Consider the following 68794-nt stretch of genomic DNA (forward strand, 5'->3'; position numbering starts at 1 on the left):
AAGGTGGCTAATTTGTCAGTTTACTCCTCAATTATTTAAATAGATCTAAGACGGCAGCGGCGAACAGGGCTTTTTTTTCTGCCTCTTCGCAGTCAAGCATAAAGAGACCTTTCGCCACGGTAACCATTTTCAATTATGCTCTGCACTGCTGTCTTTGATATACACACATATGGTGCAGTGGAGAGGCACCACATCAAATAAACAAACGTGTGTACACAAGATAACAGCGGCAACTTGGGGATAATATTCTCGCAAGAACTCAAAAGTTATCCCGCATGGACAGATTAGAACTCTATGAAAATGGGCACAAAGTAGACGGACAAACATTGCATGTGAAGTGCTATCACAGGCGCAAATAAAAACATTCACGAGTCCATTGCGGAGGATTACAGTCAGGTTTGGATATGAAAAGCAAGCGTACACGTCCTCTGTTGACACTAAAGCCCCACCTCATCAATTTAACATCAGTGCAGTGAAATGTTCCGGAGTTGCAACTGCGAGTCTGACGAGCGATCCCGAAAACGGGAGCTGTCGCATTTCACAGACCTCTGCCCTCAAATCCACCTTACATCAACAACACGGATTCCTTCGTTTAAATTCAGGGTGTTTCTGTGAGGATGTTTGCGAGCGAGTCTCGCATTTCACCAAAAATGAGGGTGGCAAGTCAAGGGCCAACCCCGGCGCAACAAACAAGGAGGATCGCAGATAAAATGGGCAAAACGCTCGACACAATGGCCGCCACCCAATCACAAACACAATGGAGAGCTGTACTAACACCTGAACAAATACGCTCATTACGATTGCAAACGTACTGTACCTGCACTGCAGACAGACGGTAACTCCCAGACAGTGAGAAGCACACATGTTCTGGGTGACTCCTGAGAATCAATCATGGCATGTCAACACAGACGCTAACGGGCATAATTCTCCCCAATACACATGGATAGATCAATTTACGGAAAAAATGTAGATCTATTAAAGATCTACGGCAGTAATTTGCATAGCGAAGTATGAATAGCACGGGCGTTCAAGTACAGTTCAGTTGTATTTCACTTGCAAATTCAAAGAATTTAATGCTTAAGCGCAGTCGGGGGTTTTTAAACTTCAGGTACGTCGATGAATAATTATTTATGTGCAATTTCTTTCCCCCTAAAATGAAGATTTAGCTCAACGTTTATTTTTTGACGAGACTTTATCCAGATCTCATTGGCTGATGTTTTTCATTTTATCCAAAATTGGTGATCAGTTAGTTTTTTGCTGATTGATCTACGATGTCATTGATCGGATCTGCCGAATGAGACACTACAGCAGACACAAGCTTTCTTACGCCATGGACATTCTGCGTGGCTATTAATAAGCTAAGGTGTCTCAGCATATAAAGTCAGATTTTTTTTGCATTTCATTACTTGGGTTGGTTTTTGTTTTCTTTAAGATTCTGTGAGCTTTCTGTTTTTTTCAACTATCAACACGAATCAGCTCCAAATCTATTCTGATCCTGTAAAGCCGAATTTTGACTTCATTATCATAAACTATAAATGATTTTCACGTTCAATGACTTTTTGTTTCTTTCTTTTGTCATAAATTGTTTTTGATATTTCTTGTGGTATTTCATTTTCAGTCTTACATCTTTTTTTCTCGTACAATTGACTTTATTCATGTAAACCTTGGGGTGTTTGATTTTCACATAAAAGACAACTTTGTGATTTTACTTTTGATTTTATTTTTTTCATGTACAATTGCAAAAAAAAATTGCATCTCCAGGAATACAAACTCTGTCCCGTTTTGATTAACACTTGGACGTAGCGCGCTGCTGCATTTCGATGTCATTCTACTGAAAGAGGCTTTTTTTTCTTTTTAAAGTCTGAGGGCCACTTTGCAAGGGCAAGGTCATTGCTGAATGAGTTTGGCGGTGAAGAACTTGACCCCTGAACAACAACAAACATGGCGTTAAACATTCCTCCAGAAAAACGCTGTAAAGTTTTCCCAGAAGCGGAAGCTGTTGGCGACCAACTTTATATTGTATTCTACTCTGTAGGTGTCACCTTACTTTGGCCCATTTAGTATGTGAAGTTACTGTCCTCCTGAATAGTTTTAGTTTCACCACTATAGACATCAACAAAGAATGTGTGCGGAAGTTTGGAGGCAGAAGTTGGCAAGCGGCACACAGATGGGTGGCGCCTGGTAAGCAACCTTGAAACAGGTTTCTCATGCTTAAGAATGGGATCTGCGTGCAAAGTTTTTCCAGAGTGTAAGATTCTGCGAAAACTGCGGCCAGCTCTGTATATCATGGCGCTCACACCCTCTATTCTCTTCCCAAACACGAACAGACACATCCCAAACCGCCGCCTCCCTCCACTGCAGCTTCCATGCAGCCAGAGAGGAGAGGAGAGGAGAGGAGATAGGCCCAGTTGCTAAAGCTGTCTTTTCAGCCCCTGCTCCCCGCTCCGTCTATCTGAGATACACAGCAAGCGGAGGTGTCGCGTTTCTGCTGGCATTTCGGACAGTATCTACTTATAGACGGGAGGAAAAAGAGAAAAGAAAAACAGAGAGGGTATTATCAGGGAGGGATGAGAGCAGCAAAGACATTTTGTCTTTTTATTCCCCTTCTAAGCCCTGGGCTTTGCTCCCAATCCGATTGGTCGATACGGCCAGGGATGTAAATGAAATGCAAAGAGGAATAAGGCTGGCTCCCCATCTCCAGAGTGTGCCCCTTCTAAGTCCCCCGCCCCTCGCGCGCTTGCCTTACTATCGGGCTGTTTATGCTGTTGTCTTTCTGTCTTCCCATTCATAGACCTGATGCTCTCGCTGTTCCTGTCTCACCCTCACTTGCCTCACATCCCCCCCCACCCCTCTCCTCCATCATTGCCCCATCACTCTACTCTGCCTGGCTGGGCTCACAGAGCTCTTATCTCCTCAGACGCCCCACATTCCAGCGTTGTCGTGGCTCCCTGCCTGCATCCTCAGTCACGGCGATTCCACGGGTTCCCACAATCCTCGGCAGCTTGCTGATTTAGGGTGGGCAACTGACTCTCAGAGGAAGAAGTAGCGAGAGGAGAGGAAAAGAGAGAGTTGGGGAGGACGGGGTGAGGGCGGAAGGGAGACAAGTAAAGTAAAAACATAAAGAGGGCATAAGACAACAAAGCCCACAAACTTATGTCACGAATGTAGTTGGCAACAATGACAAAGTCATCTATAGTCCCCATTTCTTTATTGAATCAACAACAGCAGAAAAGACACACAAAAGTGACAAATTAGTTCAAACAACCCCAACTTTCAATGTAGAAAAGTAACTGACTGACATCGCTCCTCTGACAATGTCAAGATTATTCAGAAAAAGCTGCATTAGCCTCTCCAGTGGGACGTCCATCTGGGTCCTTCGTCTAAAGTCTCACTCGCATGTTCAGGTGGCCATAAAGACACGACCGTTTCTACAGGAATTTGCATGTAAATTTTGCGTCTGGAATGGTCAGAAATCAGATAATCGAGGTGCGCGACATATCCCAAGGGTATTTCTGGATGCGTCTAGCATGGCAAGGACTTTGATTGAGATCCACGCATGTCCACGCACACGCGGAAATATTTAAAAACAAACTGACACGTGTGCGCACACGCACTTTAAAAGGGTCTCTGGCATTGTGACATTTCATTTAAATCCATGAAGGATTACAGGCCTCCCGTTAGGACGGAAGAGTTAGGAGGTGGGGGGAGTTGGGGGGCAACCTAATCGAATCCATTAGTTTTAAACATTTAAAAGACCATCTAAGATAGACTGATGGATGGACAGGGGGATGGGTGGCGAGTGCCGGGACTGGGTGGCACAGTGCAAGTCTGTCCTAGATTAAACAGCTGCTCTAATCCCCTATTTCTGCCCCCAAATTGGGTTTCCCTCAATCTCGTCATCCTAATGTAAGAGGGGAAAAAAGAGAAGTGGAGCGTCGGCCAAGGCAAAAATAATCAGTACATTAAAAGCTGCAAGAGCAGGAGAGGAGGGGGAAACGGAGCAGAAGATGTAATGATAAAGTAATCACGTGGGAGAGTTTAAGGGGGCACACTTGATTGGGGTCATTCGAGGCTTCCTGTAGTCCAGCTCTCTCGCCACATCACTCCGATTTAGTTAATCCAATGTGGCAATTTCGTCAAAACCTTCACAAAACACCACTACATTATTGCGCTTCCTTCTGTAGAGTCAGCGCAACAAGAAGCTTGCCGGCTTTTAGGTCAGCTTCACACCTGCTGGGTGTCAGGCAAAACCTGTCAGGTGGTTTGCTTGAGGCTCTGCCGGTGCCGGTCTCTTTCTTTCAGCAGGTGGGCAATGGCCGAGCGGATGGCGGGCGCCTGTGGGTCTGTGGGTTCCTTGTCCAAGTAGAGGCTGAAGTGCTGGACGCTGCAGGTCAGCAAGCCGTCTGGACTGTGGCCTTGGCGGCCTGAGCGGAGCAGCCTCTCACAGGCCAGTGCCAGGTTCTTGTCCCAGTTTGAAGGGTAGTCAGAATAGGACTCCACAAGCTCCTTATACAGCTGCAGGCAGACACACTGGGACTATTATGAAAGCTGATGTTTTCACAATGCAACTGATTTTGGCGTATTTCCAGGAAGTGGCACTTAAATCTGACCACTACTATAATAATAATAATAATAATAAAGAGAATTATTGATGCAGAAGCATTGTTGACGTCAGACTCACAGTGTAAGACAGCTCAAAGAGGTCAGATTTGCCCTCTCCCTGCATCCTCTCAGCCAGGTCAAACAGAAAGAAAGCAGTCTTCATCCTGAAACAAAGCGCTCAGGATCAGAGCTAAGTGCTGGCTGGATGACGCACCACTTCAATAGAGCGACTTATGGAGATGCAGTGGCAGAACACAATGCACATGTACTGAAGACGCTCGACCACACAAGACTGATTTTGATGTGTGAGCAAGTACAGTGCGTCTATGCAAAGTATAACAGCATCTTAAGTTTGGAAATCTGACGGTACCTGGCTTGCCACATCTCCTCGTTAGCCACACGCTCCCAGGATGCAGAGTGGAAACTGTTCACACGTGAGAAAAAAAACATTTATCTAAAAAGCTTTAGGCTGGCGCACTAAATGAATACAAATTTGAATATATTGTTCCACTAGACTTGTGCATGGTCTGGAGCGTTAAACAAATGTTTGCTGCATAAACTTTAAATGACTGTGCAACAATGCCAGCTTGCAAATTAGACATGGAGTAAAACCACATTTGCCTTTTTTTTACTTGAAGATTGTAACCACTTGACCTCTTCTTCAAAAGAATATTTTAGCGGGGTCCCGGTGCTAATATTTAGCTGGTGGGCATCAGCGGCCACGCTTGTCGTGAGAGTGCGGGAAATAATGTCACAGTATTCAGCCGTGGATATCTGAGTGAATGAGGGGCTGCTGGCAACCGCAACAGAATATGGAGCTCTGACTAATTCCACTTTTGACACAGTTATTGACAAAACGCAATATGAAACTCATTATTTTCCATCTTCACTTTCATTTCAAATGGCTGAGAGCCTAATGTCTATGCTCTGCTTGAATTCACAAAGAAAGCAGATCACAGCCAAGCTCCAAGAGGACGACTGAGGAGAAGTGAGACAAGAAGCAAACAGAGCTGCATCCTCTGATTAAATGCACGATGTTTACTTGTCTGTCTGAAAGATAAATCGAATGGTGAAATTAAAACTAAAACCCAATAAATGTAAATTACACTTTATATTTATAACAATTCATCAGGAAGTCTTTCCTGCCACAATGATGAATTGCTGACATAGCATATTATTACGACTTACTGTTTATCTTACCTAATATTGTAGCCACTGAGTATATGGTTTAAAAAGTACATCGCATCTATGCAAAGGGACACACTCTTTCGGTTGCTTACCGGTTGTGTGGCTCGCTCCAGTTGTATAGATTGTGCGTGAGACTCGCCCACTCTTTGGGGTGAAACCGCCTCCGAGCAGGCACCAAGAAGTCACACACACCAAAGGGCCAGCGCGAGAAGCTACGACCCCAGCTGGGGTCTCCCTCAGGCAGCCCAATACAGACAAACACGTCGCTCCTGCAGAAAAAAAAAAGATATAAAATGAACCCCTTTAACCCGCATCTTGGGTAATACAAGCAGGCTAATTAATTCCGATGTATTTCGTCATACTCAGTACACTTGAGTGTCTTATGCCAGGTGCTACTTAGCAAAGCCTCAAGCCCAGAGGGTTAAAACCCCTGTTCAGTGTTGCCCCACTGAGAGGCTGAATTTTTTTGCCTAGCAAATACTGCCCCCTGGTGGACTTGGTATTAACAGGTCTCAGCTCAGTTTCAAAACAGAGCCAAGAGAGTCGAACAAAATCAAGCAGATTAATGACAAGTGATTCATCAGTCATTTTAAGGCCCCCACATATGAATATTCTGATCTTCACCCAGCATTTAGCATTGGGTCAACCATTCTACTGCCGAATGAGATCGCCTACTGCTCTGTTGGACCATTTCAGTGGATAATTCTAACATTGGTTTGAGGCTCACTGGGAGTTGTGGATCAGAAAATGCTCCAGATTGAAGGTGTCTTTCTCCTCGGAGTGGATCGAGTCCCACTGGCGGCCGGGAAAGTGCACCCCAGGGAGGTGTGGCCGCAGCTTCTTCACATACCAACTGTATGTCATCAACTAGAGGGAACTCAGAGGTTTGCTTGTTTCAAATGAGAAATACAGGAAGAGTGCATGCTTTAACAGTCAGTGGCGTTTATGGTGCTGTTACATAGACACATTTACAAACATTTAAATCTCTAACAAGAATTTAGTTTGTCAAACATGATTTGAAAATGGAAGCTAAGTCTGAGTAAACAATTTATCAAGGTACTTAATAAAATAAAACTACCCATGAGTTTTATAACTAAAGTAGTTGACAATAAAGGCGGTCAACTTATTGACATGATTTTAAAAGAAACAAGGTGTTTTTACTATTGCGTACATAGAAACCCAAAACTTGATCAGAGGGAGTGAGAACAAAGTGAGGCTCTGACCTCCTGGTCGACCAGGCGCAAATCAGGCCGTACATCAAGACAGTAGTGCAGGTAGCGGAGCGAGTTCCCCGGCAGATCGCCTCTGGTCAGGATGATGGAGTTTATTGGGAAGGAAGCTAAAAGCTCCCTGCCGAAGCGTTCCACCACGCTGTTGCTGCTCTGATCACATTCCCTGAGATCACCGCCCCATGTGGAAACAAAAGAGCTTGTTTACTTGCATTAAAAAAGGACTAAGGGTGCACGTTTGTTCACCTCCGTTCTAAGTGCTATACTGTATAAAAGAAAGTCAGCATGTTTGCTTGTGAGTGCGCTTACAAGGTGCTGTGAGGGTAAGTTGTCAGTGCCCCCGCCCCTTCGCCTGTGTACAGCGCTCCAGCTGCCTATCTAATCGTGAGCAGACAGGTGTGATGGGAATGACAGCGCAGGCCATGCTCTCCTCTTGATCAAAGCCGCTCAGTGATGGCTGTCTGGCACTCCTCTGCACCTCGCTGGTGTAATCTGCCTCCTCGGACAGCTAACATCTCAGGCTGAGCTCAGCGAGGGGAATCTATGTGCTAACCGTGGCTCTCTTTAGCCCTTACCACGGGGTGAGCGGAGAGAAACCTGACATGTTCATACCGCGGGTCTGAAGCACAGAGTAGAAACAAATTGGGTTGACTCAGGGAAAACTTATGCACAGGGATTTGAAAAGGTATGAGAGAGGACTTTTGATTTTCCCTTTAACTTTTCTCTGCTGAAGTAACTTGGGACACTGGAAAAGTGGGAGTTCAGACAATTCAAAGTTACTCAATCCCTTGAGAGCATTCAGACCCTCTGTAACTGAGTGATGCCTTTTTTCATGCCAATTAAAAGTAACAGCAAAACTTTGACAAAAGAGGAGTTTAGGGGCGTTCTCTGATGGACCATGGCTATAGAATTGCACAATCAAGACCAAACAAGAAAAATGATGAGAAATCAAGCCAACTTCTTTTCATAACGTTTCCACTTTGCAAGTATGCTGCTTAAATGCATTGCTCACCTGTGATTAGTGTGCATCATGTGTGCCAGTAGAGCCGTGGTGAGGACCCAGGCTGTGGTCTTCCAAAGCCCCCCATGGCCAAGCCTCCGCTCCAGCCGAGTGAGGGTCAGGCTGGAGCCGAGGCCAGCCAGCATACACACTACAGCATCGCCCTGGATCCAAAAACGCTCAACCTGCAGCAGAAAGAGTCATTCCTTCAGTTGAACTCCTACAAAACTGTTGAAATGATCAATTCATATCATAAAATGATCTTTATTACCACCCCGAGCAGCAATGGTCGACTGATGTCCAAGTTTGCTCTCCAAGCAAAAAACAATGAATATATGAGCAGCATGGAAATCAGCAACCAGGACATGGAGCGAAATGTTCTGGAACAAGAAAAAGAAACAATGCAGGAGAAAACCTGATTTTCCATTGAAGCATGAGTGAGTCCACACTTGTTTGCTAGAGGGGTATTTTTCTTAAAGTAACCTGAGTCATTAGGATCTGGCGCCAAGCTCTGAATCATTTACTCATTACAGCTTAGCTTTAAACTGCAAAAAAAAAAAACAACTAGAGAGGAAAACTATAAAACAGATTTGGGGTACTTAAACAACCCAGTCACACATAATGGATAATCTCAAGCTGTTTTTCCACGCATACAAGTCCATAAATTTGGGTTGTGTTAGCTAACAAAAAAAATGCGACACAACAAACGCAAATCAAACTGGAGTATTTTGTAGATAATGTAATAAATATGAAGCCACATCCGTTGCCATATCCGTCATCAAGAGCCACTCACCACATAATGTAAAGACTGGGCTTTGTACATTGTCTGTTTTTTTTTTACTCATTTTGCTAGCTTGTGAGTTTAATACTAGCATAAATCAACCAGGACAATTATCATCTTGACATGAGTCAAGAGTCCATCATAGATGATGTAACAGAGAGAAGCCGGTCACTTTTCAAAAGAAAATATTTTCCAGCCTTGAACAATAAAAAAAAAAATTTAAAAAAAAAAAGAAAAAAAAAAAGAAGAAAAAAAAATCTATGTACTGTGTTTTTTTCCCCCTTTGATCCTTTTATATAATTCCATCTAATCATATACATTAGGACTCTTGGACTCCTATAAGATCGGCTCCAAAGCATAAAATCATCTGCTTGTGGACGCAAATTTAAAAACAGTGTTGAGTTAGGTCTGCCGCAAATGCAGCCGAACAATCTTAAACGTCTTCCAAGTACGCAACCATTTTTCATCAGTGGCAAGTCATCGGCCATGAGTCTTGCTGTGATTCCAAATTTCAAATAGCAGGTGAGTAGTGTCACAACATTGCGGATTTAAATGGCATCAAAAGTGCTGTCGTATCACTTACGCTTTCACAGCAATAATTACAACTCCAGTTGTGACGCGAGATTCCACTGTCCGTTATATGAGTAGGGTTCAATCGTCTGATGTATGGTTGCGAGTTGTAGATTTATTTATTTTTTTCAGTCGTATACAGCTGCATCACTTCGTGTGCAGCGGGCTCTTTTGGTTTTGTTTCTTACACTGAGGGCAGTTCAATTTTTCGTTTTGTTTATGAGTTGCTCCTTCATCCTACCTATCCATTGAGGAGAGGAGGAGGCCGAATCCCGCCAGAGCAACAACAGGAAGCGAAAGGTCTGCCAAGCAGTGGTCCAACTGGGCCCTACAAATAAACAAACACGATGAGTACGCAGACTGACAGACACGAAAGACAAACTCAAGATGTTCGTCCTGTGACAGAACTCAAGGACACCAATTATGAAATCCTCGCCGTCCCCGATCAAAACAAACTCCTTGGACTGTGCGCTCCTCCTTTCAAACGGACTGACAGATTCGAATGACAGTGTCACGCACCCCCCCGCTGCCCCGTCCTCTCTTCTCAGTGCTTGTCAGTCACTGAGCGCTTTCTCAGAGCACAGATAGTTTCCTGCCTCTTGCTTAATACCCATCTCTATTTGACAGCTTATTGAGTCGCTATATCTCCCAATGTACACTATGTGTGAGTGTGTGCTTGCGAGTGGTTGTGTCAGCTTCTCCAGTGGGTTTACGTCTCCAGTGCGACATGCTTGTCATGTTCGCCTCTCTTCCCCATTTTGAAGGTGCGCATGTCCATCAAGCGGCGGGGGTGATGAGCAGTGGTGGGTGCCTGGCAGAGGGATGCATGGGGTGGGGGGGGGGGGGGGGGCAGTGGGGGAGCCTTAAGATGCATAGGCACCCCCATTCCATCAGCTGGAGAAAGATACGAGGAGTGGAATGGAATCGGGTGGAGACGCGAGTGAGTGTGTATGTGTGTGTCTGTGTTGGAGGGGGGTGAAGGGGAGAAAATACAATTTTTTCCAGGGCTGTTGCAGTGTCTGTCATCACAGCTCGTCACGCTTTAAACACCAGCGCTGACTGATCATTTCAAACTGCTGGTGAAACAAAACAGCGATTTGGCCCTCTAAGAAGGTTCACTTGCGCTTTGATGGGCGAGAGTAGACAAACAAAAAGCTCATGAAAGACAGAGGCGCGGGATGTGGGAATGATGGAGCTGCGTGAACAAGTCGGCGTGCTTAAACCTTTGTGCATCACCAGACCAGTTCAAAGGGTAGCAAGGTTGTCCAGCTCCCTGACTTTACCTCTGATCACACTTTCCTACACTGAAACGCAACAAAACTTAGTTTTATTAGATACACTCACTTAAGCAATGAGGTCAGGTTCACAGAGCTCTCCGTCTTTGCCTGTAAACACAGAAAGAGAACCAAATACAAATTTGTATGCCAGAGAACAAAAAAAGTCAAATAGAAAAAGCAACTCTCACCAGACTGAAGGTACCATATTCAGCCCGGAGAAGGTGGGTTAGCAGGCCTGATATGGTGGTCTGGTCCCCCCAACTCCAACGGGCTATGTTCACGTAGGAAGAGAAAGGCAAAAAGATGTAGGGCAGAAAACCCATCAGGAAGCACATTCCCATCCACATGAGGCTACATAAAGACAGCTCCTGTCAAGACGGCAAACAAATTTGCAATCAAGAGTGGTATCGCAAAACATTAAACAGGCAAGAACCCTACCCTGTGTGAGTGGAGTCGATGGAAGACCCACGGGATGACTGCAAGCACATACAGCACCAGGGTATGCTGGTTGCACAGCCCCAGCCCGCAGCAAAGCGCCCCCCACTGCGAATGCTAACAGCACGCAAGGAGTCAAGTGCGGCATTGTAAAGACATTTTAACAAAACAAATTGGAAAATGACAGAACTGAGAGTGTAATTACCTTTCGCCTCTCTGATGCAGTCTTAGCCGAGTGAAAGTTGGCAGCAGAGAAGAAGAGCAGCCCTGTGAAAAGATTGTTGAGCGTGAAAACCTCCGCAACCATTGACCACTGCCAACTCAGCCTGGAAACGGCAAAGATTCCTCCAGCCAGTGCTGCTCCGGGACCAGGACCGACCAACCTGACAGGAAAGGACAAAGGGGGGCTGCTCAGCAAAATCAAATACAAACCACAGTAAGTGGATCAGATAATGGATGGATGTTTGGGAGATTCCAAGTGTGTTATTTTTTTTCTTTGTAAGATAAAGCTTCCTTCTGTCTTGTCACCTAACTCCAGAGCCTGGACATAAAAAGCAGACATGAGATTGTTGTCATATGTACGCAACAGTCAGTTACAGTATTTACCAAAATTTCCTGCCTCATGGCGACCTCAATGACCAGTTTTTTTCTCAGCTAATTTTGGTGGGACGTCCAGTTCTTGATAATGCCACCGTTGCTCCCTATTTTTTTCCACTTGATGACAACGACAACTCTTCACTGTGTTCCCTGGTATAGGTAATGATTGGGAAATTCTTTTGTACCATTTTCCTAACTGAAACCTTTGAACAATGAGATTACTCTGATGCTGCGGAACCTCTCTGCAGCGGTCATTTTTTTTAAACTGCGTCTCAGATATTGCAAAACGCTGCTCTCGCGTTTTCGAGTTTGCAACACAAATGGATCCTTCCTGAAACTAGGGCAGCACAATGCGTCCAAAAATATCAGCATCAGGAAATGACCGGTGTGACATGAGATACATTTCATATGGAATTGAATGCTTTTATCTGATTTTGACCAATTCGATGCAAACTTAAATGCACATCACGATCCACTAGGATAAGAGCATCTACGGGCACTGCAAACACTAAACAACTTGAAAAAAAATAAAGTTATTGTAATTAATTGGCTACGAATACATTGAGCCTGCTTGGTGCATGCATTTTTTTAAATATTTCTTTATTATAACTTAAATTACACAAGGTACATGTTAAGTATGCGTGATAATATTGATCTCGCAATATTCAACACCAATATTGCATATTATGTTTTTCCAATATTGTGCAACTCTACCAGAAAAGATGACATCATTGTCCAAGTTCTCACGTGACCGTGCACAATATCAGCCGACAGTAACAATAACAACAACGGTGGAATAATGTGTGACCTTCTTGCTGCACAAAACATGCTCATGATAGGTCATTTCCAGCAAAATCTCCACACTAATGTCTCCTTTCTTCCTCACGTCGCATTTACCGCCATTGTTGTGAGTTTGTTTACATGGCGGAGTTTCTTATTCTTCTTTGGTGACTTTCTGTGGCAGCATTACAGTGCCACACAGGCCACAAGAAACTACAGAGTGTCAGCATTTTTGTGGACACACACATACTTTATACATTAGACTCAGTGTTTACCAGAATTGTTTCATAAATGGCCCAAGTTTTTGCCCCTTTTTCCCTGGCAATGGCATAAAAAGAAAAAAAAACTAATTCAGCAGTTTTGCATTTAAGTTATGCAGTCAAAAACCGCACAACTTACCCAGACTCTTTGCATTCCAATTTCTTCATCACAGACAAGACCTAGAAAATCATTTTGTGAATTGGCCCAAATGAGAAATATAACCCAGCATCACCCCCTTTTAAGAGAAGCGAGTGGATCTCAAACAGAATGGCATATAAAAAAATGGAAAAAAAACGCAGTGGTCGTGATAGCACTTTATCCTCAGCTTCTTAAATATAATGTGTGCACAAAAGTTTTCCCCTTCCTCCTCTCCTGTAATGTCTCCATCCCCTTTGCTGTAATTGAAGCAAACTTGGCCTAATCTGTCATACGCTAAGACCCACCACTTACTAAAATGAGAGACAGAGGGAAGAGAGAGAGAGGTGACAAATGATGGGAGGAGGAAGGATGGGATGTGGGGGTGCGAAATAGTGCAGTCAAATGTGTGTTAAAGGGTTGAGACAGTGTGCCGGATGAAGGAGGAACTAAAGCAGAAAAAAAGTTCAAACAGAGAGAGAGAGAAAGGGGGCAAAAGAGAAATAGGGGGGAGAAAAAGGAGCAGCCCGGTCCCTTGCACGCTGGCTCGGAAATATGAGCAGGCTCGACAATTAGGGAAGTCAGGCAGTATGGCCCTTTCCACCATTGTGTGGAGTGGCTTAGAGTCCTCATCAGCCTATCAGCTAACTGACAGGCAGAGAGCTGCTCTATTCAGCGCGGCAGATACAAGCTGCAGGCCAAACGGCTGCCAGGTCCCTTATGACCCCACAATCCCTTGCCGGTGACAGCTTCAAGCTCCATAGCAAATTAGGCGCTCTCACATTACAATCGCAGAAGACAGATTCCATTAACGGTATCTGAAATTGAGTAGAGAGCAGGCCCGTTATCAGACCTGACTCATAAGCACCGCCATTAATCAGAAGGCATGATACCATTTATACATTTCCAGCTCTCTGCCTGCCGCTGTGATAGTCAGCCACAAAAGGCCTGATGAGACTTAGGCGAGGGGAACAATGGAGCTTTCTGAGGAAAGCGCGCTAAATCAGGGGGAAAAAAAAAAGAGAAGGAGAAGAGGGTAGAGGAGAAAAAAAAAACTCTTGCTTGCTGACTACTTCCCCTTTTTTCTTGGGCTTTCTTCTCCTTCACTATTTTTCCTCTCTGTGTTCACTGTAAGGCGAGCTCGTGAATGTGTGTGCAAAAGGGCGGGTGCGGGGGGCAGAGCGTGTTGATGGGGCGTCTCGGCGCGAGTCTTAATAAGAGATAGCAGCGTCTGCGCTCGCCGCCCCGCTCCAGGAATTAGTTGTAACGTGAAGCAGGGATGAAGGTGGTGGGGGCAAACGGGGACCCCTGCGCACACAAGTTTACCTCCCCGCTTGACAATTAACCCTAAGCTTAAACTTCTAGCAGGAGGGCGTTTTTTTTTTTTTTTTTGGTGGGTGCAGAACAGTCAAGGGGGTCCACGGACACAGTTATTACAACAAGTCGGTTCTGGCTCCTTAAGCCCCACCCGATAGATATGCAGCACTTGTCACATATTCAGACACACATCTTTTTTCATCTTCTACTACTTCATTCTCACTGGGTGGCTGACAAATCTCTCTGTTAGAACTTGACAGTCCGTTGGAGCCCAGTGATGTGTGTACAGTACAGCTGTAAATGGCCCGTCTGTCTACGTGGGACCACCTGGGTCCACGTCTGCCTCTCAGCCTCTCTAAAGCTTATTCTCCAGCCCGGCTGCTCCCAGGGCATGCAGATAAAACAGGACACACTGACACCAGAGTGGCCGCATTCGCTGTTATCGCCTTTCTCTCTAGTGCAGCATGCTGCTGTGTAGAAATGCTGTGGCTCAGCTTCAGCAACAAAGGACTGGTTGGAATGTGGCAGAAGAACATCCAGCTAAGACACTTCTACCCCGAAGGGGAGACTCAATGTCAAAATGTCTGCATCCTCACCTGGGCAATTAACCTCTTTGACAAGACATGAAGAGTACAATGAGACATCAACCACAAATTTGTCAATTACCAATAGTCTAAGATAGTAAAAATGTCTGCCCTCAAATACTCTGAGCTGAATCAAAGAGGAAGATGAAAGGTAAATACACAAATAAGAAATGACAATTGTACAACAGGCGCCGTTAAGCAGTGTCCCCCTTCAAGGACTCCACAAAAGCGCAGTAAAACCACTTTGAAGTGTCAAAATGGGACCTGCCTCATTTACCACTTGAGCTCTCGCGACGCAGCGTGTGCTCGAGACGTGCCAGCAGCGGCGGCAGCAGTCGCCTGTGCTAAATAACTGCACACAAAAGCGTACGCCAGCCCTGTGCACTGAATGGCACTTCACAAAGGAGCTGGTCGGGGCAGCCAGCAATACACAGCACCTCAGGGACCAGACAATAAATACCACAACGGTGCCACCGCAGATCAGCGCTGCACTGTTCTCCACCAAGTGGTTTTGGGGGACTGCTGGAAAGGAATCACACATTCCTAAAGAGGGGAGAGAAACCATAGAGAAGGGGCCTGCTCGGGATGCGAAGGACGCTTCCAGCTGGCCCTGGATGACACCCTCGGGCTCTCCTCTGGCCGGCACACAAGGCTGGGTACTTAGTAGCTAGTATAATACAGAACATTTCATTGCTTTGAACTTTAAAGCCAAACCGCAATTGATATACTACTTTCATTTATACATTTATCTGGTACGGTATAGTATTTGTAAATCTGTTACTCAAGACCTTTGAAAGACATGCAGCGTGATGGTATTCAAAATCCAAGCAGAGATGCACTGCGTTACACAGATTTGGAACATTACAAATACAGAGGACCCCCACTATTTGCGGGACAGTTTGCGAAGAGCGAAGATTTGCGCATAACTGAGGGCCATTAAAATGAATTGGAGAGGGGGACATTTTTTAAACCCAAAATATTCTTCAAAAACACTGATAACGTGCGCGTGTTAATTTTTTTAAATATTTCAAAACAAATCCAGGGAAAAAAATAAATAAAAAAGTCAGCAAATAAGCAAATTTGCCCGTTACCTCTAAGCTCCGTGAACAACTGCGCACTTCTCTTACTCTTTCAGCGCACACCATGACGCTGGCACACATTAGCACACACATTACTTTACACTATCCAGTCATTCCTTCATTTCCACCCCAGTTGAATCCACAAACAGAACATCACACCATTCCCGCTTCCCTAACAGTTTTAGTAATGCACAGTGAATTTTGGTAGTTTGAGGTATACATTGACACACAAACACTCACCACCGCAGGTGACATGCAAACCACTCCACTCAAGGAAGCACCAACACATAATGCATTTGAAAATGAAAGGCTAACAACATTTTTAAATTTAAGATTGTGGTAAAAAATAGAAAAGCTTTTCATACTGGCGTATAAATCACAATCAGGGCATGATTTAATAAAATAAACAAAATTGATACAAAAATTGTAATAAATTTTCCTTTTCATATCCTGATATCAAAAATCATACATCGATACTTTTAATACCGTCTTTTTCCCCATAAATTATTTTCACTAACTGCAGCATTGGTTCTTCTGAGAATGCCCAGCCCTAAACACAATACAATGGAATGAATTTAAGGCAGCTGGGATATAAATATTACACATGGATTATGGTTTAATAAATTTGTCAAGCACTGCTTATTTAACTTGTGATGAAAAAAAGCACACCAGACATGAATTGATAAGAACAAACATGAATCCAAATGACCTTTTGACAGAAAATGGGAACCTTTTTTAAAAATCGAACATCGAAAGAACCAACTCATCGCTAATAACAATTAAACAATCGGGTGAAAAAACCACTAGTGTCTTTTCATTACTCCCTCAGTATAATCTTTTCAATTGATAATTTCAAAATACAGTCAAGCCGAGTTGAATGCGGAATGCCACATCCCAATTTTAGAGCAATTACCGAAACATACTCCCCTCCCTCATCCTTAGTGTTCAACAAGGATGCAGTCTGCTCCACAAGCGAGGAGGATAAATGAGGGACCTCGTCTCTGCCACTCAAACACCTCTCCTCCAGGAAGCGCTCCAGTGCTCCTAGTGCGTATAAAATTAATCAACACAATTCTGCTAAAACAATGCAGCCACTGACATGACAATTTCTCCCGCAATGCCATCATAATCTCAGCCCAACACACAAAAATTACAGGAGGAAAGGGAGAAGCAATTTACACACACACACACAAAATCATGTTTATGCAATTCACTGACAGCCATTTTCCTTGCTGCTTTTCCACCAAAGTCATTAAGCGCACAGCAGCGATACATAAACGTTGCTATATAGACTCCATTAACTAATTCCGGCTGAACTGTAATTGCCGAGTCTGATCCATCTCCATGCCGGGTGCCTTGTTAAGACTGCCTGTGGTGGTTGAGGAATGTAATATTGACGTCCGAGACAGACACAATCTCGGGCCTGAGGGCGAAAAGGACTATTAAACGGCGACTGTATTTTGCTGTCTATCCGGCCCTTTTTCTCTCTATCCCCATCCCATAACCAGTAATGAGGAAATAACATCTTCATTAGGCATCTGTTTAACTATATTAGAGAATGAGTCCTGGGGGAACTATTGGTCATGCTGATGGTGGGGGAATGCAGGGATATTGGACCACAATATAAATTCTGACAGTGGAAACAAAACAAAACATCCACAATTTGGGTGTACTCAAGCCATGTCACAAAGCCTTAAAACGTGTACATTTAGATAATCCACACCATGGTCAAAAAAGCTGAATCAGCAAACGTCTTTTAAAACAATCACAGAATGAGAACATGACAGAATTTGAGGAAGAAACTTTGGAGAAAGTAGCTTCAGGATACAAAGCAGGGTAGCAAGTCCAGAATTTCAAGACAATGACCATGACCATGTCAAACCTAAATTTAAAAAAAACACAATGATTTGCAAAGCTTTTAACCTACAACATTTTCAATTGAACACACTATCAAGATTTGTAAAAAAAATAAATAATATCCACTCATTATGAATTTGATGCTTGCAACACATTCCAAAAAAAAGCTAGAACAGGTTTACCACTGCGTTACATTACCTTTGCTTTTAAAAACAGTATTTGGGAACAAAGGACACTAATTCTTGAAGGTGTAATTTATTCCCATTGTCGCTTGATGTACAACTTCAGCCGCTGAAATGCCTCTGAAAAAAATTCTGAGAGAGCAGAGTCAAACAAGGCCAGGGGACCATCTCAACCATAGCGGTGATGTCGTAAGAGGTGACAAACACTCGCCCTCCTGTCACCTGAGGTATCAGCTGGGCCATTTTGTAGCAATGGAGCCTCTCATCCAGGGGGATGACAGACATGTTTGGTGCGCTTATGATGTAATCGCGATCAAAATAAAAATGCTGATGTTTGAGTGTTGCAGGGTTGTTTTTCTACTCGGAAGGCTGTCAGCATGCTAACGTGGCTGCTCCTGGTTTCTCGGGATAAGCTCGGGAATGGGAAGAGATCCCTCTAAGGTAGTGGAGATACAGAGCAGCTTTAGCAGATAAAGTGTGAAACGAGAGCGCACGCAGAATACAGAGCTGCCTGGATTATCCGTTATGAAGGGTGCATTCCTCTGGAGTCTCAAGGCTAAGGCCCGTAGGATTCCGCGGGCCAAGAGTTTTTTTGGGGGTTTTTTTCGCTCCGTGAACCTCGGAGTGCAATCGATAGTAATTAACATTATGTGCGCCATCCTCAAAGGCTTGTCAAGCCACGGTGCGAAAACATACCAAGACGTGCAATTTGACCATCACGCCACATGATCAAGGCAAGGGAGGGAAGTGGAATTGACAAATCAAAGGGAAGTGTTACAATTCTACATTTGCCCAAGCAAAGTGCCTTCCAAACCTATGAATGCACATTCCCCCACATTAAACGGCGCAATCCAGCCGACTAATTTAAATTGATACTTCAAAGGTTTGGATATATTTCAGATAAATGTGCCAGTCTAACAATTTACTCTATGAGACAAAATGCCTTCATATAAACTTCAACACAATTTTCATGCCAAGGGATAAAATTATTTGTTTGTGTGGGAATAAATTGAGCAACTCAGATAATTATAGCCTCGAATGTAAATAATCAACAAATGGGAAAAAAAAAAAAAATCACTGAAGATGGAGCAGGTATCAACTGGCAAATTTTGGAATTCTATTGGACAAACAAGATCGGAGGACCATCCCTACTCTATGACGCTTGCTGATCTAAAAACTCAAACTAGGCCCTGAACAGATAACAAAAACCTTTTAGTTTTTTTCCCCCCTAAATTGAGCCCATAGATTACGTACATTACGTTCACACTTAACAGCTTATGTTATGTGACTGTTTGCTTTGGCTGAGGTCCTTGCTACCCATCAAGCTCTAGTAGAGGAAGAGCGGCGTGGGCTGTTTTCATAAATGACTTTTCACTTTGCCATAATCCAAAATTGAATCTAAATCCCCAGAGATTACAAATAGGGCTATAGTTAACATGCACACTGTGAGCCAAAATGCTCCCAGACAGCACGGGTATTTCTGGCCTGGAAGTAACCGCTTCTCAACGTCTGGCCAAGAGCTACTTTCCTCCAACTGAATAGTAACTCATCAATGGCATTAAGGCTGCGGGGGTCATGGACAAACTAAAGGCCAAAGCAGCTCATCTGGAAAACGCAGTCTGCTCTAAAATCCTGCTGGATCCTATGGAACATTATCCTAGTCAACTACAGAGGCCTTGACTCTCAACTTTGACGTTAACTCTTTAATTGAGTAACCCAAGTAACGCAATCAAAAAAGCGATCATGTCCCCACTGCAAAAATTCAGATGTACAAAATGATATCAATTACATTGCTGTGCTACTAGCAATAAGGGAAAAGAAAACAAATAAAATTTAAAAAAAGGAAAGCATGAACGAACCCGTTCTTTCAGCCCAACCCACAAATACAGAGTAACAACAAAAGAAATTAATTGCATAATATCTACCCTCAAAGGAGAACTAAATAATGTACATTGCACGTCATCAAATGACTATGAGGTCTTCTGTCTATCCATAGATGCAACTAAGTTGAGATTCAAACATGCATTTAATCAACATGTCATTCTAATATACATTCGCAAACCTAATAAGACATGGATAGATAGATAGAAAGATAAATTGACAAGACATTTACTATTTATTTTAAACTGAGTTTTGTTGAAGAAATTGTTGCCAACACATGGTGTTGCTTTCTAATTGAATAAATGACAGATGAATTGACTACTAAAATACACATACAGCCACAGCCGACCCTAAAGTGTGACCTGCTGTGGAAAAACAGCTGCCTTGTTTAAAAAAAAAAAAATAGTCACAAAACCCCACATAAAAACAACTGTCCACAACGTGACTGGGGTTGCATTGACCAACACTCATTTTTGCACACTATACATGAAAACAAAATGATTGTCACAGCCAGGCGGAAACCACCTTTTTTCTATTGCTGTTATTGTTACATATTATCGACCAATCAAAGGTCTTGAAAATGGTCTGCTTTATTTCATTCAATGTTAATGACTCACCATACATGCTATTTTGTTTAGTTCCTGAAAAGTAAATAATGGTTTGGAGACGCACGCAAGGATTCTGCCCAAAGCCAACACACGGGACCGAAAACTGTTGTCATGCGCAGGAGAGAGGCAAGTTGGGAGAGAGAGGAGGACATCGTTTGTGATCCTGTTCCTTTTTAGAGCCAGGAGGCAAGAAGCGGCAGATTAGAAATCGTGCCATGTCAGGATTGGGCGCATGCTGGGCAACGCAGGGGGGCGCAGGAATACAGAGATGTGGAGGGCATGATAATTGTGATATACATAGACACACGCGAGCGCTAACTCACAACGGGTGGCTGATGGGTAAACAGGCTGGGCAGGGTTGTGGCAGGGGGAGGGCAGCATGAGCTATGCTTCTGAATGCTGAACAGTGGATTAGGGACACCAGCACCAGACTGTCAGGACCCCAAAATGCCACTCTGTGCCTCATACAGCATCCAGATGCAAGAAAAACTAGTGGAAGAATGTCAGTTGCTGTTTCTCCAAATATGTTATTCTCTAATTTCCTGTTTGGATATTTGTCTTATGATGATGTTATATTTTGGCTTTCTATCCACATAAAAGTGTGAGTAAAATGTGTGAGTAGTGCAATTCAAAACGTGTCAAACACAGGCTACATTCAAACTGCCGCGCAATTCAGATTTTTTTTTTTTTTAGGGCAAAATGAGACATCTATTGGATTTTTTTTAATGCGATGTGTACAGTACAGTTTATGAACAGTACAATTCTTTTTTTTTTTTTTTCTCAAATCCAACCTTGGCCGCTATCGTATGCTCCTAAACACATTCGACCTATATGTCATCAAAATGCCAATATGCCCTCCGCGCAAATGGGGGAAGAGTGCTCAGAGGATACTGACTATGATGTGAATCCGCAAAGCTTTTTAGAGTTACTGCGTTGACTTAATATTTGACTTTGATGTAATCTCACCTGGAACATGAAGCATAAAGTGGACGTTCGCGGTGACAGTAGTTCATCCATGCAGACAGTTCATTTGTTACGCGTAGCGATGTTGTGACATCATCTGTAGAAAACCTCTCCGTGAAATGAGGAGATTGAGGAGCGTCATCTCATATTCCCAAATTATTTAGGCCTCCTTCCACCTCGCTACTCTGTCAATATGAGATGGTATAATGAGCTCCTACATGCAAGACCATATTTATTCCATAAAGATTGTGCCATGATGACATTGGTTTTTTGTTGTTGTTGCAACTCGACGTTTTGCTTTGAGGAAAAGATCGGACTTGACAAAAAAAAATTTGAAAAGAATAAAAAATTGCATGAGAAATAATGAGAAAGATTTTTAATGTACAAAAAAATCTGAACTGTTGTATAATAAATTAAAAGTTTTTCAAATGTGCATATATTCATGCACATATATGCATCGGCAGTTTTTGTCTCCATCTACAAAGGCCTACCTGCATACGGTCAAGCAGAGGGTGCCACATGCCACTGCCCCCAGCAGGCTGCTCATGAGATTGACACTGTGAGCTGGTGAAAGTGTGGGCAGAAGACACATAGTCAGGCGAGATAGTAGCGTGAAGAGCGGGTATCCGGGAGGGTGGGCCACCTAGACAGACAGACAGAAGCGTTGGAAATCACAGTGAGTGATGTCGGGAGAAAAAGTAAGTTTGGTTTACGCAATCATTTGCGGTGCATTGATAGCTAAAACACGCTGACTTTGGTGCAGTAACATTGCAACAAGAAATTCTCTTTTTATTCACCCAGTGGAAAATACACAAAATACAGGAAGACACATCATGTGCATCCTTTTTATTGTTACAGAGTTGATCCAGCTATTTCTATCCCACTCCCCAATGGAAGCACAAGCCAGGTAAGAGGAGGGATGGGCATAACAATCTATTTCATTGATTAGGTAGTCATTAATAAATGTGACTGATTGCTGTGCTGTGAATTTACCTTTACTTGAAGAAAGTTAAACAAAACGGGGTGCGCAATATTAGATGTAACCACCTGAGGCGCTGTTGATTTAGTCGGATGAGATACTAAAATTGGATCAACAAATAAAAGCCGCGTCTCCTTTCATAAAATAACTGACATGATACTAAAAGACAAGTCATTCGCGGCGTATTGGTTCAACTTCACGCAGGTGAATTTCATTTAGTTAGTGTGTGATAAACAACAACCCTGAACAGGTGAAGCAAAACAGAAAATTAAAAGACACCAAAGACATCTCCTCTTCGCACTCTTCACTTGTCTTTCTTTGGCCTCTTCCCAAGGACAGTGCAGCTCCCGAGAGCACGCAGCACAACACGTGATCTTCGCCCGCCCCAGCCCCCCTCAAACCACCGCCGAGCCGCAGTCGTTCTCGTCTGGGGGAATCTCAGCAATCACAGCAATTAGCCGCTAAGTCTCCTTCGCCCAGATAAGGGCTCAGTCATTAAAGACAGATTCATTTCCTGGCACTGATAACATGAGTCACACTGGCAGCTGGAAAGGCCAGCGCTTCAACTGAAGACAGTGCGGAAAGGTGAGTTTGACTACTTTGCCGGTCAATGTGAGTAGAACACACCGCACGATAAAACTACACCACATGCCTTTGGAATGAAATGTGAAGGTCAGGAGATATCGCGAGAGGAAAAAAGTGACGGTTCAAGAAGTGAACTTGAGTATGGAGGAATGACAAGAGAGGACAGATTCAAGTTCAGGATAGCTGAGAGACAAAAAGTCAGGGAGACGAATGAGCAGAAGAACTCTTGGGATCAAAACGGGCAGCATGGGACACGGGGGTGGCCCGCGAGGCCTTTGGGAGGCCTGCGAGGCAGCCGGGCAGGCCACACGGACTGCAGCCCTGACGGCAGGATTACTGGCATAGTGACACCGACACAGCCTCCCTAAAAGGATCACAGCGGCGTAATAAACTTTATTAAATAATAAAACTTATTATAACTGTTAACCCGATTTAGTTCATTCTTTGCGGCTTACACACACACAAAAAAGAGGGGTGGATATAATAAGCCTTATACCGTACATAAGGCAAAGCCTACAAAAGCCATCGCCTTACTATTGACTTTAATTGGATTTGAAAAACGGGTTGCAAATTATAGCATTCTCTACTTGCAACTTAGTAAAATAAGTGTAAAGAAAAGAAGGGGGAAACCTGTGGACTGAAACTAAATTAATCTGCTTTCTGCCCATGCTTAATTAAACTTGCTTAATGCTTCTAAGAGTTAATGAGTGAATTGATTAAACAATAGGGCTAATACTTACCCCCAGCTCACAGGCAGTGGTGATCAGCTCTCCTGTGGAAGAGAATGGGGGAGGAAATTAATGTAAACCCAATAATTATTATTAAGAGACAAGTCTGCTCCCAAAGTTTTCCCAAATCAAATACTTGCACTGGGGTTTTGCATTAATTTGCTAGGATCAAAACCTGCAAATCTTCCCAGTGTGACATTTCCTAAGCGGCACGCTCATTCTCTTCAGCGCTCGCCTCGCCTCTCCCCTGACGCCTCCCCTCCCTTCCCCGGCACACGTACACACAAGTCATTAGACACCCTCTCCAATGCACTGTCACACTAAGACACACATATGCTGATCTGAGAAGAATGCTTCCAGTCCCATCCTCCCCGTGCGTCAAGGTCTTTCTTCTGCCACTCTCCATGCGTCTCTGCCAGTGTCTCAGTGTCGCCTTCAGTCCGTTGGGCACAAACAGAAAAAAGGCGACGCTGGTGACAGTCACAGAATGAGGTAAGCTGCAAAAATAAGAGGCGGCTGCACAATTTCATGACAAGCTCTGTGTGAGGCACAACACAGAATGAAAAGATGCCCCCTCCCCACTCCTAAAAGCTATTTGAGCAAGCTTTAATGTAGCTGGGCACAAACCCATTTGTGCCAGAATACACCCAGAGCGTTTCAAATTATGCTGATTTCTCACCCAATGTTTACATCTCCCACTCATGAAAATTGAAATTTGGTTCAGATTAACTGACACTGATAAAGGTTTGGGTTCAAGACAGCACCCTCTACTGGCGCCAGAGAGAAAGCCCATCAAATTCAACAATGTCCTCATGAAAAGAGCATTAAACCATTCCTTCACAAGCAGTAAAATGTAAAAGAGTTGAACACAATTCATTCCATTATGCTTGACTTCTAAGTCGTTTTGATTTCAAAACATTTTTAACATGAATAATGGAAACAAAGGCAAAATCAATTCATTAGTTTGAGGGTCAAACTGTCGCCCTCATATAGTCTTTATTAATTGGAGGGGTTTCCAATCAGGGTTTTGTGCTGCCGATTCCAAAAACAACCGTCCATGCGTGAGCTTTATCAATACCAATTCCGATCACATGCACTGGATGCATGTTTTTCCATTGCTCACGAACAATTACTGTAATAATCTATTGCATTTATTTTTTGATAAACTTATGAATCAGATTTACAAAAAAAAAACATTTCAAAATATCCATCCCATTATCATACAAAAACAGGTCATTATTCCAAACATACACTGATTCAATTACCGGTCTAAGACGATCACATGCTTTTCCACGGATTGTCCGATCACGATCAGTGGCGATCAATTGGAGCACCCTTGATTAATTGTATATGTAATGTTTTTACTGCCATAAGTTGGTATGAAAAAAAGGTTAACCACTAAAAATAAATGAATAAAAAACCCTAACAAAAGTAAAACTACTTACCCTTTAAGCACCTCTATCCCACTGAGGGGCGAAAATAGTGAATGTTGTATTCTCTGCAGGGTTCGTTCAAGGTGGCAGACGTTCGCCACACTTGACAAATCCATAACAGGAAGATGCTTGCTGAATTTGTGTATGCAACTGAATTAATTATATAGTTTTGGTTGTTTTTAGCAATACGTGACATTAAGTATGTCAGAGTAATTTCTGGTTAGATAGTTATCATCACAGGTCCACTATGATTTAACTGGTTTCATTGTGTGGAGGCCTCACAGAATAAAACACAAAGTCGCCAAAGAAAAACTCACAAGATTTGTTGATCCCAATTGTGAAAGTGTAGGGACACTGTGTTGCATTTAAAAATATATATTTACTAATTGAGTGCTTTAACTAAAAATGAACATATTAACTTACAAACAGAAAAAAGGCCCACGGCACATTGAATGGCACTGATATTTTCCAACCTTACTGTTCCAGTGATTTAATGCCTACATTTGGTGCCACGCGAGAATCCCTAACTCTTATCAGTCTAATGGAGCATGAAGTCAGAACTCCTCCACCTGCACAGCTTAAACACTTTCCAGCTCCATTTCACCTGGCACGAGCAGCCAGCTACTTGCCACCGCTTCCACATTTTCTAGTCCTTCGTCAGCTTCTCATTTTCCCTGAGCGGTGGCACACTTTTCCCCCCATTCAACATAAATCAAACTGAGTGAGCAAAAGCATCTCACAGTGAGGCAGTTCTGCAGCCCGTCTCCAAAAAAATGGAAGATATTGACTCAACGGGGGAGCAGCGAGGTTGCCAAGAGTCTTTGTGATAGTGGAGCATGGGCACCCACACCGGTCTTCCCGTAATCCCCATCATTTCCACACTCCACATTCCTAGACAACAGTGTGCCCGTGGGGCTGTGCTCAAACTTCTCCAGGGCACATCACACCTAAAGAGATTAGGACACGGAGACGGAGACCTGGGGAATTCAGCTGGCACTATCAGAGCGGGCATCCTGCACCGTCCCTAAACACTGTGGAGAAGGGGCTGGCCATTTTTTCAAAGCATCCCCCTACCCACACCCCCGTTTCTCCAGCCTCATTCATGAGAGCAGGCAGGCTACTCAGTGCTCTCTCCTCATCGTTCCGCATTCATATCTGGCTCAGCTTTTCATATGCTTGCAATGTGCAAATGTGCGTTTCTTTCCACAACTTGTACGCCAGACCGCTGCTAAGCTAACAAGCAGCAGAGCCTTCATTTGGCCAATTTAAGCATCTGTAACTTAACTATCTCAACTAAACACTCTCTGCAAATGTGCAAGGTATTCTTTCACAAACTGCATTACAGAGAAAGTTGGAAGGCACATTGGCCTACAGCATGTAAAAGGTAGGGAGAGAAATATAGTCCACACAGAACAGAACAGGTATGTTTACATGTGCATTATAAACTTGTTTCATTGAGCTAATAACAAAACCCACCCATTACAAATACAACGGTTCAGAATTCACAAATTCTGTGGCACTTCATAATTTTTTAATTATACCATCCACAGTCATGAGTTTCATGACATAAAATTAATAATTTCAGTAACCAGAACAAGGCCCATCACACTCATATTCAAGCAGGAACGAGTCTAAGTAAAAAGAGCATATGCGTTATAGACATTCCCAAAATATGCCTATCTGAATTCCTTTTGATTGTTGTAGAAAGCATACCGCAAACAGTGACTAAGACAATGGCATACTGGTTTAAAATGGGGGGAGGAATGTAAGACATTAACATTGAGTTAGTCTGGCAGATTGCAGTAGCAGATCAGCTTAATGCAGCTCAAAAACGTGCCTCGCGAGTGGCAGCCCAAAAACACAACAAAGCCACGTGACTTGATACGAGGAAGCATAGTTAGCTTGCTGACTAGCATGAGCACTAACCTGAATCTCCGCCGGGGACTGTCCTCTGCACACACGGCACATAGAGTGCAAGCACACAGGCGACGGTTGCACCAGTCAATATCCAGCTCGTTTTCTGTTCCGTAGCCATTGTTGACATGTAAATTCGCTGACGCTTTTCCCTCGGAGGACAACGTGAGACAACTAGCGACCCATGCACGCAGTAATAAAGCAGTGCGACTCGTTTTACCACGAAATTGGTATCCCTTAACTTAATGAGTTTAATGGGTTCAATGCAAAATGCAGACACAACATTAAGGACTGAAGACTTCAAGCGAACCTAAATTGAATCTCTCCTTTTCCTGGTACGTATCCGCGCCAGTGAGTAAATCTCGCGAGACAACCGCGATCGTTTGTTTCGTCATTCTTTTTAAAATCTTTATTTCTCACAGACCACAGTGTACAAAATATATAATAATACAAAACATTTAAAATAATATTGTGATAAAAATTTTAATTTAAAAATCACGTTCGGATTTGTAATTGTAAACGTTTTAACTACTGACAGGGTGTAGGTTAAATTGAGCCATATATTTAAACTTTTTAACAATAGTTTTAAAAGATTTGTGAATTGGTTGAATACATATGCAGTATTAAATATAGTGACACAAGGAGGTTAAACTGGTGCACAGATGTCATCATTTGTCTGTGTCATGTTGAATGCCAGTCGGCAGCACCTATTTGCAATACTAATTAATGCTGGACGATTTTTGTCTTTCCAATCAGAGTTCATCCTCGATCTCATATCATGTACATCTAATGTCCAGTCGGGCCCTTAATAGTGTCAATCAATCTGAAGTGCCAGCCGATGTACAATGCAATGAAACCTTTTCTTAAACCAATAAAGTCAGCATTTTTCCATCGACTGATTTGTTGGTCAGAACAACCCAAGTGCTGTGAGCATAACATGTCTGTATTGAGTTGCATATATTAAAGGGGAAGTCAACCCCAAAAAGGTATTTGGAATAAAATTTACTTTGTGTCTTCATTAGTCTAAACATGGCATTCTGATTAAAATTCTGATAAAAATCCAAATATTTGTAGCCATTTGAGGGGGCGGCCATTTTGCCACTTACCCACTGTTGACTGAAAATTAAATCTCAGGGCTCAGGTAACGACCAATCACGGCTCACCTGTTTACAGAAGCTGACACATGATTGGTCGTTACCTGAGATGGCTAAAATGGGTGGATTTTACTGCTCTACTTATTTTCTACAAACGCTATATTAATCAGAATCCCATGTTGCGCGGGCCTGCTCAGAACATTTTCTTGTAAAGGAAATGTTGGGGTTGACTTCCCCTTTAACATGTTTAATAATCATATGCTTAACTCATATGCCAACAAATGTGATATTAATCAGACTGCCATGTTTAGACTAGTGAATGCACATTGAACATATTATAGCAAACATTTTTGGGTGGAGGGAAAATTTCCCCTTCAATATAAACATTTGTGTTGGAGATGTTATTTGATAAATATTAATTCTGAACTGTTCTAGGTGATGTAAATGACATAATTGTGTGCTGTTATAGTGTGTTCTTGTAAAGTATTGATGGTTTCATTAATTGCGATGAGTTGGTGGTTGTATTAAAAGGTGTAGTAAGCCCCCATTCAAGGATCAGGTTCCAAATGCGAGGCCTTCCACTAGTATGTGCTAGGCATCCTGAAACGTCTCTATATTATGACCGTATTTCACAGGTTGAAGGGTTACTGTAGTAAAGATATGGCCCCATTGAACTGATAATAATCCCCGCCCACCATAAATGAGTCTGATCCGTCAGTAAATTGAGCCCTTGGTGAGGGGGAGTGGTGTCAGCACCTATAGCCAACTCTCCAATGGCTGCCTAATCCTCGCTTCCCGCTCGCTGCCACCCTCACCGTCTAATCAGCCTCCAACATACACACACATCTGACACACACCCGAGTGCTCGGCCTTCCTCGCACTCAGCCATCTCTTCAGTGTGATGTCACAGCTAATCCATGCGTGGTTATCCGCTGGGCTGCAGTGCTGGCTGGCAGAGGGATGTGGGGAGGAATTTGGGAGCGGCGGGGATGAGGGGAGTGTAATCAGGCACGTCATAAAGTCTACTCTCCAAGCACACTTCGAGTACACCATGCAGAAAAGGACATTGAAGCGCAAAACATATGCAGAAATGCTCAATTGTGTTTTAATATGTACACATTATTTAAGCCTTGAATGGAAGCTAAAACTATAAAAGCGTAATATGGTCACATTATTAGTGTCTGGTGGATTAAACCTACTCTCTCCCTAATGTGGCCTTTTTATTGGCAGCTTGTCCAAAAAGAGGAATTACCTAAAGTGCCTCCCTCCATATGGCCCTGTTATTAACACACATTAGTTGCCTGTAATAGCTATGGAATTCATTATAGCTTCAGATTAAATGTGATTATGTGAGAGCCCATCTACACATGTTGCATATACAGTAGAGTGGAGGTTTAACACAAACCATTTTGGGATATTGGTTGACCTTTGAGCAGAGAACTTTGAAACAGACGCGCTAACGACTACTACCGTGACCTGACAGTAGTACATGAGGAAAATCATCCAAAAAAAAATCAGCCAGCCTAATTTGATTTGCAAGCAACCACTGCGCCCAAGGAAAAACAACCAATCAGAGACAGTGAGCATCGTTTACACTGCACTTGTGGGCACGCTTACAGCGGGCATGTCCTCACGCTGACCTGTTATCTTGTTAGCCCAGAAAAGCAGCTCATTCGTAATGGCTTCAGCTCACCCACCACCATAAACATGGAAGGATGGATGCATGTGTATTTTTGTCTCATACAAGTAAGAAACACCTCCATCATGCCTGCTTATGTTTACTGTACACCCACAAACACCACGCAGAAAAAAAAAAAAACACACGCACACGCAAGCATAAACAGTCAAGTGGCTTACAGGGTGGAGGAGAAAGGATGAGTGAAATTCAATCTATCAGATTTAGCTTTTTCCTCAGTTACCTCATATCTGTTTTAATCTTACCATAAGCATCCTTGAAATTAGGTGTAATCCACTTAAACCCTTTTTTGAATGTGCTTCACAGCCACAATGCACTCCACAAACATTTGTACCCCTGCAAGACACAAGATTTCATACTGGGAATTGGATATTTGCATTGGCACATGTGATACACGTCCAGAATTATGAACAATTCACTTATTAATGACATGTACAAGAATAGAGCTGCATTGTTTTGGTGACTGCAAAGATTAGCATTGGCTAACAACGTTAGCGTCTGACATCTGGCACTTGATATCTTGTGAAGCTGTCACTGAGTTGGTGAGGTGTATTTGACTTTGGTGATGCATCGATTCGTCACATACGCACAGTTTAGTTTAAGGTCTGCTACCTCCTCAAGATTCACAATTTGCTGTTCACAAATTCACCCAATCACCTTTTTGTTGTTGAATTTCTACTCAGCGATTTGCACTAACACTCACTTGTTGTGTGTATTTTTGTGCTCTTTCTGTAAAACTCTCTGATGACATAAGATGGTGCCATAAGGATCTCGGGGAGTAATAATCGGTGTCAAGGAAGTTTCCTCCCGCATTCCAAAAACATGCATTGTAGGTTGATTGGATGCTCTGAATTGTCCCCATAGGTATGAGTGTGAGCGTGAGTAGCTGTTAGTCTTTGTGTGCCCTGTGATTGTCACGCCGACCGCTCGAAGATGGTTGGATTTTGTACTTAACTCGACCATCACATTGGGATCGTAATTTTGTGGTATATTTACTCTATGGTTTAGACTAACATGTTTAATATGCCTCCTTTAACCAAACTCCTGTTTAACAAATGTGAATGTATTTTGTCACATGCTCTATGAAGTGTCCCAAGGTCTCGAATGAGACCGCGTGTCTTCAGAGAGATTAGTTCTCCTCTGTGATCTGCTTCTCATTACAAGAAGCGGGGGACTCAAACACATCTAATAACAGGGCGGACTGCTGTTCCTTTGTAACATGCGGCTACCTAAATGATCCCTAGTCAGATAGATGACGAGGATAAAGCAAGTCGTAATCGGCATCTTGCACAATGGAAAATAATGGTCCAAAAAGGGACAACATAGAGCGCTCATGCACTCATGGCCCCGAGCAGCACACCTACTAGAGAGCAATTAAAATGAGAGGATTCAATTTTGGAGAGCAACAGGAAGCTCAGATAAATCACCTATCTGGTTTCCCAGCAGAGGATACTCCCTCACGCTGAACATGGTGTTTGATATATTACTTGGAAGAACCAGCTGGCTATTGGCAGGGTGTGTAAAACAACCCCCTTCCCCAATTATGATTATCACAATCATTTCAGTGGGAGACAAACAGGAGGGAGGCAAACGTTCACCATGTGGAAGCAATACATTTACTTTTGAACTGTTCAAGATTTACTCCATGATCTAAGTAACTTGTTTGGATGAGTGATCACATTTCTATACATTGGAATTATTTCCATTTTATTACTGTCAATTGCCAAACATACCCTCACAAGGATGGGAGGTAGGCCTATGGTTTTGAATGCTCTTGGTTAGAAAGTTAACAGAAATGAACAAAAACTACATCTTGGTGGACAAATTTGGCTTGAAAAAATAGCCACAAAATATTAATGTCTGATTGGAGCATTATAGATCTGAGATTATTCAGTCACCATATCTTCACATGATGATGCGTTGAATTCTGTGAAAATGTCAAATATGTTATTTTCAATCTCATATCGTGACAAATACGTTTGATAGTTACTAGGCATCAAAGCTTGTCTAGAGTCAGCGATTGTGATTGCTTGATTGTTCATCGTTTTCATTTTACAGTGGCGGTTAACCTTGAACATCACAGGATCACAGATTACAAAACCCATCCGTCCCTTTCTTTTTTATTAACATATTTCACAATCACGGCCATTGATTGCTAGCTGCTGAATTACATTGCAATCTTAAATAAATGTCAAAAATGCTTTTCAACCACTTGGGAGTAAAGGTTCCGTAAGTGGCAGAAAGGCGACAACAATAAGGGCCCATGAGTGACAGGAGCCCGAGAAAATCATATTTTCAGCGAGTGGCAATGAAGCAGTGGGGTCCCTAAATGTGATTCACAGGGCCCGTCTGGGAGCCTCAAATCAGTGTAAGACAGAATTTACCATCACAGAGCAACACGTGTCATCATAGTCCAAATTGCCTGCAGATAATAAAGCATGGCCAAGTTTACTATATTAAAATCACAGACATAAATGCTGGGCTGTTGTATCACTTGTGTTCACTTCATGCAGGGGCTGAAAAGCGCTATCTCTTATTTTCAGATTTGCAAACAATTAGCTTCAGCTACATGCAGGGTCATTGATGTAAATATTGCAGCCATGAAGTTGCCAATGAATGGTCTTGTTGTCAACATGGCGCCGCAGCCACCTGCCGCACCACCAAGCAGGATGCAATGAACCTATAAATGATACACTTAAAATGTATTACACTTAAAATTTGTACCTGAAAAAAATACCCAAATAAACTCAACAACAAAAAGTACTAGAAGATTGAATGCTAATATAATGTACCAAAAATGTAAACATTAGTGACCTGACTACATTTATTTTTTTTTAGATACAAGCCAATTTTCTACAAGTCCAATCTTGAGATACGAATGCTGCATGATGGCAGATGACTCAAGTCACCTAACAACAAGCAACAGGTTGGCACACAGAATTAGTAACTTAAAAAAAAAAACTCTTGAATATTTTCATTGCCACTCTTAGTTGAAGTTTAATGTCAGAGCTAAAAATAAAACAGAGAGACTTACACATTTTAAAACAACCACATAGCTCATACTTTACTCTGCTAGTTTAATGCTAATGCTAACAAGTATGGGAAAGTCAATAGGGAAACTAACTATTCTATTTGAATACAAACGTTGCAGCAATACATGAACACAGATAATATAAGGGTAAACATGGGCATATATTCTTTATCCTCTCCAAAGAATGACTAATATTAGTTCTGCACTGAGGAGTTGAGAGAAGATGACGTCTCTGTCTACAGCAGTAAAAAAATTGAAAAAGTAATTCAATATTTTCACTTGTCTGTTTTATACTAACCCCAGGGGGCCAAAGGGGGCGCATGAGAATTCTTGTTAATTATGTAAATATTGCTTCTTTTTACAGTATTTTTACATACAATATTATAGAGTGCTTGGCTGGTAACGGGTTCAGGGTGTATCCCGCCTGCTGCCAGAAGACAGCTGGGGTAGGCCTCAGCAAGTCCACAACCCTCATAAGGATAAGTGACTCGGATAATGGATGGATGGATTATAGAGTGCTATTTTTCTCATTAAAAACATTACGAAACTGATTGTGGGTTTACGGGTTAATGATATTTCCATTCAATTTCAATCGGGGAATGATTATTACAGATATGAGTATATGCTCACAGAACAAATCGAACACCCATCCCAAGGCACCACTGTACAGTTTTAAGTGTAGCTAGGAAGTTATTCTTTTACGTACCACTAGAGGGAGCCCGTACCACACTGAGAATCACTGTGAGATGTCACGTTAGAACACGGTCTTGTGCGTGAAGGTATGTAAAGAAATTTGGAAGTTGAAAAATGCATGTTACCACATTATCAGGAAAATTGTTATCATTTAGCAATGCATAGAGCAGTTTTGGCTTTCTTTCATTCATTGACTAAATCACCAACCTCCCTTAAAAAGGCAGATACAAAATATGACCATGTAAATAGTGCTGACGAATCAATTTGAGGTGTCAAATGCATTTTATGATAGTATTATATCATCCACTGTATCAGAACATCCAGTTCATCTTTGTCTGTAAAGGGATTCTTGTTCCGTTTATAGAGAAACCACAGTGAATACGTTAGCAGTAACATCATAATTTCTTTTATCTCTCTGCTTCACTTCCCCCTCTGATACTTTTGCTGATGGATGAGTGCAAAAGGTTGACGGACAGAAACCTGGCACCCTTTTGTCTGTAATAGAAGTGCTGCTTTAAAGTAAAGCAGCCTAAGAGAGGTTAATTGGGTTCCTGAAGGTGATGCTGCTCGTGCTATCATCCAAAGCAGCGTCACTAAAGCACGTGAACGTCGCTTCTATCATCAAGGAAGAAATGTTGCATCAATCCGGTTTATTTGCATAACAGTGGCCCGCTTAAGAGTGGGGAGCCACCGACAGAGAGATGGAAATTAGCATCATGCTGTCACCTTCTGTCTGTCATTCAAAAAAAAAAACGTGAGGACGTACGAACTCTTACGGTAGCAGCGTTAATTAGTAAGCCAGGACGCCCACTGACATGGCGTGCATTTAAATCCCTCTTCATGTTCCCTTATTATGGAGGACAGATGATGTCACGTGACTGATGGGGAAATGTCATCATTGTACCAAATCCATTATCGCTAGTCCTCAATTACTGGATACATATTGGATAATCATGTGCTCTCTGATTGGCATTGGGGAGCAGTCCAGATTGTACACTTCCTTTTGCCGTAAGTGAGCTCAGATAGATTCCAGCGGTGTAGAAAATGTAAGGATGGATATACAGACAATCATTCACACACACATTTACACTTAACAGTCTTCAACGAAGACGCCAACATGCATGTCACTGGAATGCAAGAGGATGCCATATTGATTCCATGCTCTGCAAAAAAAAGGAAGTTGTTTTTTTCAAGATCTGAATACAATAACCCATCGAGCCCATTTTCTCCTCACCGTGGAATACTAAAACCCCTGAGCTCAGTATCAACCACAAGGCATATTTAATGCATCAAGTCATTAATCATCTGAACCTTGACCTCAACAAGCTTTTTATTAGTGCCTACATGACACCAGACATAGAGACACCCTCAATGAGAAGAAGGGAAGGCTGGAAAACTACCATTTTAAATGTTGTTTGTGTCTTATGCCTGATAGATTTGGAACCAGTTTGATGCTCACCTCAAAAACTGCCCAAAAACCTCACACAGGAATGGCCAGCGCTCCAAATCCAACCCAGACCCTCAGAACCAGAGCAGGCTCGATTGATGTATAAGTTAACTAAAGTGGTTGCTTGGGGCCGCCTGGTTGCTATTTGGCTCACAAAAGGTGTGCTTTTTTTTAATTTATGCGAGCTATAACTATTAGTGACATTTTTGTGGTAGCTTGTGGCAAAAAACAGCAAAACGTGTGCCAAAAAAAAGGTTGGAAAGATTGCAATTCACTTTAACATGGTGGGAGGGGGCCAACCAAACCGAGTTTAAGGTGAGATTCTAAGTAAGACTCAATCAAACTAAAGCATATTTAGATTCTGTAATATATATATTACAAACAATATGCTAGATAAATAAGAATCCTTAAACAAGCAGCTACAGCTCATGCTAATGTGGCCTACTCAGCTCTCTTAAAATGTGATCAATGCACCGTTTGTAAGGGTATTTATTTCTCAGCTGTTGTAGCAATAGCAGGCACCTTGCAGTGATGCCCATGTTCTCCATTGTTGATGAAATAGTGCCCCCTTGTGGTTCAAAAAGGAGACTGCAAGGAATGCAGCCCATCTAATTGTAAATTTCGAGATGAGCGTGATAGGAGATAAAAAGAGCTGATACAACATGGAATGTGACTAAAACAGCCTTCCAGAAAATGCTGCCTGTTATCTCCACAAATTCATTTTGGCAATGAAGATCCCAAGAAAATACACATGAGGAAAATGATGAAACGTGTATGCAAGTGAGCGTAACCATATTGCTATGTAGTACAAATATTCCGTCTACACAATTTAAAAATTCCCATCAAGTGTGAAATTTGAGCTGTCAGGGCTAAAACATATGCGGGGAAAAAAGACGTTGCTGCAGGTTACTTTTAAAAATATTTTATTTTCTTTGCATTGGGAGAAGTACTGTATCAGTGCGTCCTATGGCTTGCGTACACACTTCCTGTAGGAGACAAAATCGTGAACACGCTCTTGAGGCCCCACCCATGTTTACCAAGGAGGAATGTTTGAGGCAGCTGTTTGAGAACACGCTCTTCTTGAAGCAACGTTCAGTGAGGAATGCTTGCTACTGCCTGGTACGTGGCATACATAGTTGTTGACCCTGCAGCGCTTTTAATGTCTAATTTGACAACATTGGCGTCACCTCTGAGCTGAGCTGCTTCAACTTTTAAGGAAGTTTGTGTTGGGAGAGGAGAACATTTTGGGTGAATTCAAGGTGGCTTTGCCCCTCAGTCATCCATAGTTCTGGAAGACAACTTGAATGCAGCGGCTGGAAGCAACTCAAAGTTTGAATGCTCGGTATTGTTTGCGAAGGAGGCAGAATCAACACTGTTGCCAATATTCTCCACATATGGACACAGTCTGTTAAGCTAACATCACAAAAAGAATACACAGATTTGTCCCCGATTTTTTAGTTTCACTTCATCCGCCAGTTTGTTTTTGAGTCATCCGCGCACACAAAAGAACAAATTTGGCATCGTGAGATAATATCATTATTCCCATGGAGCTGGTGCATACGACTGGAATCCAAAGCTGTCAACATTGCGCCGCAGCAGCGGTCCGGGTTTAGGGATTGTTTACAGAACAACTTTTGCTTCTTGCGTGTGGAGAGAAAATAGCTCCTCCTTATATTTGGTATAATCTCTGCACGCTGCTGAGGCGATGCCCAGGTTTCTTGGCGCTCCAGTCGCTGGATTGAAGCCAGCGCAGGATGAAGCCAACAACAGTGCAGACGGCGTACAGTACACGTGTGGGACTGAGACACACTTATCAGTGATGCATATGCTCGCTATACAGTCTCAGGTCTTATCTTTCTAGTCTATCAAGAGGCTGTAATCCAGTACAATCAGCGTCAAGCCCTGCAAGGTTCTCGTCGAGCGTTTGGCTGGTGGGCCGAGAGATCATAAGGGAGGATTTTGGGCTGAAATGATGCAGGGACTTTTGTTCAAATAAAGCCCGAGGGCACCCACGGCGTCCAGCACACGCACACACAAAACATTCTAGCGCACATTATTTATGCAGGAAAATATATTAACATTTGCATTAGAAAACAGTGCGAGGGCCTCAGTGTAATAAAATAGTTCTTCTGTCAGATACAAACGCAGAGATGGAGCAATGTGGGCAGTCATTTCCTTACACGAGTATGCAAAGCTAGCTCCCCACTTGCCTTAAACTAAATATTCTTCTCTCTTATGTGAAATATATTCCCACTCGTGGGATTAGAGGCACTGAATTCTGACTGTGTATATGACGCATATGAAAGCCACCTCCGCAGGGTTAGGAGATGCTGTTAGGGGGTTAAGGTCCAAATGAGAAGCACATGAGGTGCATCGGACCTTTCAGGTTCTCCAAGCCAACAGTCCAGCTGTCTGGCTCTTGGAAAACATTCAAATCCACCAGGAGCTACACTGAACATGCTTCAGGCTTGCCTAAACACGCTCATTGTTATCAAGAGTAAAAAGAGTAAAAACAATGGATTCCTTCTACCGAAAGCATAAAATCCACCAGCTACCGTAAATCATGTGTAGCCCAGCAGTGCTCGAGCACATCTTTTTTTCTTTTTAAAGCAGTTGCTTGGCAGGATAGCTGAAACAGTATTTGGTTCGGGAAGGAAAAGGCCTGGCATCTGGCCTTTACAGAGCATGCAGACAGCCTTTTGAATCCAAACTATCACCAACTGAGCTTCCCACAAAGGTCTAAACGTGAGGAAAAGGAAACATAAAATAATCTCAACAGTTTCACAGCATGTTGTCACTCTTGCCCAAGAGCAGAATGCCCCCCTCAGATCAGTCCACGGGGCCCTGGAAAATGAGCTTGGAGCAACCTTGAGCGAGGCTGAGCTGGGTAGCACAGAAGGGGCACGCGGCGTGGAAGGCATGGGTGCCATGAGGCAGAGGGATTTCCGACCAGTACTTCACAGACTTCTCCGAGCACACGTGTCCGCACGGCACAAAGGCGTGAGTGGGGGCGCCTGTGTCCACGTAGAAGGCGGGCTCGCAGCCTAGCCAGAGCGGTACGTAGGGGCCGACCACCCGGCACATGGGGCACTCTCGTTGGGTGTTGGGCTCCTGCTCCGAGCGATGCCCCCAGTTGTGGTAACCGTGCACGTGGCCGCACGCTAAGTACACCCAAGGCTGTTTGTCCTCCAGGCAAGAGAGGGCGCGGCTACGTTGCATGCTGGGGAAGGCCAAGGTGTTCAGACCCACGGGGCACTGGGGCCGTGCCGCGTTGATCTCCTGCCGAAGGGCCTCCAGATGCTTTTGGGTGGGAGTGTGAAAGAGGCCCTCGGCGGTGCGCCACAGCAAGGTCGCACCGCACAAATCCACCAGTGAGCCGTCCAGGAGTACGTTACTTTCATTCTCCACCTGAAGACGAAAAAGCTATTTGTAACTATGTTAGCATTATGCGGCATTTCCTCATACAGTTGCTCATTAGTGGTTTTTCGTTTTCAGCAAGCTGGAACACGATCACTAATGCAGCGGTCACGTCAGAATTAAAATGAACTCCCATTTTTCGTGGGGGATCATGTCGCTACATCGTGCAACAGCAATTCATATTTTGAATCACCACAAATACAGTGGCGGAGACTCGCCGCTCAGGAAATGCTACGGCAGAAGCCCACAAGATGCGAGTGCACAGGCTTGCACAGTTCAGTTAATCCCGCCCTGCACCTGGTGTAATGGGAAAAACAATGGAGGCAGTGTGGTGTGGTGCCGGCCCAAGCGGCATGGTTGTCGGGGGCAAATAAAAAAGAGGCAAAAGAGATCAATCTTATGCTGTGGTAGCTCCCCAAGGACCATGGCTTGTTGCTGCAAGATGTGACTTTAAATATCTCAGGAAAAGCCTAGTAGAACATGTGAACTATATTGGGGTTATTATTTAAAAAAAAAAAAAATGGTAGAAGGTGAGTTGATCCCATTTAACATTAGTTGTCAGTCTCATTGATTAAGTCCGACTGCAGCTACATTTATTCAAATCACAGTGATTAATAGGGACACTGCATCATATCTCATTTGTATTCAAGCACAGCCATTGTTTGCGTAAATGCAATAAATCGATGAGCTTGTATGACATCCCCAGTTGTTTAAACGACAAACACCAACTTTGTGTATATGTACAGCAAGCACTGACCAGTTTGCCTGGAGTCTGTGCAGAGCGCGTCTCTCTCAGGGTGTAAACATCCCCACACACAGAAATCTCCCGCCATACGCCGGGCTTGGATTCCTCCGTAAATCCGCCCTTAGGGTGCATCACCAGCACACCATTGGTTGTCAGACCATCCATGTGACCATCAGGGTTCTTCCACTTTGCAGCTTTTTCCTGGGAGAAACACAGGTACAGATTAAGATGTTAAGTGACGTATGCACGCAGAACTGGAGCCGCATCATTGGTGCAGCGTTCTTACGAAAACAAATTCCCTTGAATACTTCAACAAGTTTAGATTTTAATAGAATTTTAAGAACATTTTATTCCATCAAATTTCCCACTAAATTCTCATGAGAACACGTTGATTGGTAAGCATACATTATAAGAACAGATGCAGTGCTTTTAAAAAGATATGCTGTTACTAGTAATTACCCCGAGGAAGATATTCTTGGACGAGTCAAACCCGGCAGCGTAGATACGAGCTGTGTATGGAGGGTTCCTCTCACATACGACCCGACAAGCGAAACGTGAGATGGTGCTCTGTGTGATCGGACTCTCCTCGCCTTCCTGGCCTCCTGCTATAGTGTCTGTCACCACAAAGTCAATGGGACTCTCAGTGGATCGGCCAATCTATTTGCAGGTGCGGGGGGAAAATATTGTTCAGAAATGGAACAAATCATTAATCTAATACAATATTGTCATGTCATTTCTTACAGTGGTAGCAAATGTGCAAGAATGAACTTTTCAACATGACACATTTAAGCTGCTGCGTGGTGAATAAAAAAGGCACAGATACATTTTGCTCGGAGTTTTCATGCAACAATACAACTGTGTAGCTAGCATGAAGACTCTCTTGTGGAAAAGCGGATGGGAATTTTTGGAATATAATGTTTTGGCAAACACTCAATACTCCAGGTGAATAACATAGTTAAACAAAAAAAAAAAAAAGAGTTATTCTAATTTGGAAAAACATTAAATGTGTCCTAATTCATAGTTACTACTACTCCATCAGTCACTGTAAAAGGAAGATGCACAATTGGCAAAAGTGTTCTAGACAAAAGTATTTTACCTGAAACATGTCGGTGTCCTTATCATAGCTGTACTCCACCACCACAGTCTGGTTGCGGGACAGTGTGTATGAGATGCTGTGCTGGCCTTTGGAGTTGACAGCCTAAAAATGAAAAATAAAATAATAATGAAAATAAATAAAATACAAGCAACTTAGTACATGCTAAAACCAAAGAGGTGTGTTCATTGATCAGTAAGGAACCACGCATGCTTGTGTAGCAGAAGTTCACAAAGAAGAACTTCTTAACAAAAGTATTTTGCAACCATTGCATTGTCTCAGGGGAATAATAAAAGATTTTAGGGAACAATCGCACCAACAATAAAATGTGTCCTAATGTCAAGTTCTGTTCATGAAATCAAAACGTCTGCTTTAGAAATACGTGGAGGAGAAAGTGAGAAATGTGTGTAAGATAACACTCCCATGGCAGTGACCATAAACTGCCCACTGGCCTCAGTTAGCTCCAACTTGCCGACCCACCGGACTGGCTCAATGCAAGTTAGATCCGCTCAGCTCCCACAGACGCTTTACCACATGCCTCTCTAATCTGCAAATTCCACTCCCCCAAAACAAACCCACCCCCACCAACAACCTCCTCCCTTTGTCACGTGCGTGAGAAAAGGAGGGAGAAAGTGGGTCAACGTCGCCGCCGCTTTCGGTTTAGGGACAACTGTCATCACATGTTGGTTTCCCTCACAAATGATGCGCCACCTGTTCAACGGCAAAAATAAGGAAAAGTACTATGGCGAAAACCCAGTTTATCGCATCCGTTACGTTCCAGACCGACTTGCGACGGGTAATCAAATAATCACAAAAGACAAAATATAAACTTCACACCACCAAAGTGGAAGGATAAGTTGTACAAATGGTACCTGGCTGTCCCAGGGGTAAGCACATCAAGCGAGAGGATTTTTTCTTTCTGGCTCGAAATACCATCATGTGACAATGGCCAAGCCTTCATCCAGCCCCCATCAAGGCTCTTGTGTTCTCACGTGTATGATCTACATACATTTGGTGCATGAGCTGTCCATTGTCAGTGAACATAGATTAGAAAGCATTCCTTCCTGATTTTTTTTTTACTGTAGTACAGAAGAGATTTGAAAAAGAAAAAACACATCAGAGACTAATCAAGGACAACTAGTTAAGCAACCCCTGCAGCTGTGCAATCTCTACTCATAATAGAAGTGCTAGCTTCAAGGTGTTCGTCACTTCCAGATGAATTGACTAAAAAAATGACACACAACTCAAGCGAATTAAACAGTGCATGTTTAAACACTAAACTGTTCAAGCAAGCTCTGTAATTTCATCTAACGAAGGTCTGTTTGCTTGTTGCATCATAGACAGGCTAAAATAAATTACCATCGATACTATGGTTTCTTTCTATAAACGTTCAAACAACTGCAACAGTAATTTAATACACAGAACGGCGGTAACAACTATAACTGGAGCTTAGTTGGAGACCTTCTCTACCTCTTCTTATTTACCTTAAGCTACATTTCTTCCAGTTCTGTTCAACATATAGTACGATACTCAAGGCGAGCAATTCTGAAGTCAGACTTGCCCCCACCTCCTGAAAAAATAGCTTGGGTGCAAACTATGAACACAGTATCCCTCTTTCAGCAAGCAGCCATGAGCCTCCAAGCAAGGTGTAATAGTGACAGTGAGAACAGGACTACATTTGTAGGTTGACATCACAATGGTTCCTCAAGACAAGACAATAAATGCCAATCTGCATGTCAACGCTCAACAATGTGACTGTCACTGTGGGGAGATTGACAGTGGGCCGGAGGAGTGCTGTTGAAAAGCCCCAAAAGGCTGAATTCTCTCAGTGTTTTTCTCCTCCCCTCAAAGAAGGCTTCCCTCAAATTAAGTTTAGCGCGCTCCTCTTTTTTCTTCGGGCTATTTCTGACGCGCGTGTGCACAGCTGGGAGTAGAGGGTCAGTCAACTGTGACAACTTCCTCCACTGCTCGCCCTCCTGATCCCAAACTTGGTAGATAACAGCATGTGTGGCAGGGAGGCAAAGGAGGGAGCAGCAGACAATGAATCGAACAGACACTGTTCCTTCTGTTGTAAAAGCACCCCACAAGTTCAAACTTCGTTATAGAATGGGAATTCTTGTGACACTCCAGCTCACGAGGCATTTAAAAGGATTGACCTTAAATAATGCTTTTTCTTCCGATTTTTTAGATCCCACCACAAAAGGGTAACAGTAGTTTAAGATCCAATCCAGCACTCAGACACACACACAAATTAACACCCACAACACAAAAACACAATTAACGGCCACAAACAGCCAAATATCATGGGTCGTAACATGCAGAGACAAAGAATGAATTAGCGTAATCAAAGGCAGCAAAATGTTCTGTGCACGACATGGGAATGAAAAATTCCGTTGTTTAACGTTACATTCCGTTTGCACCATTTGATCAGCGCTGATTTCCTTAAATCATTCACTGCCATTGACGGGTATACACGTCAAAAATTCAATTCATTTTACCTATGCTGGCAGTGAACGAGTTAATTTGGGGGCATAGGTGCTGGGCGGAGCCCTTAAAATAAAAGCAGTTAAAACAATGCGTTTGCATTGTTTCATTGGTACTGTTCAATATGTTACTACACAACAAGATTGAAACATTGAAGGTCCCCCCCCCCGGGGTTCTCGTGCAAATCTATAGGTTTCACAACTCTTGTAAACACTAAATAATGGAAAATAGGACAACTAGTACTTAATTTCTCCCCAGTAAATGTCAAATTCCAAAAGAGCTAAATCCTGATAATGAGTCTAAATATTATCAGTAATGCAGCAAATTAGTAAAAGGAATGTGACTATTTACTTCTCAGGTCAATTTACAACCCTAAGTCCGAAATGTTCTGCTTGCGCCCATAACAATTTGAGTTAGAGGCGTTCTTAGGGAAAAAATTGGTCGAGAGCCCTGCTAGGATTCAAAATTCTGGAGAATTAAAAATCGATTGCTCTTAAATAGGATGTACTTGAATTTATATGCTTTATTGTAATATCAGAGGCATAAAAAATAACAATCAATGACACTAGAATATATTGTGATAGTTTCTGGAAAAATATATCCATCCAGACAAGGGTCACGGGAAAAATACCGTCCTAAAAAAAAAAATAAAACTGTCAACATGACAGGCCTACATGCATCTAAATTTGATAGATCACTAGAGTTTCACAGAAGTGGATTCCCTGCATTGAAAGTCTTGCAGTAAAACATCGACAGGCATCAGGGGTCGAGTTCCACATGGTGAGAGTAACATGAGCCCATGGGCCTTCGGCCAGGATGCTCAACTACCAGCAAACCTGTGGAGTATTGGCCCTCAGGGGGTGCAAAGGTAAGCAACTCCTCTGGCGTTTTAATCAGTATTGCTCAGAGACCAAAGAGAGGAATGCATGAAGGCTGACGTGTTCGACTGGACCAGGCGGTTTGTGGCAGCCTCTTAGGTGAAAGATAAGTAAACTGTGAGGCCTTACAAAGAATGTGTTAGTCTATTGGAAACGCCATCGAGGTCTGCAAACAATAGGAGTTGATTTAACGCTGAGGCCAAAAAAAATGAGAGAAAAAAATGAGCCTACACTTAAGCAGACATGTTCGTCTAAATCAAAACACAAGCAGCTTGTCAAACGTGTACCTTGCTGTCCTGGGGTGTGTTGAGGATGTGCACGGCGCTCGGCTTAACACCATTGGCTTTGGTCCTCTTGTAAAGAGCAAATCTGCTTTTCCGTCTACCGCGATCCCCATTGGGCAGGGAGCCATTGTACCTGTCATAGAGGGGGCGGGGCGGGGGGGAAGGAAAGACATGGTCAAAAAAAATTGGAAATGAAGATTTTCGGCACAGCATCAGGATGTGTCAAGTGGGAATTACAGGCATAATTCTCATAATCATATAACAAGTAAACCGAGAGAATTAGAAACATTCATGTGTTTCAAAAGGAGCTTTGGAAATCTAGCACACCCTATTAGCACACTAAGTATTACCTTGGATGCTGTTGCTTATTACATAATGCACTCTCTGATTTGTGTTGGTGTGCACAGTACAAAGTGCAGCTGTTTTTTTTCTGTTTCGCCCGCATGGGAGCAGCTTTGAGCTTTGGGATGCACGTCAGGTTTGTTGGGTGTCTGAGTGAGGCATTACAGATATTCTCATGGCCTTGTCAGCGCCCTTCCTGGAGGACTTATTCCTGCCTGGGCGCACCAACCCCCTTCCACCATTTACCAGCTGGGTCCTATAGATTGGATAACCCATGCTCGACTGCCAACCAACACACCAATGTCAAATAGGTATTGAACTCAGATATAAGGTTGTTTCATTGAAAATTTTTTTTAATCATTTTAAAACCATATTTGTAGATCCTGGAACCAATGTTCGGCCACTTTTGTGTTTCTGCAAAAACATCATTATATGTACTACGGACATTGGACACTTGAACATGGGAAGCCGGCAGCTGCTTTGGCGGACACCGACTTCTAGAAGTAACAACTTAACTTGAAATTGGTGTTTTTAAGTGAATTAACACTCAAGACACATTAAACACTGAAAATAATTTTCGCCTCAGTACGCTCCATCACTACTTGACGGGGCGGCCAAATGTCTTCCACTGAATTGTTGTTACCGCTGTGTGTGTGTGGGTGTGCGTATAGGGGGAGATTAGTTGGGAAATCGATGGAACAATTGATAGTTTAATTGATTGTAAAAAGATTTGTTTGTGTCAGCCCTACTCAGATCAGAAATAATAATTGTCTACAAAGCTGGGCAGGCACTGAAACACAAGTCAGTCCAGAGGACAAAGCTGGTCTGTTGGACGAGGCACACGAGAGATTGCGTGGCACTGCATGGTACAATAGAAGAGTCTCTAAACAAATGAATTATTGACTACATTTCAAGGCTTGAAGTAAGCGGTTTAACGGCACAGTTTTGTGAGTCACAATTTGCATTAATCACAAATTGTGACATTTTTTCGCTTATTGAATAGTTGAGACAGTCCCCAAAAAGCTTGACTGGGTTGGACGTGATATGGCGCAATTCGCTCATGTCACTTATGAGCTGGTAGTCAGGTGTTGAGGTAAGGTCTGGGCCACTTAAGCAACACCAGCTAGCTAGCAACAAGCGCTGGCTGCCGTTAAACGTTGTTGAGTCACTCTTAATTCAGTAATCATCATCTCCATGGTGGCGAATAAGCAACACTTCTGACAAGTATTGTTCTCACAAAGAGATATTGAGAAAAGACCATGCTAATTGCTGACCTAACCTAAGAGCGGAATTAAGTCCTTTGGTGATCGGGTACACTTTTTACAAAGGTCTGGCTGGAACCGTGTTAAAGCAGACCGTATGCAACTTTAAACAACAACTTAGCAGGCACTTTAAGTGTCTGGAGAGAAAATTATACTCAATAGCGTTGAACAGAACCGGAAATGAATTACGGTCAGCCTGGAAGAGTGGCATGTTCATATTAATATAAGTATATAATATTTTCATTTCCATATTTCACAATAGAGCCCGAGTTTTAATTTTGACTTTTGTGGTCTGCACCCTAAATGTGTTCAAAATTACATTACAATACATATTTGTTTAATAAATGTAGATTTGTTTAAAAAAAAAAACTCATTCAGAAATGTTTGAAATTACCCCACTGAATAGTCCAATACCACTTTTTTATTCAGACCGATACCAATATGAATACTCAACTCTTAATGCTCATTATTGATACCTTCTACCATCGAACTGGATACGTCGATACATAAAATTTCTATTAAACCAAGCATAGATAATTAAAAATATATATACCTTTTGTTTATTCCTGACAAGGCAGAAGAGCCACTGTGAAATCCTGAATTTATTTTCAAAATAAAACCCAAAGCAATTCACTCTTATTTAGGATTAATTTGTAAAACGTAAACAAAATTTATGGAAAAACTGCACCAACTTAAGGTGTGAAAGTTTTGCTTGAAATATTTATATCAAATAGCTTTGATATTAACCAACAACATATTGAAATAACTCCAACAGCACATTCATGACTATGAGATGCTAGGGTTCAATTTGATTAATTTCTCACTTCTCCTCCAATTAACACAGCTTTCTTTTTTTAAAGTACGTCAGACAAGCAAAGGATTTAACTTCCAATAATTAGCAGTGGGGATTAGAGAAAATATTGCTATGTTGCCCATCCCCCATGCAGAGTTGCACTAGGCAGGCAGTGGAAACTCCGAAGGGTACGTTGATGTGACAACAACTTAGTAAAAACATGATTGCTGGTAGCAAAGTTCAAAACATGGATTACAATGTTGTCAAAACGATCAGTGTTTGCACCAACCCTTAAAAACTATTGTTTAGGCCAGTGTGCAGAGACGTAGCAAGTAATAAGATTAATGATGACACTGTCACAAGTGGTGCCATAAATATGCACCATGCTCTCAGGTTTTACAGATTGTTTACAATAACAAAGCAGACATCAAGTCAATGACGTCCGCTTTAAGGAAATGGTAACCTATGGTTTGAAAAGCAATTTGACGCAAAACTGTTTGAAAAACCTGTTCAGACCTGTTTTCAGCGCTAAACATCAAGGACACTTACTAGATCAGTTTTTAGTTAAAAGAAACAAACATGTTAACTAACATTAAGGACAGATGCGTGGTAGTTCGAACATACAGTAAAACACAGAAATAAATTCCTGGCATTGCATCGCTCCATAAAAGTCGCATCCCGTCTGTTGGCAAAATTAAGTGAAATAGAAACAACTGACCCCAACTGACTTATACAGTACAGTCTTATACAAGAAATGCTGTATGCAGTCCAATAATGCTTCCAACTTTCTCAACAACTAAGTGACTGCGTGTGCCAGAGATGTCCCCCCAAGTTGATTTGTATATTTCCTTGAGCGAGTAGCTCTTAATGGGAGAAACGTACTAAGTTCAATCAATAGGCCCAGTCTCTATGCCACAATGGACAGAGGAAGCTGAGTAGAAGCTAGGCCCTGATCAATCCATCCTTTCATTTCCAGGATGCCCCCCCCGCCCTCTGCACGCCTTCGCCGACCAGCACCGGTTGAGTCCGTGCAGTCAAGTGACGAGGCCGAGCTATCCTAGTCAGGGCACTCATGGAGACAAACCTCCGAGGGAATCGCTGTTCTTTGTTCCACACGTTGTCAGCTTGCTTGTCTGCCCCCGAGTTTTGCTATCAATGAGACGGAAGGAGGTGTCACATGAGGTGATTATACACCCATCAAATGTGTTTTTGTGTCTCAGTAGAGATGAAACAGTATCAACTTCAAACATGCCACATGTTCCTCCAGGGGCAGTACTTTTTGTCTCGCACAAGAAGCAATCTGACGGGGGTGTGTGGGAGGAGGGCGAGGGACAAAACAACTCTGTCACAACTTCATATCAGTCCATTCAGAAACAAATGTTACACAAGCCCAAAGCATAAAGAATCTGACACATTATTGGTCAAAACAATCAGTGATGATACCACATTTTGTATCCTGCGTGGCCCTTGGCACCTGACAAAAATAACTTGTTTATTTAATTTTGCTATTGGACAAATACAGAATAAAAAAAGAGCGGAAGCTTGGAAAAATAAAGCACAGAGTTTGTAGTCAGACCTTCGGTTAAGAGGCCCACGTCATGTCAGACGGGAGTCCCAATAGATCAAAACAGTTATATAACTTTTTTTTTCGAGATATTGACTCCTCCCCACCCAACCCCAATTGGTTGCCTTTATTGTAGGAAGGACAAAATAGCCTACGGTAAAAAACAACAGGCCCTTAGATAGTATCGATAGACAACCCGAGTCTTAAACGTGTTGGGCACAGGAGAGTGAGGCAAGGTTCAACATTAAAGTGTAATAATCCGTTAAATGATGCTAAGTAATTCTTTTGAGTGTGTGAAATTCTGTTTTGACTGGAACGGAGGCACAACAGAGTGCGCTGTCGATTTTGCTGTCTAAAAATGTATCAGTCATGTGAAACTGCGCTACATTCATGCAGTCCAATTCTAATATTTGAACTTTTGAATTTTTAACAGCTCAAATGACAACAGTGTGTACCAAATGTTTTGGCCCGTGGGAGTATACAACAAGGTTGCATGACAAGGAAAACAGAAGCCTTTTGTTCGCTAGATTATGTGATATTCCAAAAACACAAAACTGGGAATTGTATTCAGGTAGCTTAAGGTTGTGCTTGAAAGCATGGTACCTCATTCTAGTAATTCACAACTTTTGTTTTCTGGCACATTAGTAGCCTGTGAAAAATCATCAGGTGAGCTGTGGGAAACTACCAAATTTCAGGTAATTGGTCGAAAGATTATTAATTATTCACAAAAAAATATTTGTTCCTTTCCGATCTTTGCCAGCAACGTATAGTTTCATGCAATTAAATGTTTGTCCATTTACCACCACTACAGAATATGTTGCATATGTTTCATGTTCCAACTCATAACTAGGGATGTCCCGATCACATTTTTATGCACCCGAGTCACTTGATTTTGAGTATCTGCTGATTTAATACCTCTGCAATGCAATTGAGAGGATTTTCTTTTTCTTTAAAAAGGTATTCAAAAATTTGGCTGAAAATTAGCAGTGGTTCAAATCAAGTAAATAACTAAAATAGAAAATTGTAAAAGATTGATCTTTTTCTTCAGTCTATACCAATTAGCTGCGAATCACGTGATCGGCTCCGATTTCCAATCATGTTGATCGGATCGGGACAATCATATTTGTAACTCAAATTGCCTTTCAAAACCAATTTTCCCCACCAAAATATTAACGGAAATGCCAGTAAATCTCTCCCAGTACATCCCTGAGTGTTGTGAAGACAAAAAAAAAATGTAAGAGAATTCAGTTGAATAAACTGGTTTGAGGGGGTGTGGCCGAGTGAGTCACATCAGAAGCTGGAGTTTGAGTCACACCTTGTGACTGTTATTCAATAAATGGCAGAAAGTGCATCAGTGGATGAGGCTCCCCTTGAACACATGCCAGCACCATGATTGTGCCATTTTTGGGTTATATTTTTGTTTGGTGGCATGCCTTAGGGGTTGGACAATTATGGAAAAAAAAATAATGTTTTTTTTAGATTGCTACTGAAATCACGATTATTCCAAAATAGCCATTCAATGATTTCAAAACTCTACTATGGTAAATGGTCTTTCACTTGTATAGCGCCTTTCCGCCTAGTAAGGCCCTCGAAGAATTTCACAGCGCTGTCACATCTACCTACTGATGGCATACCATCAGGAGCAACTGGGGGTTAGGATACTTCGACATGGTCACAATGGCCGCGGATCGATCCCACAACCTCTCAGTTGTGAAACGACCTCTCCACCAATGACCCATGCCGCCCCCCCTACTACTCAAAACGACCATTGCTCCCACCCATGCCTATTCACCCCTGAACATTGAAAATTCGTAACAATAATATTTTTGTCAAGTACAAAATGACCTAAATATCAAATACCAAGTGACGTTCGAGCCTCTTGCACTTTCATTCTGTTGCAGCCACACCTTTGCTGCACTGCATCTTTGTACACATTCAAAATGAATAAGCAGGTCACTTATCTTATTATCATCTATCCATATCCCGAACTGCGTATGCTCATTATGAGTCAGAGGTGTGCTAGAGCCTTAGCATATTTAGTTAGGAAAAAGAAATCTTATTTTGTTCTATTTTTATTTCCACAACTCTTAGGACTTTCCGGACTAGCCCTGGGACCTCGGGTATCATATTTTTCATGCCATATCACATGAAAATGTGTGTTGGTAAGGTTGGGCTGTATTACGGTACCCCGCACCATCGAGAAATTGTCACTTTTAACACCATCATAAAAAACAAAACTGCAGCACATAAGGACCCAAAATGAAATTAAAATATCATATTCATAATTTTTCATAGCACATAATCGTACAGTTGTACTTACAGCTTAATATCCCTATAACTAGTAGGAATGTTGTGACAATGGTGATACTGATCTGAACTCACACTGACTAAAAAATAATAAATACATAAGCAAAAATACTCAGATACTTCACACTCATGACACTTTACCAGCATCACATATACTTTCGGTGCAGGACAAGGAGCTATGTCAGCCATGGGTGCGGTGATAGTTTAAGATAAAGATGGGTGACAACAGTCTGCAAATTATTCTCTGCAAAACGGATGAATTAATTGGAGTGGTCCTGTGACTTTTGTTTTATAACTTGTGGTACTCTCAAGTAGCCGTCCTTGGTTTATTTTTACCCACTTTATTAGGCGATATAACACTGAGGTAACACAGACGGGTTTGACCTTTCTCTTAAAAATAATAACATATCCCACAATCCCATGCGGTCGACTGTAGGAAACTTACCTTTTCATTGGGAAGGTACGCCATTTAATTGTAAATATTTAGAGTAGTTTACGTGACTAGAATTGTTTTATTGAACTTTGTCCATCTGTGATGGTGAAGAAGTACACAAGGACTTTAGACAGGCAGACGAGTCTGCGGTTAATGGATTGGTGGCAAATTGATTTGGACATTCAAGAGTATCAGTTAGGAATGGGCACTTTACAAACCACAAACGTTCTTACGGAAAGTTGTTTATTTTTTTACTCCAAGCTGTTGTTTCATGCAAACCTGGCATGTAAAACAATTGATTAAGCAACGAACAGCCACGTGCTAAATGAAGACATGCTGATCAAAATGTTACGGTAAATTATAAACCTCCACACACACACAGAGCAGCTTTGGGTGTAGTAAACTTATTTTCTAGTATGATAACTATTAATGAGGACACGGGAAACAACACCCCGTCTGTGTTAAATGTGAAGATCCACCCAGAACGGTAACCGACAGCCATGTTTCTGCCTTGCAGGAAAGGTGGACAGCCCAAATCGTCTTCGAAGTTCGCTTTTCTTCTGAGTAGGCGTCAAATGCTTGATTTGTCATAATTTTCAGAAGTCAAGACAAATGATAAATGACACTTTGTTAGCAGGGCTTGCCCTCCAATATGTCCGCCAACAATGTATTGTACAAGATGCAGAAAAGCCGGAACCCCTCTATACACACCTGAATTTACATTCTTTTGCTGATATTTCTTCTTTATCTTTTATTCAGGTACTCGTTTTAAATAGTACCCCAAGTGTTCAGACATAGGCATAACAAAAATTAAATGGATTTAGTGTGAGTGCGTGAGTGGTCATGCAGTGAGCTAAAAGTGGGGAAGAACTACGGTGATGTAGAATGGGGGTGGGTCATCTCCACTTCCGAATTCCTGAAGCCTCATGAATCTAACTTCTGATGTGAGAAGCGTGGCATTCAATCCACAGGGTAACCATAATTGTGCAGGCCGAATATACCGTGTCGCTTTCGGCCCAAACGCATGTGATCGGTCTTTTAATGAGTCTCAAAACACAAGAGACCCACAAAACATCAGAAAACGTTAACTCAGAAGAAGCCAACCTTAAAAGTACACACCTGATATAAGCAAGTGTGCAGTAGAATAAACGTGACTTCGGAGTATTAAAAGCAAAACTTATCATGTAATGTTTTCTTTAAATTTTTTTAGTAAAGTCTAGCGAAGTGAGTTAGCGACAGAGTGAGTACGCTTGTGAAACTTCCTCTGCGTAAAGAGGTCGCTTTGGCGTTCACGTAACGCAGTTTGTCGAGTCAAATTCTAACAAGCAAATTGTGCTTTTTCGCCATTTTTTGGGGGGGTCAAACAGAACTTACCCCAAAACGACCAGCTCGCCGTATTTAACTGGGTCTTTGGAGGGGGCGCAGTGCTCCTCTTGGCTGGACGAAAACATGAGGCTTGTAGTTTCGATGTGTGGCGTTCACTGTACACGAAAGAAACAACAGCGCAAATATAGCCAAGGTCTACCTTCGAAAAGCTCGAACACGCACTTAGTTGATGTCATATATCCAAAGGCGGGTGTTGAATTGCCAGCGAACATCCGCTTTTCATCAAATAAACGCGGTCTCTAACTTCTTTTTGGTGACATGGCAAAGCGTAACTTAGTTGGCGGTTGAACGCGCTCTGAAGCGGATACAAAAACAGCTAGGCGCTGGGCCGGAATGTACCATTCGCCTTTTCCCCACTTTGCACGGGGGGTGGAGCTCTTATCGGCTCTTTTTTAAGCGGTTGTTTGGACCAAAGTGTGTTATTAATTGCTTTTGATGTTTTCAAATAGACGTGATATTAAGAACTGGACACGAATCAAGCAATGAATAGACAATATTTTCAATAGACATTCCACAGTATCCTTACCGTACACCCTCACATGGTTGGCGGATCGCAGGTTATGTTATGTAAACAAAGAGTACAATCTGGGGATTCTTGAAAGGAACTAATATTCGAATTGTATTCACATATGCGCAGTTAGTTTCCCACGTTATACAGGTGTATCTTCCCTCTTAACTATTCAATACATTTTTTAATCTAAAAAGTATTGTGCATTGTGTTTTCAGCAAAAGGACCGCTGATGTGCACATTTTGGTAATTACTTCCAAATACAGCAACCTGTTACCCAAAGTTACAATGGCGTGTCAGACTACTAGCGGCAGGGACATATTGTAAATTGAGTAAACCATCATGTTATTGACCCCACCCACCTCACCTGAAACAATAGGATTTGATAATTAATTAAAGATAATGACATCACAACTTAGCTCCGATTGACCTCAAGTGTTGGCTGTTTTAATATCCCTCGTGACTACTTTTCTCACGCCTGTCTGATGAATGTGCCACTCAAACTTTTGTTTGGAAGTCTCATCTACACTTTATGGGCGCACCTTGTTTTCACAAGAATCTGCATGGCAGGAGGTGCCATTTCTCCTGCAAACCCCCTTCCCCCAATTATTGCCTCCCCTTTGAACTGGTGTTCAGTTTCACGAGTTGGGTTCCCCCATGCCTACCCTCCTGTGTTCAAACCTTAACCACTTCACATTGTATTATCCAGGTTAGATCCAGTTGTTCATTGACGATACCAAGAAGGGGGCTTCAGTGCCTTGTACAAGGATGAATGTGCTTTTAGACCTTTTACTGTATGCCTAGGAGCTGACCACAAAGCTGTGGCTACAATGAGTATTTACAGCTCTTTTGTTTCTTTCATCCAATGGGCATTGTCCGTGAGAGAGCGCTCAATAGTCTTTTTCTGTTTGCCTACTTGGCCTCCCACATACGTGTGTGCGCGGTGATCAAAGCTCTCGCACATACCACACTGATGGAGAGCAGATGCAGGGAGGGGTCTCGCTTTGCTGAATCTGCGCTGGCGTAGTGCTTGTGCAAAATCTGAACTCAGTCAGGAGGAGGGAGGAGCCAAATGTTACCAGCCACTCATAGAAGCTATAGCCAGGCCTAGCATGACCAGCTACATTACGTAATTGAATGAGAGCAATGACATGGTAACAGGCTGTTTGGAAGGCCTCACTTGTCAGATCTTTTGAAGGTCAAGAGTCAGTAAGCCACACCAAGTAGAATTCCACCCCGCCAGTTAGGATGGCTGAAGTAACACAGCTGTGAAACCCTGGTTTCATTGTTATTCAGTCACATTAATGGCTCATTTTGTGATGAAAAAATTTCCAGGGCACCATGGGATGCACAGTGAGTTCCTTCGAGAGTTTTCCATAAATGCAAAAGATGATCTGTAATCAGCTGACTGCAGCATGACAGTGTTTGAGAATGTAAGGAATGTGCTGATCCCATGTTGCGTGCGCCCCTGGCCGCCCACCCAGGCTAGTCAACACAACAGGATTGTTGTGGGAACATTTTCTAAGGGCTTGATTCTTTGGGGGGTGGTTAAGAAAGTGCAGAAGTGAAATGAAACATTCCAAAGAAAAGAAATACATGGCACAAACGGTCTCCTGAATTATGTGTCCTGATGTCCTTTTGCACTCGATTCCACACAATTTATCGTACATTCTGTACAGTGACTCACTAATTGTACTTATTAAACTTTCCTGCCTTCCGCACCCAACCACTCTCTCACCTTAGCTACTGAACTTTAAATAGCATTGTTCTGACATCTGGGCAGCACGGTGAACTCATAGTTAAGTCTGCCTCTCAGTCAAGCATTCCCAGGTTTGAATTGTCAGGTCAGGTCCTCCTCAGGCGAGTTTGTTCATAAAACTCAATTGCATGGGTTTTCTGCTTCTTTCCACATTCCCAAAAACATAATTTAGGTCTGCTGAGGTCTAACTGTCCAATGGTGTGAATGTAAATTGTTGTGCATTGTACACTGCCCCTTGCCCCCAGTCAGGTAGGATTGGTTTCTGCTCACCCCATGATTCTAATGAGGACTAGCTATACTTCCCATCCTTTTTTTTTGTTTTTACATTTTCCAACAAGTGGAACAACTTCGCAGAAAACTGATCAACAGAAAACCCACTAATTGTACAAGTAGGCATCACACGCACAACCGATTTGCTTCACTCTTAAATGCATTGTCGGAAATGTAGTGACCCCTTGTGTCAGGAAACATGATGTGCAATGAGAGAAAGGCATCCTAACACTCAGCATATTTATCAAGCATCCCTTTTATTAACATCACCTGTTACAAAAAGAACAAACTCTTCAGTGTTAATGAACTTAGCCAACAGTATAGCAAGTGTTGATTACTAATATGGGACATTCTCTCCTCGAGTCCTTACAGTAGAATTAAAACCTGTACACTGTTGACCTTGTCTTCTCTTTCCACGCTTTAGTCCCCTGCATCTCTCTGCAACACTCATGCAGTGACTGATATACTTCCCAATCTCCCTCCAAATGAGTCAAGACTCACATCAAGGTGCATTCATGAATTTCTAAGAGTCGAATGATACAGAGCTTGTGGGGAGGAAAACAGATCAACATGACATAACTCAGTACATTAAAACAATACATATATTTATTTTAATTTAAGGGGAAAAAAGACTGATAAAAAATGTTTAGTTGAGTTGGGGTTTCTTTTATCAGTGCCCTGTTGACGTGCGTGTGTGCGTGTGTGTGACATGTAACAAACAGTTTTCAAAAAGACTGGATTTAAACAATACAGATTGAGTAGATAATGCTTGATGGAACAAGATTATGATAAAAATTAAGCTGTGATGCTGCTGTAGCTGTAGAGGAATGTGGGGGGAGTGGAGTCGTGGTGCCAGTGGAGTGTTTGGTGTAAACCTCAGCCTGTTCCCTTGTTTGACAGCGGATGTGACATTGTTGTGATTTCTGTGTTGTGCGGTCCAGATGGCTGCATGTCCGTCTTTTTTTTTCCTGCGTGCTATACCTTCAACACATCTCTGTCGGCCTCCTAGAAAATCCCAAACATACATCCACAAGTCAGCTACCTAAGAACACTGCAAGTGGTTTCAAATGCCATGCTAAACAATAAACAAATCCATAATGGCAGTGAAAGGCGTCTTACCGCTTCCTTGCTGAGCTGTCGGCTGACACCTCGTAGCAGCTGCTGCAATTCCTGGACTGTTTGGTACAGGCCTGCCGTCATCTTTTCATTTCTGTCAAGCTCTTCCTGATGGACACAAAAGTGCTGCTTTGGAGTTGAAATTCCTTTAAGAAATTGTGAGTGAAGTATCTAAAGTTGCTAATTGTGATGGCTAACAATTAAAAAAAAATGACATCAAGGTTTCCTATTCCTAGAATCCACAGAAAGCAGCAACTTACTCTCTGTGATGATAAACTGCTGTTCTCTATCAGGCCATCAGCATTGTCCGTCACTTTGGAGATCTCCCCTTGGATCAGGTCCAAAGATTGCTGGGCCTGCATTACATAAATCAAATTTTAAGGATAAAAAAAGAAAAAAACTAGCACCCATACTGTAAGTGTTTGGATAATTCTTACCTTATAGAGATCACCAGCAACCTGCTGTCTCTCATTCTCTTCTGCCTCGAGTTTGCAGAGGGTCTCTGTGAGCTGAGTTTTCAGCTGTTAGTTAAAAAAAAGTAAGCTAATTTATGTTACCAATGTAATGTTTACCATGTCATAAACCACAAAAGGGAACATTCTTGCTGACACTTCTATCTAGGCCACATTTTTTTTCAGACTGACTAATTGGTGCAAACATTAACATGCTGTAGTTGCAGTTAATCAGCTGCATTGAATGATATGGAGTATATTTTAAATCACATGTTAAAATGCTCTCACTCATCTCGAAAACGGGACAGACATTTTGATCATAGTATTCGCCAACAAGCCATTGTTATGACTACTACCGAAACAAAATGAGGTTCTAGTTGTTTTCATGACTCGGGTGTGATGAGTTCTTTGTACTTCTATACAGTATCTTGGCTTGATTGACAACAACCCATGATGGTGGTAGAATGTTCAACAAAGCCAATGAGGAAAAATGAGGAGGAGATGACAGTGTGCAGCTTAATTGTGAAAGGAGCATGAGTAAACGATTTTAGGCACCAGACCAGGAGAAGATAAGACACCTTCACTGCTTTGAAAGGGAAGAGTTAGTTTTATAAGTGTGTAATTGTGAGTCACCATTCATAGCCCCTCTTTTGAAATGCCGCAACATTTACGTCTCCAATGAAAACCAGGGTGCCGACCAAATGACCAGAATCATGCAGAGTAAGCAAGATTGCGAGGATATGAATGAAGACCTCTGGAACCTGCCCTGACCTGAGTCTTGACAGGGGAAGGTTTAAAAGGGTCTCTAGCTAGGCGGGCAAGTAACTCTTACCAAATTCAGCTCCTCATTCTGCCTGATGGCTTCTGTATATGAGCCATCAAGTCTGGTCTGCAATTCAGTCAACAGATCTTTGAGCTGAAATTAAGGTTGAGAGGATGTATTTACTGGGACCTACAAAGAGTCCAGACAGAAGTGTGATGTGTTCTACCTAAAAAGGCACCTACAACAGATTGTGCACTGAGGACGTATTGGATCACATTCAGTGTGAAACGGTCCAACAGGTCTCTAAACTTAGCCTGGACTTAACAGTTCAAAAATACTTGAAGATGACGCGCTAGTAGCAGGTTTCAAATAACAGCCATGGAAAAATTAAACATACACACCCCATCAACATGAAACCAAATCTTCGCACGTCCTTTAGCAACCAAATTAATGCTGTGGCGCACACCACTCAGCTCTTTTGCTTACCTCTCGGACCTCTGTCACGTATGTGGCACTTTCATGCTCTGCCCTCTCCAACTCCGACTCCAAGTGCTGCTTTTCTCTTCTCAACTATAGATTGACAAACAATTTAATAACGGCCTCGTCGAAAACATCATGTCTTAACAGCGCTTCGAAAGGGACTGACATTTTCCAACTCCGCTCCATCACTTAGTCTCTCAATCTCCTGCTCCAGAGTTGTGACTTTCTGGCTCATCTAAAGTACAAGAGAAATGATTGTTAACGTGTCAACAAAATGGTAACATTCCGTTTTGAAAGGAAAAACCCACAATAAAATAACTTGAAGGTGCCAAATTTGATAAACAGAATTGAAAATCAACAGGAAAAACACTTTTTGAATTGTGGTTTGACAGAAGAAAAAAAAAAAAACTACTGATACATGCCTGGTTAAAGTGATGGTACCCTCCCTTCAATATTTTGTTGCACATTTCTGCAACTTTTGGACCAGTCCTATTTGATCTAAGTTGCCAGTTGTCATAGATTTGAAGGGTGCGTTCTCCAAATGGCGTGTTTTTCGTCTATTGATGACTAAAAGGATCTAGATCAGGGCTCATAGATGGGCCCCTTTTTTCCTCTAAGCCATTCTTAGGTGAGTTTAGCCATAGGTTGCACATTACTCTCTGGAATGCCTTAAGACTATCATTTAATTTTGCCCTACACAGACTGAAGACACTCGGCGCCAGAGGTAGCAAAGCAGGCCCAGAACATTAGCTAATGTCCAGGTTTAACAGTGGGTACAGTGTTCTTTTCATGGTATGCTTCATTTTCATTTGTGAGCACACAGAGGTGCCTTGCCAAACAGTTTTGTACCATAGGCCATTCTCCCAGCTTTGTTTGTCATGTATTGTGACAAATTCCAGTCTCGCTTTTTGATGATTTGCTTGCTACGTTGACACCTCTTTGATTGTCTCATCATCATAATCTACAACAGCTGCTGCACTCCAACACTGATCTATCTTGACCTCACTGTTAATTTTCAATTTCTATGGAGATTGTTCTTGGCTCTTTGGATGCCATTCCTGGTATGCGTCGCTTGTGATCCTTTTCCAATTAATTTGGTTTCAGTCCTGTGGAACTGAAATTTCTGAAAATGCGCAACTTTAAACACAGTTCGAAGCAAGCCTCTGAGATGGTCTTATATAATTTCCCTTTAACATGCTTGTCAAAATCTTTCCAAGTTCTTGAGACAACTCTCTTTGCTGTCTGAGTTCCATATTCAGTGAAGTACACACCAAGTCACCAAACAGCATTGCGACTGCATTTTACTTTAAAAAAACAAAACAAAAAAAAAAGGGAAAAAAATATCTGAGTGTCTAGAAGTATAAAAACACTTGTGTCTATTTAGAGTACACAAATTAGCTTTGCGTGTCTCCAGGATAAAAATATAGCTTTTTAAATTTTTTTTTTTTTTTTACCTGTACCAACATTTTTATCCAGGCTTGTTTCATTACATTGTTTTAATGACACTGCCTTTTTGTTTTTATTGGCTAATTTTCTTTTTAACTTTTTTTTTCATTAAGATGAGTACTGACAATTCCGTCCATGTGTATGCAATATTGCAATATGCACACCTCACTCAGCTCGACCTGCGATAGCTCCACCTTCACCTTCCATCTCGACTCTTCCTGCTCCACACTGTTCTGGAGGCGCTGCAAGATTCCCTCCTGTGAACATAGCAGCAACTACAGTTGAGCCCTGCAGCACTGCCTTGAGCAAAACACTGACATGTTAATTTACCGTTTCTGCCAAAACTTTCTTGTACGTTTCACAGTCGACCTGTAGAATCTTTTGGGCTTCCTCAGCTTTTTTCAGCTTTTCAGACATTTCCTGGTAGGGAAAAACCAACAACCATGTAATACTAGTGTAAGTTACAATATCTCATGATGAACTACAGCTACCTCAGGATACCCTGATACATTGGTGGATTGTGCAGCTGAACTCTCTGACACATTTTTCTCAAAACTGCAGAGCCACTCCTGATGATCCTGGAACAAGAAAGAATTGTTTGTCACAATAGCATAAAGCGCAGAGTTGATATGAGGGCTGTCATTAAAGTCCATACTTGTTGGTTGGGCAGAGGCACGTGGGGCAAAAGTCTGTGCAGAAAATTGCGACACTCGGCCTCTGACGTCGCTAGGGCCGCCTGGTTTTCCTACAAGGTGATTAAAGGGGGAGCGATGGAAAAGGACAGAAAAAAGTAGAAACAGTGAGCATCGCTTATCTCGTGGCTCACATTCTTATTCTGCACTTACACCATTGCAAGAATTCAACGAAAGAAATACGGACTGGATGAACTATAGGCTTTCCTCAATCCAAATAGTCCATTGGAAAGAAAATCCATGGCATTTATATTCAACTAGTCCAAACTTCTGATACCCCATGCTTATCACATCCACTACAATTTTAGGCTGTGATGTACTAACCAGTATCATGCTGCCGCCAGACGCAAGCTCATCGTTTCTAGCAACGCGTTTCCATATAGTAGTCAATGCAGTTTGCACGGTCAGGCGAGAATATGTGCCGGCCAGCGCGGGTAAAGAAATTCAAGAGAAAATTACGCATCTTCGCCCATTTCGCCAGGGTTTGCAATTGCGTTCTTTCCATGGCATTGCGTCGCCGACAGCCAATGAGCATTGAGAATGAACTTCCTGCGCCACTCGCAGCAGAACAAGCACACATACCATAGACCATGGTGAAATTAAAACAATGTAGGGCAATATAAGTGCTGTCATTGGTCACTTAAATGCACAAACAGCCAGCTTCCAATACTGTCCGAGACCAAGCCAAAAAGGAGCAAGATTGGGGCATCAGGAAATTGCCGTATCTGGTGAGCGTAGTGACTTGTGTTGAAGTTCCAGCTAATATCCATTTAGCATCTTAAGTAAAACAACCACCATCCACCAGATTGACGAGTGATGTTGAATTATTTTTTTCTGTCGTAGGACAGTGAGTAGTCTGTCCTTTTCTCCACTCAAAGTAACAACAGGGAACAAAAGAACATTAGACATACTGGGATACGCATTATTTCAGCTTTGGTTTGAACAAAGCATTACAACACTTGTCAGATTCACAGTGCTCTTTTTAATTACCTCTAAAAGCTTATCAAATGCACCTTTGACCTCAAGAATAGAGACTTCCAATAGCACCAACAACAAACCAGCATCACGTACTAGTAGTGTATGACACATCACCACCATGCAAGCAATGACAGTGTGGAGCAGCTGCTAAAGCACCCTAGTTGCAGGTTGACTACTGTACACATGTACTGTGGTGGCAATGGAGCAGCTGCAGTTTTGGTAGTTCAGCACATGACCTTCCTTGCAGTGAGGGGGCGGTGGCAAAAATATGCACACATTACTCAAACTCTAAATAGAGTAGCTATCTGGTAACTCACTTTGGTCTTCTGAGAAGAGGTACAACCACTTTCTTAGGTACACCAGCACAATCTAATCAGACCCACATAAGGGTGACAGCAAATCTGTCTTTAAGGAGATAATTTAGACTGCCTCTGAGGTATTAAATGTTTATTTTAGTTGTCTAGTTGGGAGGCAGTGTAGAAGGTTCTCCATAGTGGGAAGAGGTTTCTAATATTTGGAAAAAATAATCAGGGAAATTATACAGACAGCATCATGGATTGTCAATATCATGGAGTAATATTACAGGGACGTACTGTGCATCGCACACATGAGTTTCAATGGCAACAATTGTAGTGAGCTGGACATTGTGAAATATAGCAGAATGTAAATTGAAATGATCAAAAAAGTTGTACAATCCTGTATGGAAACCAACCCATATTTAAAAATGTTTAAAATATTTCACCTCTCAAATTACTCTAAAAATTAAGGTTGAACCTTTGTGAACACATGAAGACTATTCTTTTATGGTGAGTACAGTGCACTGTTTTTTTATTTTTATCTGGCAATTCGCATCTTTCACACAGGGCATGTCAGTGCATAATATTAAAAAGCAAGATGGATGACTCACTCAGCAAGCTTCGCTGACTTCTGTAAAAGCTACACCGCCATCAAATTAGTCTTTTTATATAGCAGTTAATTGATTTTTATAGTAGTGATATTTTATGCTATTATAGTTAATGTTAAAATGTTGCTTGTTATAGACCCCTTATATTATGAAGTCCTCCATGCCTATTCATCCCCACACAGTCAACACATTCTGGAAAACTATTCTTTTGGTCAAGAACTTATGTGAAATTCACAAATCTTCCATCTTCATTCTGTTGCATCCGCACCTTATGACAATATAAATCCTTAAATCATTATTACATTGGGTATCTGTGTGATAAATTGAGGGTAATGGATTACTTCAATTTCCTACATGGAAAAATTTGTTTCCAGACCAAAGGGGATCTGTCAAACCTACCATGACAGAAAAACTGCATGGTAATCATGTGGACAGGACAGATGGAACAAGAACATGCTAGAAATGAGACAAAGGACAAATACACGAGCAAGCGCAAGCAAAAGGATGACATGAATCACAATGGCTGCACACTCATCAGCCTGAGCTTTGTGGCAAGAGAAAGCTTTTAGATCTTGTCGAGGTTCAAAGGACGCAAAATCTGACACTGATGCAAAAGTAAATAATGGAAGAGGAGTATCACAGCTTCACAACTTCGCAATAGAGCCAATTGGCAACTTGAGGCCAAGCATGACGTGAGAGTTGAAAGGCAAGCTAAATGAGTATGCAGCTTTGTTATGGTTTGTGCAAAACATCCCACTGGATCAACCATGGCAAAAAAAAAAGCAATTTCGGGGAATGCATCAGATTGGAGCTACAGAGTGAAGTAGACTGCGATCGGATGTCGAACCTTGACAACTTTGTTGAGTTTTCCTTGAAGCATGGACTCGGTGGCTGACAGAGCTTCCATTGCACTCCAGTTTTTCTCCCGGAGCTCCTGTTTTGGTCAGTTCCAAAGAGATACTATGTTCAGTTCAGCCTCAGGGAAAAGCCATTCAGTGAGCTTCAAACACACCGTGGATACATTTCTGATTTTAATGGCGAATTTAATCATTTTAGCTGTGCTGCTACCTATAGCTCTCAACCTCACACCGACTGTGGGTCAAATCAGTCAAAAATAGCCAGTAGGATGAATTGAGCTGGTTTAGGGAGTATTTCACACTCAGTAAAAAAAGTCCTGTTGTGCAGTATACTAAATAATGTCTGAACCGTTATTCTCGCCTAAAAAGGTCCACAATTTTTTTTGGTTTATAAACCAAAGCGACGAGCCAAAATTCCCAGTTCACAGGAGTAGTGCTGGTCAATGGTGCGCATAACAAGAATAGGCTGGAAGCCTTGTTATGCAATCTACAGCTTAAGCAATCTTCACTGATGCGTGCCGTCTAACCGGTAGAGAACACCAAAGGATTGCAGTTAAGAAAAAAAAAAAGCAAGCAACAATGACACCAAGGCATTGTGGTCAGCAGGGGGCGACGAATGTGTGCAGTGTGCAACTCCACAGTGGGGGTGGGTGTGGGGAACCACAAGAGGGACAGACAACTCACAGACTTGTAGTTCCTAGCAGGAAAACCTACATTGTTCTTCTTTCTGTGAAGCTCCAGAGATTCCTTCAGTGCACACAGCTCACTCTGGAGCTCTGTAACTTGCTTCTCCTTCTCAGACAACCTGTGAGCCATATCAATGTATGCCATGTATGGTGACTTCACTGCATTTGTTAAGTTTAAAAAATGTGATTGAGCACGGAACCCAACTCACGCTGTTAGGAGCTCTGGGCTTGGTACTGCACTAAGAGTCTGCTAAAAGGAAGAGGGGAGTTAAAAGATCATGCTTGTGTTTTGTGTATTCACTCTTGACTCACGCACCTGTTGATGTGCATTCTCCAATTTCTCTCTCATCTCAGTCTGTAGGTGTTGGATCTCGTGGTCTTTTGCAGCGAGCCTGTGGACGAGATGACGATCATGTCTATAGAGTTCTGATTGTTAAAATTCAAATGTCACTGTGTGTAGGAAGGTTTGCTTACTGAGATTGGAGTGTTTGGAGCTGGGTATGCAAACTGGTGAGCTCTTCTGATGGCTCCTTCTGTCTCAGCTGCTCCATCGCTAGCTGCAGGGCAGCAAGCTGCTGCTCCAGGGCCTGTGAGACAAAAACGGCTTAAGAAAAGAGCTCTACCTGGGAAAATATTAGGGTTGCCAAACTTGTCACTAACATCTTTTTGTTGAATCACTTATTCCATCGTTTACTTGGGTAACGTTCCCCTCGCCAAGCAAACCCAGCTCAGCTTTGCAGTATTGACCTAAAACTTTACTTTTCTCATTTGTTTTAATTTAAAGCTACTCCAACTTCACTTTTGTCATTTTTTTTTTTTAGTTCAAAGCAAGCCCAAACCTTCGGCAACTTTGCGTACTAGTCCAAGTAAGTTGTGGCTAAACACGCTTTCGGCATCGCGAACTTGGTTTTAAAATTTTCAATTATACTTTAAAGGCAGAAACATTTGTGTCGACCAATTTTTGTGGTCAAACCACACGATTATTTTTCCCAGGCGAACAATATATAGCAACTGGGACACGAGGGACATTGTCTTTGGTCCACAAAATAGTCTGTGCATTTAGTCATACAGTGCAGGTAAAAATTCACACCTCAACAGCCTGTGCTTTGGCTGAGTAGCTGTCTTGTGCTGCCTGCAGACTGTCCTCCATTTTCTTGAGCTTCAAATCCCTCTCTTGGATCCTATAAAGCACAATTAACCCGGAACATGTCATTTGTTGGATTTGGCACAGCATCATGGGTCAAAGTGACTTTGGTACACCATGTCAATGTGACGCCATTAAAAAAAAAAAAAAGTATGACTCCCTCCCTTTTCCCACCATGTGATTGGTAGGTCAATATATTTGATATGCCATGAGAATTAAAAAAAAAAAAAACACAAAATCATAAATAAATAATGACTTGAAGTAATTCTTGACTAAACGGCTATGTTAACACCACAACTTAATTCCAACTTTTTTGCCCACATGCAACACATCTCATTTTCTTCTCAGATTTTTCATGCAGTGTAAAGAGTATCATGCTATTTTTTTTTACACAAGAATCTATTAAGAGGGTTAAAAAAAACATCCTACGTAGAATTAACTAAGCAAGCTGCCAGTGCTACCAGATTTCAAGACACTGCATTGAAATATTCCACATCTCGGCAACCACAAAGTCTTACTTGCTATGCATTTCTTGCACAAGTGACTCCGATGATGCCTGCAAAAAAAAGGGGAGATGAACATTACTTGATCAGAACAAGGACGTGAAAGGAGTAACAAGGCAAATAAAAGGATTTTCAACATGCACGTATTATAAAATATGTATCACAAAAGATTAGCAATTTTGCCCCTTCATAAATGTTGTTTTTTCCCCTCATAATATTAAAACTTTTGTCTCAATTTTATGATCGTTTTTTCCCCTTCAATGCGACCCATCTTGACTCATGCCTTTTGCTACTTAATCCGTTCCAGATTTATCACTCACCTGATCAGCCACCTTTCCTTGAAGGACCACCAATTTTTGCTTAAGGCCCTCATTCTCCTCTCTCGCAGTCTAAATTAGTGAAAGAAAAATAAGAGAATTATAAAACATAAAACAAAGAGCCACTTGTGTTGATGTCGGTCAAATGTGATTTAGTAAAAGATAAAGAAAGTGGTGCCTTTAGTTCCTCTTCCTTGTTGGCCACTTGGATTAACCCTTTCTCCAGTAGGCTCTCTACAGTTTTCATGTTCTCCTCTTTTTCCTGGACACTGGAAGGAGCGAGAGAGGCGTTTTAAAAGGGTATCTATTAACTCATTTGGCAACAAAGCATGGATAACGGTTCACAATTAGTATTGCAGCGGGCAAATTTTAATTGTACACACCTCCTCTGGATTTGGTCGAATGCCAACAGGGAGGCAGTCTGTGCGGGAGGAAAGTCAAAAGAAAGATGGAGGTGTGTCAAACACAGGAACATTCAAAAATACAATTTAGGTACGCACTTGATCAGCAATCTGTGCCCGCAGACTCTGAATCTCTGCCTTGAGCGAGATGTTGTCGTTGTGCAAGGCCTGTGCAATATAATCAATAAACAGTATGAGATCGGGTGACTAATGCCAAATAAGAGAGCAAAGTTTCTGAAGGCGCTGCGAGACCTGCATGTTAGTTTCTCTACTGGCTCCGCTGCTCCGTTCAGCATTCAAAGAATCCTCCAGGCTCTTTCTCTGCAACTCCTTGTCAGCCAATCTGGATGAAATGTGTACGTACATGAATATATGAGCATGCATTGAGGAACAGCACTGAATAAAAACCAAGAGCAAAATGGTCTCACAGTTTCTGTAGCTCCTCAATGTGGGAGATGTGGCTGGCCTAGATAGGGAAAAGACAAATATCTCATTAGCCTAATTACACTCTCAGCTGTTATCTGTGATAAGCGAAAGCACCAGTCGACCTATACCTGCGTTGAGATCTGGGCATGCAGGTTCTCATTTTGTGCTTGCAATGTTTCCTTTTGGGCCTGAAGACCTTTGTTTTCATTCATGAGCTCCTGTTAAAGACATTGCTATTAAATGGTAAAAAGTGGTCACGCACTGTATCATTTAATCAACATGAGGGAACATAAGACAATAGAGCAGAATTAATCGGTGCCTTTAATACAACGGCCAATTAATGAAGAGAATCAATCTCCTTCACCATGCTAGGTCTTCTTCTTTCAAAGCTTGATTTTGGGTGCCTCACCTGAGCACGCACCTGCATGGAATCATCAGGGATACTGCGCTGGGACACCTCCAGGAGCTCCATCACTCTTTGCTCCAGTCTCTCCTTAGACACCATGGCTTCAGTCAGGCTGCTATGGAGGGTCTGAAGCTCTTTATTCTTATTTTTCATCTCGTTTTCCGCTGTCAGCAGCTGGCTGTGGAGTTCTGCACCCCCGCAAACACAAACCATGTTGGCTATTTATTGTGCCAGAACCTTTTTGAAGTATGTGTTATGCGAGCAATATGATAACTCACCTTGCTTAGAGGCCTGAAGTTTTTCTCGTTCCGCATTGACACTATGGAGATAGTTTTGCAGTTCCTCCCAGCGTCGCTTAGCATCTTGAAGTTGGGCCTGGGAATTTAGGAAAAAAATAAAAAATAAAATCAGAAAACAATGACAGAATAAATAAATATTAATTTAAATAGACATTACAAATGAATGTAGTCATTTAACACAAGACAGCTTGATGTCAAAATTATCATTACATTATCTTTGTGTTGTCCAATACGGAAAAAATACATTCTGAACTCTTGCGCTGACTTGAAGATTCTTAGCCAAGACTAAATTATAGTGAAGGTAGCGGTCTTTGATTGCAGTTAATAATAACACAGGAAAGACTAATCTACATGTCAAACAATATGTTGGGGCTATTACATGGACAAAAGCTTCCAACATCCCAGCGTCCAAAGGCAACAAACCTCCCAAAATGTATTCTGGATCCCGCACCCCACCTTTGGAATTCCACTACATCCCCCGCCTATTTCCTAGGCAATAATGACACACCCATGAAAGACATACAACGCTTGGTGGTATGCTGAGGAGTTTTGTGCTTTTGTGAGACGGACAAGGGGGGAAATAAATAGATACATAAACAAGGTGCATCTGGGTCAACGTACCTCCAGCTGAGACACGTTCTGCTTGTAGCTGACCTCCAGCGACTTCCTCTGGTGCTCCTCCTGCTGCAGCTTGGCGTTGTTGTCGGCCAACTCTATCATCAGCGCTGCATAATCAGAACGCAGCTTGTTCATGTCGGCTGTATTCCTGTCAAGCAACACACAAAAAAAAAACATTTTATTTGATTTTTATAGTAGAAAGGTTATGATGGAAGATCTGAATTGCTCTGGCGCAGCACTTACTTGCTCTCCATCTGGTTAGTGGCTGTGCTGACTGCATCTCGTAGGATACCGTTCTCCTGCTGTAGTCGAGTGATCTGACCCTCCAGCTGCTCCCTCACCTGCTGAAACTGCACAAAGTGACACAAAGAGAAGTAGGTCATCGTGGATCCAATAGCTTAAAACCTACAATTGATAATTCAAATAACGTAAGGAATTTGTGGCTTACAGTCCGGAAAAAAGCTGGTTAATAGTAACTTTATTGAAATACATTAAGTGACACTGCCAACCCTGATTGTAACACAACTGCAGCCATAGTAGGATAACTTGGGGTATAATGGTTCAATAAATGTCAACCACCTTGATTTGCATGGTCTGGAGATCCTGGTAGCTTCCTTGTGCTTTGGCCTGCATGCTGCCCAGTTCTTTCTCCATTGCTGAACACTGCTCTCGAAGCATGGCTTCCACCCGACCAGTCTTCTGTTTCGAAACCTGGAGCTCCTGAAGTACAGTGGCAAGGCAGGAAGAAGTTAACAGTTACACAGTAACACAATAACAGTTGGCTGTGTGCATGTGTGCGCAATAACCAGTTTTGAAATATCAATCTGGATTTGTATTAGAGTGGTAGGGTCACTTCCCTTTTTTGTATATTCAGGCTAAAATGTAAAGGTTTCATCGGAATATGATCTAAACTGATACATTTCTCATCATCATACCCGACTATCTTGTCTTTATGTAGAATTTTATGGCCAGCGGGAAAGATAAGTATCATACAAATCCAAAGTTCAAAAGTCAATGCAGTAAAAAAAAAAAAAAAAAAAAGTCGAGTCGCCACCAAATTTCAAGCAAGTCATTACTTGGTTCAAGCAAGTCAAAATGGCCTTCTCAGACGACATGACTTTTTTGTCATTCACAACGGTCGTGCGGCCAGACCACCAGATAATATTTGTCTGTGTCTTGCACCAAGCGGGACGTCACACTACAAGTCCTTCCCCGACCAGACCCTACCCTAACGTCGTCAAAATTCTGTCCATCGGCGTGGGTCTGTCCAGAAGGTGGGACAAGCAGCTTTATAGTTGTTTATTCTCTGCTCAGAAAAGGCACAAAAAAAAAGGTGGTGAGGAAAGGGCAGTATGGACCATCTATCCTCCAAAAAGAATTTACGGTAACAAAAAAAGTTTACTGACACTGTGTTTGCTAATCAGCTACGGGCTTTCTAGTTAGCAAACGTAGCATGAGTTGAAATGCTAAATCTACCCTCCCCCCTGTCCATTCCTTTTCTTGCCATTTTGATAGTTCGTCCACTCTTTCATCCTTATTAGGAGGCCAATTCGTTGGCTTGGCAATCGAAGGACAACATAAGACATGGCAAATTGTGCAGCGAGACGGACAAAAATTCTGACATGCCAGTTGCTTTCCAGCAATCAGCTTCGCAGGTCTTGTTAAGGGATAGAAAATATTATCCATGATATGCGATTTAAGAGATGGAGCATGGGGATGCAAACCTGGCTGAGTTGTTTGACTTTATCCTTGGCAATGGATGCCTCTTCTTTAAGCGTGGTTAGGAGACGTCCTTGTTCCTGAACAGCCGGATCAGATTTAGCAGCAGACTAGTTGTGAAAGAGGGCATGAAAAG

General features: G+C 42.3%; 3 protein-coding genes across 8 annotated transcripts in view; all 3 read right to left on the reverse strand.

Moving 5' to 3' along the window:
* Positions 1 to 3186: 3186 nt before the first annotated feature.
* tmem260 (transmembrane protein 260) lies at positions 3187 to 27325 on the reverse strand. Of its 3 annotated transcripts, XM_088317276.1 has the most exons (16): positions 26978 to 27325; positions 23631 to 23662; positions 21818 to 21969; positions 11288 to 11465; positions 11086 to 11199; positions 10836 to 11015; positions 10715 to 10755; positions 9612 to 9698; positions 8291 to 8399; positions 8032 to 8204; positions 7014 to 7185; positions 6518 to 6657; positions 5883 to 6059; positions 4973 to 5026; positions 4682 to 4766; positions 3187 to 4515 (listed from the first exon to the last, which is right to left on the reverse strand). In XM_088317276.1, the coding sequence occupies exons 1-16, from the start codon at positions 27093 to 27095 to the stop codon at positions 4255 to 4257; spliced, it is 2073 nt and encodes a 690-aa protein (XP_088173402.1). In that variant the 5' UTR covers positions 27096 to 27325; the 3' UTR covers positions 3187 to 4254. The 3 variants fall into 3 exon arrangements, with proteins under 3 accessions (XP_088173402.1, XP_088173408.1, XP_088173415.1); XM_088317282.1 differs by lacking the exon at positions 23631 to 23662; XM_088317289.1 differs by lacking the exons at positions 23631 to 23662; positions 26978 to 27325 and adding an exon at positions 21330 to 21511 and having other exon boundaries at positions 21818 to 21965.
* Positions 27326 to 35832: 8507 nt separating this feature from the next.
* On the reverse strand, positions 35833 to 52255 carry peli2 (pellino E3 ubiquitin protein ligase family member 2). The gene is made up of 6 exons (XM_088317301.1): positions 51903 to 52255; positions 43831 to 43960; positions 40185 to 40286; positions 39548 to 39745; positions 39101 to 39289; positions 35833 to 38334 (listed from the first exon to the last, which is right to left on the reverse strand). Exons 1-6 carry the CDS (start codon positions 51977 to 51979, stop codon positions 37756 to 37758), a joined length of 1275 nt encoding a protein of 424 aa, XP_088173427.1. The 5' UTR covers positions 51980 to 52255; the 3' UTR covers positions 35833 to 37755.
* A 2434-nt stretch (positions 52256 to 54689) lies between these two features.
* ktn1 (kinectin 1) overlaps positions 54690 to 68794 on the reverse strand; it is a 21795-nt gene continuing 7690 nt past the window's right edge. Inside the window, exons 6-36 of one of the 4 annotated variants that reach the window (XM_088317321.1) lie at positions 68664 to 68768; positions 67519 to 67659; positions 67183 to 67289; positions 66943 to 67087; positions 66301 to 66397; positions 66038 to 66210; positions 65745 to 65834; positions 65619 to 65656; positions 65443 to 65533; positions 65290 to 65358; positions 65173 to 65210; positions 64968 to 65058; positions 64793 to 64861; positions 64488 to 64525; positions 63916 to 64006; positions 63300 to 63412; positions 63142 to 63217; positions 63035 to 63072; positions 62854 to 62944; positions 62130 to 62216; positions 59364 to 59453; positions 59200 to 59286; positions 59039 to 59128; positions 58873 to 58965; positions 57429 to 57497; positions 57269 to 57352; positions 56852 to 56935; positions 56005 to 56088; positions 55828 to 55923; positions 55571 to 55675; positions 54690 to 55456 (exon numbers count right to left, since the gene is read on the reverse strand). In XM_088317321.1, coding sequence (XP_088173447.1) covers positions 55427 to 55456; positions 55571 to 55675; positions 55828 to 55923; positions 56005 to 56088; positions 56852 to 56935; positions 57269 to 57352; positions 57429 to 57497; positions 58873 to 58965; positions 59039 to 59128; positions 59200 to 59286; positions 59364 to 59453; positions 62130 to 62216; positions 62854 to 62944; positions 63035 to 63072; positions 63142 to 63217; positions 63300 to 63412; positions 63916 to 64006; positions 64488 to 64525; positions 64793 to 64861; positions 64968 to 65058; positions 65173 to 65210; positions 65290 to 65358; positions 65443 to 65533; positions 65619 to 65656; positions 65745 to 65834; positions 66038 to 66210; positions 66301 to 66397; positions 66943 to 67087; positions 67183 to 67289; positions 67519 to 67659; positions 68664 to 68768 — 2700 coding nt within the window. In that variant the 3' untranslated portion in view covers positions 54690 to 55426. Of the gene's footprint in view, positions 55457 to 55570; positions 55676 to 55827; positions 55924 to 56004; positions 56089 to 56851; positions 56936 to 57268; positions 57353 to 57428; positions 57498 to 58872; positions 58966 to 59038; positions 59129 to 59199; positions 59287 to 59363; positions 59454 to 62129; positions 62217 to 62853; positions 62945 to 63034; positions 63073 to 63141; positions 63218 to 63299; positions 63413 to 63915; positions 64007 to 64487; positions 64526 to 64792; positions 64862 to 64967; positions 65059 to 65172; positions 65211 to 65289; positions 65359 to 65442; positions 65534 to 65618; positions 65657 to 65744; positions 65835 to 66025; positions 66211 to 66300; positions 66398 to 66942; positions 67088 to 67182; positions 67290 to 67518; positions 67660 to 68663; positions 68769 to 68794 lie in introns of all 4 variants that reach the window. The other 3 variants (XM_088317313.1, XM_088317331.1, XM_088317339.1) reach the window with 3 other exon arrangements.

This window comes from Idiotropiscis lumnitzeri, chromosome 1 (assembly GCF_059441095.1).
Source record: "Idiotropiscis lumnitzeri isolate Australia: NSW breed Sydney's pygmy pipehorse chromosome 1, RoL_Ilum_1.0, whole genome shotgun sequence".
NCBI classification, from domain to species: Eukaryota; Metazoa; Chordata; class Actinopteri; order Syngnathiformes; family Syngnathidae; genus Idiotropiscis; species Idiotropiscis lumnitzeri.

Coding starts and splice junctions, on each gene's coding strand:
- peli2 (XM_088317301.1), bottom strand. CDS start 51,979: ATGTTTTCGTCCAGCCAAGAGGAGCACTGCGCCCCCTCCAAAGACCCA. Junction 43,961..51,902: donor GGCGAGCTGGTCGTTTTGGG/GTAAGTTCTGTT, acceptor CCTCTATGACAG/GTACAATGGCTCCCTGCCCA. Junction 38,335..39,100: donor CACAGACTCCAGGCAAACTG/GTCAGTGCTTGC, acceptor TTTCGTCTTCAG/GTGGAGAATGAAAGTAACGT.
- tmem260 (XM_088317276.1), bottom strand. CDS start 27,095: ATGTCAACAATGGCTACGGAACAGAAAACGAGCTGGATATTGACTGGT. Junction 21,970..23,630: donor CCACTGCCTGTGAGCTGGGG/GTAAGTATTAGC, acceptor CTGTCTGTCTAG/GTGGCCCACCCTCCCGGATA. Junction 10,756..10,835: donor AATATGGTACCTTCAGTCTG/GTGAGAGTTGCT, acceptor CTGTGTTTACAG/GCAAAGACGGAGAGCTCTGT.